General features: G+C 34.5%; 2 protein-coding genes, 1 long non-coding RNA gene and 1 pseudogene across 4 annotated transcripts; 2 read left to right on the top strand and 2 right to left on the bottom strand.

Annotated features, from left to right (window-relative positions):
* The first annotated feature begins 32,201 nt into the window (after nucleotides 1–32,201).
* On the top strand, nucleotides 32,202–39,377 carry LOC120193700. The gene is made up of 3 exons (XR_005522882.1): nucleotides 32,202–32,212; nucleotides 32,589–32,593; nucleotides 39,278–39,377. It is a non-coding gene; the product is annotated as an uncharacterized LOC120193700 (long non-coding RNA).
* An 863-nt stretch (nucleotides 39,378–40,240) lies between these two features.
* LOC120193699 (NAC domain-containing protein 7-like) lies at nucleotides 40,241–41,636 on the top strand. 2 transcript variants are annotated; one of them, XM_039196135.1, is made up of 3 exons: nucleotides 40,241–40,421; nucleotides 40,521–40,789; nucleotides 40,890–41,636. In XM_039196135.1, exons 1-3 carry the CDS (start codon nucleotides 40,262–40,264, stop codon nucleotides 41,508–41,510), a joined length of 1,050 nt encoding a protein of 349 aa, XP_039052066.1. In that variant the 5' UTR covers nucleotides 40,241–40,261; the 3' UTR covers nucleotides 41,511–41,636. The 2 variants fall into 2 exon arrangements, with proteins under 2 accessions (XP_039052066.1, XP_039052067.1); XM_039196136.1 differs by having other exon boundaries at nucleotides 40,521–40,792; nucleotides 40,896–41,636.
* A 9,173-nt stretch (nucleotides 41,637–50,809) lies between these two features.
* On the bottom strand, nucleotides 50,810–53,698 carry LOC120193638. Its single transcript, XM_039196081.1, has 3 exons — nucleotides 52,617–53,698; nucleotides 51,772–52,343; nucleotides 50,810–51,666 (listed from the first exon to the last, which is right to left on the bottom strand). The coding sequence occupies exons 1-3, from the start codon at nucleotides 53,696–53,698 to the stop codon at nucleotides 50,810–50,812; spliced, it is 2,511 nt and encodes an 836-aa protein (XP_039052012.1).
* Nucleotides 53,699–56,558: 2,860 nt separating this feature from the next.
* On the bottom strand, nucleotides 56,559–59,959 carry LOC120193637 (annotated as a pseudogene).
* Nucleotides 59,960–72,089: the final 12,130 nt, after the last annotated feature.

Raw genomic sequence — 72,089 nt, 5'->3', positions numbered from 1 at the left:
CTTATTCATATAATCTTATTTTATCTCATAGGTAAATGCTTAGGGATTGCAACGGGCCGGGTATTGGTCCCCCCATCCCCGTCCCCATTTAAAAAACCCGTACCCGATTAAAAAACTACAGGGATTTAAACAGGGATCCCCATCGGGTAATCGGGAAAAATTGCGGGGAAATGGGTATCCCCATTTAGCATAAACAATTATTTAAACGGGTAATTTTCACCGCGGGGATAACCGCGGTGAAAATTACCCGTTTAAATAACCGTTTACCTTAGATAATTATTTTTCACCACGGGGAAACACGAAACTTATACATTCTATATTAAAACTTATACATTCTATTAATTTAGTTATAACTCAAAATAATTTCAATACTTCAAAATTTTATCAAATTAAAATAATTTAATATTTGAGTAAATTTAAAATAAGTTAAACAGAATCTAAACACGAACCAAAATTGGGTGAGTAGTAAAATACCCATGGAATGATGGTTGGGAAATGTAGTCTTAATTAAGATGAAGAAAATCAGACTGAAATAACATAGAGCACCTCGCTGTTGTGACCCCAAATGATTGCAATAAAATTAGCAATAAAGCATGATAAATGTGAATCACCCCTCCTCCGACTCAGACTCGGCATTCTAGAGCCACTCAATGAAGGGCTTGACACCACCACCGTCATCAAACAGTTGTGACCCCCAATTGCTATAATTACACAAAAAAAATTATAAGCCACCAAAATTTATATAAAAAAAAGTTATTGATATCACGTATAACTTGTATATCAATTTAGTACCTCGTCACCATCATCACGATCATATTCGATGCTTTTACAATATGCTTCAGACTTTTGTGAACAAGTTGTTGTATTTATTAATTTATATAACATATCATATCAACAATACAATTGAAAAATAAACTTATAAGTAAAATAAATGATTGATTACCTCTTATTTTGTTTATTAACCAACTTTGGGCACACATTAGCGCTTCCAACGTCTTTGGATGAAGACGACTCCGATGAGGACTCACCAATCTACCACTTGTACTAAAGGCAGACTTAGACGCAACAGTGGATATTGGAATTGCTAATATGTCTCGGGCAATTTTTTGTAATGTTGGATACTTGAAACCATTTGTTTTCCACCAAGACAAAATATCAAGCTCTGAATTTTGTCCTTACTTTATCTTGAAGATAATGATCAAGCTCCGCGTGATACCTACAATAATAATTTTATACATTTAAAACATAAATAAAACAATCAAAAGATAAATAAACGAACTCATATAGTGATACCTGTATGATTATCCTCTTCAATGAATGTAAAATAGTCGTTGAAAACCCCCCTCCACTGAACCTCCATGTCACTAGTGTTGCGACTTGAATCAACATCTCGATTCCGTGAACTTTCATAATTACAAGTTCATAATCTTGAAACAAACGAGACACAAGCTCCTTTAGTTTTACAATTTCAACATCAGACTTTTCAAAACCATAAATCTTCGGGAAAGCATACTCCATCATTTTGAACTTGTATCTTGGATCTAATACAACTGCAACTCCCATAACTCCATGTATAACTGACCAATATTTATCAAACTTAACAAGCATCCTCTCCCCTATTTCTTTTATCACTTCATCTCGATCTTCACTCCACTTACTTAATGCAATTCTTATCTCATATGGATGGAAAAAATACATTAGACTAGGATACTTGGTACCCGAAAACATCAAAGTCACCTTATAAAACAGATGCAATTTTCCACAAATACTTGAAGCTAACTCCCAATCTCTATCTGTAGGTAAACTCTATATTGTGTTTCTCGTTGCTTTAAACGTTTGAAACATCCTTGTACACTATAGCAACACTCAACATCAAATATGTCGAGTTCCAACGTGTTTTACAATCAAGAGACAATTTTTTTGAGCAATAAATTGTCAAGTGACGAGCTGCTTCTTCAAACTTTTCTATTCTTTTTTTTGTTGCGCTCCAAAAATAAACATTATCCCTAATTCTCAATTCCATCCCCAATAACAGATAAACCATCTTGAACTATCAAGTTCAAGATGTGTGCACAACATCTCATATGAAATAACTCTCCTCCTAAAATCAACGAGTTCAGAGACAACTTGTCTAATAATAAATGAATCATCAGATCATTTGTGCTACAATTATCAACTGTAATTGTTGATATTTTCTATCAATGTTCCAATCACATAGAGATTCATACAAACATAAGCAAGAACTTCAGCAGTATGAGGACAAGGCACGTATATAAACCTAGTAAATAAGTAATTAGAATCAATTTAGTTATATTTAGTACCTAGCTAGCAAAGGTAAGTTTAAAGTACCTCATTATTCGGCTTTGCATCTCCCAGTTATCATCGATCAAATGTGATATGATTGACATGAAACATTTTTTTTATTACTTGATGTCCACATATCTGTCGTAATGGCAATCTTGCTTCGATTCTTCTCCAATAGACTGAAATAAATACAACATACAAATTAGAAACCAAATAAATACAAGATACAAATTAGAAACCGATTAAAGAAATAAACATACCGTATTGCTTTTTCTTTCTCGAAGTCATAAATCTTGAGAATATCATTTTTTAAGGTATTCCTAGATGGAACCTTAAATAAAGGTTGAAGACCAACCACAAACTTTTGAAACCCATGATGTTCCACCATTACAAGTGGATATTCATGCACTATTACCATCTCTGCAAGATCTTTTCTTGATTTTTCGGGGTCAAGATTTAAGCATGATAGATTTTTTTGTCCATCCGTTGTTTTTTTCCTCATCCCAATCACTTGTTGACGTATATCTCTATAAGTTTGCCTTGGACAACTCTTGAAATGATCATGCAAGTGTCGTGTCCCATTCTTACTATTTTCTCCTAATTTTTTCTTGTAATAACGACACTCTGCCTTATCCTCACCGTTAACATTCACCTTCTGTAGACACACTTTATACGACCAAAATATATTTATATGTATTATATATATAATTATATATATTGTAAACTAACACATTTTATATTTTTTTATTTCTGTGTCAGGCCCAAAATTACATTTGGCCCAGCAGAATACACATTGGTCCAACTCAGACCCAACACGCGCAACCCTAGCAGTTTCCCCCATCCAGCGCCGCATGCTTCGCTCAAGGACTCCTCCACACCGAAGGCTCTTATCCTTCACTCCATGCTTCTCGGCAACAACCAACAACGTGCATGTGGAAACAACAAGCATTAGAGTTCCATTAGGGACTTAAGCTGTAGTCTAAAATTAGGTTTTTATTTTAGTATAAATAGGCTTGTAATTAACACAATAAGGGAGAATTTTTTTGACACTGGATTCACATACAAAATCACTGTGTAACATCCACCCACACACGATAGCCAAGAAGGTCCAAGCCCTTGTAAAGACTTTCGAAAAAGTTAATAAAAAAGAGGTAGTTTTTTTCTTTTACCTTGTCTGTTCGGTTTCTCACTTGGCATGTTGTATCTCCTGTGTTGTTTGGTGCGAACTGAACCCATAAGTTGCTTTTTGGCCGAGGACGAAAGGAGGCCCTTTTTTTTTGTTGTGTGCGTTTTTTTCTTCTCTTTTTTAGATCTACACTTGACAGGGTTAATTTTTTGAAAATGGTCTCGATCTTTGAAAAGGGAATTTGAAAAGCTTTCAAAAAAGGGTAAACTTTTTGGGTTTCGTCGCCGTTCAACGGCGGCGGCGAGGCGTCGTGGGTCACGGAATCTGGAAGTTCGCGGCGGCGTACATGTGTTCTTCAAGAACACAAGAACATTACAGAGGAAAAAGGGAGAGAAATGGAGGGGGGAGATGAGCTTCGGTTTGGGTATGAGAACAAATGAATTTTTAAAACAGATTTTTAAGATTAAATACGTGACCCGTGGAGCCAGCTGACCCGACCCGTTTCATATCAGATCCACGTGTTTTCACGCAAAATAGGAGCAATCTCAGTTTTAGTCCTTTTATTTTAAATCCTTCCATTTTCATCCCCAAACTGAATTCCAATCATCCGCGTGTTTTTATCTAAAATAAGGGTAAACTACCCTTTTGATCCCTGTTACCTCGAAAAGAGCCGTTTCCCCCCCCTCAAATCGAAATTAACCCTTAATATTGCTTTGGAATTTTGACCCCTAGCCTGCAGTTCTTTCATTTTGATCCTTTCTCTGGATTTTAATTTTAATTATCCTTTTATATTACATTATAATATTTATATATATTTATATTATTAGTTTTTTTTATACTCGTATATATGTATTATTAGTATAGTATTATTTCACTTATATGTATATTATATATATATACATATAATATATGTACACATTTTGTATTTTACCCTATTTCTTTACTTCTTTATTATTATATTTATTACATTATTTATTTTTTCTATTATTATTATATTTTTTTCCTCCTTCTTATATTTAGCTATTATATATATATGGTATTAATGTTATTATATGTTTTTATTAACTTTATTTGTTTTACTTTATACGCTATTATTTTACATTTTTTTTTCTATTATTGTTATATATATATATTTTCTTATTTTATTTTCATTATTTTTTTTATTTTATATGTGCATATTTGATTATGGTGATTTATTTTAGTTTTTAGTTTTTTATTTATTACTATTATATATATCTTTTTATTTTTTCCATTGTTTATATCTTTATCATTATTACCATCATATACATTATTTTTATATTCTATATTTTCCTCATCTTATTTGTTTTCCCTTTTACCTTAGGTGTTTTATTTGCATTCCTTATCTAATATATGTCTTGATCTTTTAAGGGTACAATTTAAGCAATCTAAGGTAAGTAATTTGGATCGTCATTTTACATTTTAATTTAAATTTACAACTTTCTTAATTAAAGACAACTGGAAATTACATAGTACCGAAAGGGCAGTTCAAGGGTGCTAATCCTTCCTTAGCTGTAACCGACTCCCGAATCCGACATATCTTTGGTAAGACGCAGATCAGGTAAGAGATAAGGTATCCGATTAACCTATTTATTTTTTAAATAAATAATCGGTGGCGACTCCAACCCACTCATTTCAAGTCGAAGCCCAATTCCGGGGGCCCAACCGAAAGACGGTTGCGACAGCTTGGCGACTCCACTGGGAACAGGTAAGTGAGTCAGGCTAAGGTAATTTCCAGTTGTCTTTTTAACGAAAATGGTAAGTTTAAATTTTAAGGTAACATTTCGATCCTTTTTACTCACTTTTGATTATATTTTCGAGTAAATAGTTGGACTAATCGTTTTCTCATGATTTCAGCCTTCAAAGTTTTTTTTTCAAAGGCTCTATACCTGAGCTCCAAACCCTATTTTAAGTGGGGGTGAAAGCGACGCCTTCGTGTGAATTTATTCACCGTGCGGGCCTAGCAAGTAGCCTTCGGGATTCATATACCTTATGTCTTCGTGTAAATTTATTCACCGTGCGGGCATAAGGGAATGTGTCCCCTCGAGTTTAACTTAGTCCACACAAGCCTGTGATGGGTTTAGGACTAAGGGTCTGGCAAGCCCAAGGGGGCACCAACAAGGAGAACTCGGGTACCGTTTTTTAAAACCTAAACCGGGAGACCATGAAGAATTAGAGCCTACCCCGAAACCACGTTCCAAAACTTAGGATATTTTTACCCTAACCATGTTCTTTTTGCGCTTTTTCCTTCCGTCATTTTTTTTATTTGTATTTTTATTTTACTAACGTTTTTGCCTTTGTGTTTGTTTTCTAGCATTTGCATCATTACAAGAGGCTATTGATCCCTAAAAAGCATTTGTTATACACAAAATAATTCGAATTAATGGACAAAGGTGTTGTAATACAAGAGATCGAAAACGCTGAGGCACGACTATGGTCCGAGAAGGCTCAGAAAGGAAGGGAGACAGTTCAGGGAAACTATGTGTCAGAACTGGTTAGTTATGCCGCTGTCAGCCTGAAACAGAATGTCAGAAAGAGAAGGGAGACAGTCTTCAGGGAAACTATGTGTCAGAACTGGTTAGTTTATGCCGCTGTCAGCCTGAAACAGAATAATGTCCAAGAGCTGCGAAACATTTGGGACAGTTGGAAGAATGACAGAAAGCAGAAGTTCAGCCACGATATGGTGATATCGCCTCTGCTCCATGTCAAGACTGATGAGCCCTTACTCCGAGCATTAATTCAATTCTGGAACCCGGGATATTTTGTTTCACCTTTAACCAGGAAGACATGGTGCCCACTATCGAAGAGTATACTACTCTATTGCACTGCGAAAGCATCAACTAGAGAGGGCATATATTAAACATATCAAGAGTCAGCCCTTCAAGAACGGACTGGCCAAGATTGCAGGGGTTGATGAAAAGTGGGTGACTGATCGACTCCGGCACAAAGGTAGCGGGGAAGGAATCGAGTGGATCCATATAAAGCAACTAATGAAAACCACCCTGAGAGTGGAAGACTATAGACCTTTTTGCACTGGGTCTGTACGGTTTAATCATATTCCGAGGCTTTGGGGTGCATTGACGCTGCGTGGTGGAATTGTTTGAGCAACTTCTAAACGAGTTAACCGCACCAGCCATCTTGGCCGAGACCTTTCGATCTCTCAATCATTGCCGAAGAACTGGCGGAGGAAGATTTTCGGGTGTATTCAACTCCTTCAGGTCTGGATTCACAGCCACTTCTGGAAGACTAACGGGGTTGCCTACCGCCGTTTCAGCACCACCTATTCACCTCTAGGTGATTCATCACCTTGAAATGGCATGAAGCGCTTCGAAAGAAAATGGATGAAGGTCTTTACGCATCTTCAGGACCGGGATATTGTCTGGAGAGCCCCCTGGCTATTTCTCAGTGACGTTCTTTTCCGATGTGACTCTGACACTGTACCTTACTTGGACTTTGGGGAGCAGTCGGGTATGCTCCGCTATTAGCACTTAGACAGTATGGAGCGTCAGTTTGTCCCAGCAACATGCGGGTTAGCTAGGTCAGAGTTTGAGTATCATGGCGACAGCTATAAAAAGATGATTAAAGAAGCAGCCGATTCGTGGAGGAAAGTATCCGGATGGATGTTGTAGCTGCCAGAAGCATGCTCACTCCGGATTATGTGAGTGGCGAAGATTAAGAAAGAATGACAACATCCCTGTGCCAGACTGTGATGACACCCGGACCAGGAAGAACACCTCATGCATGTCCCTTCTGAACTCGAGATAGCCAAGACCGAGTTTGAAGCCGTGAAATGAGCTGAAGCAAAGGATAAAGGAACTTGAAGCTGAACGTTATCAGTGGAAGCTTGATGCTGACTCTCAGAAAGATCGGCAGAAAAATTGGAAAAAGAACAAAAAAGAGTCCGTTTTGAGCTCGAAGACTTGAGAAAGGGGTATCAAGATAAGGTCAAAGATAACTCCAAGTTGAAGGTAACCTCTGAATACTGGAAAGACGAAGCTCATAACCTAAAGAGGAAGTTCGAGGGCCTGATGAGAGCTTGGAAAGAACAAACGAAGACTGCCCAAAGACCTTGGCAGATAGTCAATATCAGAACAGCGCTTGAGAGTTCGTAGCTACTTAGAGAAACAGCATGAGAAAGATGGCAAGACGATAGCTGAGTTAGAAGCTATATAGATGGGTTCAACAGGCAAGCAAACGGCTTCAGATGGTGCCCTTCGACGGAGGATTACAATGGCGTTTCCGTTGGGAACAAGCACAGCGAAGGGTGAGGGCCCGAGACGCAACCATCCGAGATTTCCTGGATCAGTACAAAAAGCAGCCCGTCATCTTCACGCCTAGCAAGGGAAGCTGGTGTGTGGTTCGACAAGGCATTCAACCAGTGACAGATGAAGGCAGAGACTGTCAACTACTGGAAGCTGTTCGGGGTCTAGAGGATTTAGTCCAAATGTACCTTTAATCTTTTTTTTTATGTCTCTTAAAAGATAAGACATTTTTGTCTGAACAAGGGTTATTTATAATAATGAACACTTTTCTGGATCAATGCCTCCATTGCATACATCATGCATTGCATCTCTTGCATTTTATATTCATTTTTTTTCCATGTTTTTACATTCGTATTAACTAAGAACATGTCTCAACACCGGCTTACCACCATAAGCATCAGATACACTCACCCGACAATACTCGAGCAAAAAGATACAAATGGGAAGCCAGAATGGAGAAAATCGAAGAGCACATGGCAAGACTTCAAAAGGAACTAGAAGATAAGATGGCTTAGAACAGTGAAAGTACTCTTGAATCCATCAAGAAAAATCAAGAGTCCTTGGTCGACCAAATCTAGCCAAGTTGTCAGGTCTACAGCAAGCTAGTGCATCAGGGGGCATCTCTTCGAGGGGTGGCCATACCACCAACCCCGCAAGTGGTTCTCTCACCCGGAATATTACCCGGGACGCATCTGCTACTAAAGGAAAGCAGCACTACCCGGGGACTCATTCGCTACCAAAGAAAAAGTTGCACCTGCTGTGAAGATACAAACTTCTACAATCATCCCTGATGATCATCCGGATGATTATAAGTCCCAGACTTTGACGAGGAAGAAGCCAAAAAGATGGAAGAAAAGATAAAAATATTAGAAGATCAAATAAAGATGGTCCAGGGAGACCATGATTATTATGGAGTGGACGCAATGGAGCCTGAGTCTAGTTCCAGACTTGGTGCTTCCACCAAAGTTTAAAATTCCTGATTTTGAGAAGTTCGACGGGAACAGTTGCCCTTCAGCCCTATCACTATGTTCTGTCGAAAGATGATAGATATGGCGGGAATGACCAACTCCTGATCCTTGTTTTCAGGAGAGCCTGTCCGGTTCAGCTATTCGGTGGTACAACCAGCTTAGCCGAACTCATATCAAGACGTGGAAAGACTTAGCCAAGTCTTTCTTGGAGCAGTATAGTATATCAATGATATGAGACCAGACCGGGTCATGTTACAAAGCCTAGAGAAAACCAATGAGAGTTTCCGACAGTACGCACAGAGATGGAGGGATTTATCTGTGCAAGTTCATCCACCTTTGGATGAAAAGGAAACTAGAAAGCTGTTTGTACAGACCCTGAGGGCACCTTACTTCGGGCATTTGGTAGCATTCACGTCGGGGAGTTTTTCAGATTTAGTCATGGCTGGCGAAATGATCGAGTTGGCCATTAAACAAGGAAGATTGAGGGAGGAGACTCCAGTAAAAAGCCTCCCATGAAACAAGGAGTGAGAGATCAACAATGTGAACACCTACACGTCAACAAGGGTTTACGATCTCAAGCTCAAATTCCACAGCAGCTGTACCATCCGGTACTTCTAGACAGAACCAGAGGGAACCAAGAAGAGAAAGGAAAGGGAGCAGTTTGATCCCATCCCTATGACGTATAAAGAACTATACCAACAGCTCTTCGACACTCATGCAGTGTCGCCTTATCCTATGAATCCAATAAATCCCCCTTACCCGAAATGGTATGACGAGCGCTCACTGCGAATATCATAGCGGTGTGCAGGGGCATTCGATTGAAAGTTGTCTCGCATTCAAGAGACTTGTGCAACAGATGAGAAACAAGAATTGGATCACTTTCAACTCCGGAGCACCAAATGTCGCCCAGAATCCCTTGCCCAATCATCAGGAGACAGGAATAATGCCATTACTACTGAAGGGGGAAGGAGAATTAAATCAAGGGTTTCAGAAATTAAATCTCCTTTGGCTTGGGTATGGAGCCAAATGGTAAGGCAGGATTTCTTGCACCATATTCAGATACGATAGAAAATGAAGATGGTAACCATTGTTGTTACCACAACAAAGAAGGCATAAAGTGCAAGAGCCCATAGTTCAGATTGTTAGTCCAGCTCATAATGGATCGAAAGGAGTTGGAATTTACGAAGAAATTCAAGATTCTTGGGAAGCAGATGTTTGTGCCACCGGAGAATCATCAGATAGAAAATTTGGTAGGGGTAGTCCTTTGATAATTACCCCTAAGGAAAGCATGACGGTGACAACACCAGCCAAGGTGGTAATCTCCGCACCGCGGCCTTTTCAATATAAGGCAATCGGCAAGTGCCATGGAAGTACGAGTGTCAGGTGAGCACTTCCGGAGGTAATAGTAAGTGGGGCAAAGACCACTGGAGCCATTCAAAGAAGATGTGCTAGTCGTCAATGAACCTATAAAGGAGGAAGAAGCTAAAGAGTTCCTCAAGATCTTGAAGCACAGCGAGTACAACATTGTAGAACAGCTCCACAACTTACCTACACGTACTTCAATGCTAGCACTATTTTTAAGCTCGGAAGCACAACCGAGAAGCGTTGTTGAATGTCCTTAATCAAACCGTTCGTGCCACAAGACATACCAGTCAGCAAGATGGATCGCTGGTGAACAATATTCAAGCTGATAATCTCATCTCGTTTTCAGATGAGATTCCATCAGGAGGAAGAGGCCGAACGAAGGCGTTACACATTACTACCTACTGTAAGGGGCACGCTTTACCAAGTGTCTTAATCGATAATGGTTCAGCCTTGAACGTGATGCCTTTGATTAATTGAAGAGGCTACCAATAGATACCTCTCATATGAGCTTGTCAGAATGTGGTCCGAGCATTTGATGGGACCAAAAGAGAGGTAATCGAAAGATTGAGGTACCATTGACCATCGGACCAGCCACCTATGATGTTGAGTTCCTTGTGATGGATATCATGCCGTCCTATAGCTGTCTTTTGGGAAGGCTGTGGATTCATCAAGCAGGTGCAGTACCCTCCACGTTGCACCAGAAAGTTAAATTTGTCATTGACGGGGCGTTGGTAATTATCAATGCTGAGGAAGATATCGTGGCAAGCGTGACCACGGAGGCTCCATACATCGAAAGTAGACGAGGAAGCGGTGGAATGTTTCGTTCCGCTCCTTGGAGTTTGTGAATGCCACATTTGTGGCAGAAGGAAAGAGAATCCCAAGACCTCGACTCTCCAAATGCACAAGGATGGAGATCAAGCAAACCCTAGGCCGAGGCGCCAGAACCTGGAGAGGTTTTGGGAAATATTTGCAAGGGATGATCAATCCTGTCGTTCCTATCTCAAAATTAGACCAATTTGGCTCGGTTTTCAGCCCAGTTTATCATGAAAAGAAAGGAGATCCAAAAGAACCGGGAGAGAAGATTGGCCAGATTGACTGGGAACGAATTTCAAAGGAAGCCCATGACATTCCCGCCCTTTTCAGAACATTCAAGTCAGGTGGTTATGTGTTTGAGACCACCACATCCGAGTTGGAAACGGCTCTGGAAGATCTGAACGTTAATGCCGTGACCACAGAAGATTTTGACAACGGAGATAGATCCGGGATATGCCTTCTGCCACATGGGTTCGTGCCTAGCAGTTGGTCGGTGGAAGAACTACCTGTGGTTTACAAGAATCTTTCAGAGTAATATTCAAACTATCCCTATTTGCCTATACCCGGGCAATAGGTGATCTTTTGTAAGGGTGAATAAATATTTTGTTTAAGTTTAATAAAAGATGCTTTTTCTTTTCCATGGCAAACAAACTTTTCTTTTATTTGAATTCATTCTCTATCTCCTTCATTCCAGTACTTCATTTCCAGTTACTCTCAAAGTTAGTTCTTGACCGTTCCGTGGGATATTATCCTCTCACACATGCACATTTTCCTCCTTTCAGGTTCCCAGACAACGATAATGGGGGCCTAATGATCCTGATCCGGAGGTGGATTTGAATCAACCATTTGTCTTGGGAATTTGAAGAATGCGATAATGAAGAAAATACAACTTGCCTACCGAATTGTTGAGAATGATAGAAAAGAAGAAAAGCAAATACTGCCACATGAGGAGGCGATCGAAATATTAAATTTGGGCACTGAGGAAGACCGAAAGGAGGTTAAAATCGGCACAACTCTTTCGACTGAAGCAAGAAAAAACCTGATAGCCTTACTTCAGGAGTACGAAGATGTGTTTGCTTGGTCGTATCAAGACATGCCGGGACTAGACACAGATATGGTAGTTCACAAACTGCCAATCAAACCAGAATTCAAACCTGTGCAGCAAAAATTGAGAAGAATGCGACCAGAAATGCTCCTTAAGATCAAGGAAGAAGTCAAGAAGCAATTTGATGCCGGTTTTCTCCAAGTGGCCAAATACCCTGAGTGGGTGGCCAACATAGTGCCTGTGCCGAAGAAGGACGGGAAAGTACGCATGTGTGTCGATTACCGGGACCTTAATAAGGCCAGTCCCAAGGACAACTTTCCTCTGCCACATAGACACTCTGGTGGACAATACGGCCGGAACGCCTACTTTTCATTCATGGATGGATTTTCGGGTACAATCAGATCAAGATGCATCCCGAAGACATGGCGAAGACACTTTCGTCACAATGTGGGGAACTTTCTGTTACAAAGTGATGCCTTTCGGATTAAAGAATGCTGGGGCAACATATCAGAGAGCTATGGTGACCCTGTTCCACGACATGATGCACAAAGAAATCGAGGTTTATGTCGACGACATGATTGTCAAGGCACAGACCGAGAGTGAACATGTCAAGAATCTGAGGAAGCTCTTCCAGAGATTGAGAAAGTTCCAACTGAGACTAAACCCTAGCAAGTGTACCTTCGGGTAACATCTGGAAAACTACTAGGCTTTATAGTCAGCAGGAGAGGCATACAGGTCGATCCTGATAAGGTTAAGGCTATCCAGAATTTACCTCCACCACGAACCCAAAAAGAAGTCCGAGGTTTTCTGGGCAGACTAACTACATAGCTCGGTTCATCTCTCAGTTAACCGACAAATGTGACCCTATCTTTCGTCTCCTCCGAAAGAATAGCCCTGGAGCATGGGATAAAAACTGTCAGATTGCATTTGAGAAGGTAAAGAGTACTTGTCTCACACTCCTGTCCTGATGTCCCCTATCCCGGAAAACCTCTGTTTTTGTATCTCTTCATATTCGAGAACTCCATGGGGTGTGTTCTGGGTCACACATGAGTCTGGGAAGAAGGAAAGAGCCATCTACTACTTAAGCAGAAGTTCACCGATTGCGAGGTCCGATATCCTCCTATTGAGAAGGTTTGTTGTGCTCTGATATGGGCTACAAAAAGACTTCGACAATACATGTTGTATCACCACTTGGCTGATTTCCAAGTTAGACCCACTAAAATACATGATGGGTGTACCTGCTCTATCCGGAAGGTTAGCCCGATGGCAGATGCTTTTGTCTGAATTTGACATCGAATACGTGAGCCAAAAGCGGTAAAAGGCAGCGCCATATCCGATTTTTTGGCAAGCAGAACTGATGAGAGCTATGAGTCGCTGGACTTTGATTTCCCAGACGAAGACTTAATGGCCGTATCTTTAGAGCAAGCACTTCAGCGGACAGTTCCTGGAGAATGCACTTCGATGGGGCATCAAATGCACTAGGGCATGGCATCGGGGCAATCCTAGTCTCCCCAGAAGGGAGTCACTACCCGTTTACCAGCAGACTGAACTTTGATTGTACCAATAACATGGCAGAATATGAAGCCTGTGTCTTGGGAATTCGGCTGCACTGGGACAAAATAAAGACTTTGCGGGTGTAGGAGACTCAGCCTTAGTAATCTATCAGCTCCGAGGAGAATGGGAAACTAAGGATATAAAACTGAGAGTACCGGAGACTAGTGCTGGATCTACTCGAAGAGTTCGACGAAGTCACCTTCCACTACGTGCCTAGAAGAAAATCAAATGGCTGACGCTTTAGCTACCTCGGCAGCCACATTCAAGGCTGGCGGGGGAGTCTGAAATGATGCCAATTAACATGCAGTCGTATGTACCCAGCTCATTGTTACCAAATTAAAGGAGTGAAAGACACTAAGCCTGTACTACGATATTCTGCAGTATATCAAGCATCGGAGTTATCCAGAAAACCACTGAAATCTAGAAGAGAACCCTTAGAAGGTTGGCAGCTGGATACGTCCTTGACATAGAGGTTTTATACAAGAAAAGCCATAACCAAGTTCTGCTAAGGTGCGTCGATGCTGAAGAGGCAAAAATGATAGTGGAAGAAGTACATGATGGAGTTTGTGGAGCCCATGCAAATGGGCATATGATGTCAAGACAATAATGAGATGCGGATATTTTTGGTCCACACTAAAAGCGATTGCATCAACTATGCTAGGAGATGTCATAAATGTCAGATTTATGGAGACAAGATAAATGTTCCCCCCCATCTGCTTCATGTAATGACGTCACCATGGCCTTTTTCTGTGTGGGGCGGACGTTATCGGGCAAATTCATCCGAAGGCTTCGAATGGTCACCGTTTCATTCTCGTAGCAATTGACTATTTCACAAATGGGTAGAGGCTGCGTCATACGCCAGTGTCACTCAATCCACTATTTGCAAGTTTCTAAAGAAAGAAATTATATGTCGGTATGGTCTACCCGAAAGGTTATCACCGATAACGCAACAAACTTGAACAACAAGATGATGTGCTGCTTGCGAACAGTTCAACATAAAACATCACAATTCCACTGCTTACAGACCAAAGATGAACGGAGCAGTAGAAGCAGCAAACAAAATATTAAGAAGATAGTGGAGAAACAACTGAAACCTACAAAGACTGGTATGAGAAGTTTCCTTTTGCTTTTGTCGCTTATCGAACCTCGGTACGTACATCGACTGGGGAAACTCCATTTTCACTAGCCTATGGAATGGAAGCAGTGCTATCCATTGAAGTCGAGATTCCGTCTCTCAGGGTCTTGTCAGAAGTCAAACTAGATGATGCAGAGTGGGCACAATCCAGATATGATCAGCTTAATCTGATAGATGAAAAAAGACTGAAAGCCATTCATCATGGTCAAGTCTATCAGAAACGAATGATCCGAGCACACGACAAAAAGGTGCGCCCGAGAATATTTCGTGAAGGGGATCTAGTGCTAAAAAGAATTTGGCCAGTCTAGAAGGATTTCCGAGGAAAGTGGACGCCAAATTGGGAAGGACCTTATGTCGTGAAGAAGGCTTTCTCCGGAGGAGCCCTTACCCTGGCTGAAATGGACGGACCTGAGCTGCCACATCCCATTAACTCGGACGCAGTCAAGAAATACTTCGCTTAGGATGAAAACCCGAGAGGGCGTCCTAAGTTGAAAAAAAAACGTTTAGGGTGAAAACCCGAAAGGGCACCCTAAATTGAAAAAAAGAAAAAAAGAGGAAAAAAGAAGAGAAAATAAGGTGAGTTCAAGATGAAAACCCGCAAAAGGGCGTCTTGCAACCAAGGATGGGTCCAAGTTGAAAACTCGGAAAGGGCGATTTGGATATTAACAGTGGAAATATCCCAGCACATGAATCTTCTACGAACTCAACAAATCGGAGAAATGCTGCACCCTCCCAAACGTTGTCGCATTTTCAAAGATCCTTTGGCAAAGGCTGCATTCAAAGTCACCAAACGGCTTTTCAGCTCAGAAGTGCCCACGTTATCGAGATCTAAGACATTCATTTACACATCCTTGTGTATTCGTCTTCTAGAATGTTTGCCATGTATTATTTGTTCTTCTCCTCCCTTATGAATAAGACCATTTTCCTCCAATTCCTTTCGAGCATCTTGAATTAGACTTAAACCCAAGGTTTATTTTTTTTTATGAAAGATAATCGCATATTACTGTACAAAGTTCATGAAAAGTACAGGTACCCAGAAGCCGACCAAGGCTCATGCACATGCTTGAGATGGTTGAGGAGCATCTCCAAAAAAACAAAAAAAACAAACAAAAAAAAAAAAAAAAACCCAGAATGTGCACATCAGATTCAAACATTTGAAGAATTCAAGATCAGAGATCGGAACTTCAAGCTCAAAGAGTCAACAACGACAGGCCACTGGAAATCAAGATTTCTCTCCAGAGCCCAGAATAACATATGTTGCCCATACATTTTAGGCATACCTAAGAGCGTGACATCCATACCATCGCATATATGCATATCTTTGCAGGTTTTACCCAAAGCCAATTTCAACTTCACAACGAAGGATATTGGACTCTAGACAACACAAGTTCAACTTCACGACGAAGGGACCGCTGGTTGTCAACGAACATTTCTCAAATTCAGAGCCAATTTCAACTTCACAACGAAGGATATTGGACTCTAGACAACGCAAGTTCAACTTCACGACGAAGGGACCGCTGGTTGTCAACAAACATTTCTCAAATTCAGAGCCAATTTCAACTTCACAACGAAGGATATTGGACTCTAGACAATGCAAGTTCAACTTCACGACGAAGGGACCGCTGGTTGTCAACAAACATTTCTCAAATTCAGAGCCAATTTCAACTTCACAACGAAGGATATTGGACTCCAGACAACGCAAGTTCACTTCACGACGAAGGGACCGCTGGTTGTCAACAAACTTTCTCAAATTTAGAGCCAATTTCAACTTCACAACGAAGGATATTGGACTCCAGACAACGCAAGTTCAACTTCACAACGAAGGGACCGCTGGTTGTCAACAACATTTCTCAAATTCAGAGCCAATTTCAACTTCACAACGAAGGACATTGGACTCCAGACAACGCAAGTTCAACTTCACAACGAGGGACCGCTGGTTGTCAACAAACATTTCTCAAATTCAGAGCCAATTTCAACTTCACAACGAAGGATATTGGACTCCAGACAACGCAACTGGCAGTGGATTTCAACCTCACGACGGGGGATATCCAATTCTCAGGCTCAACTTCGCGACGAAAGAGCCATATACAAATTCCAACTTCACAAAAAGATTGACTCATGACGAAGTACCTTGAGCCCGGAGTCAATTCAAAGACCACTTTGAGCTTGTTTTCAACTTCAAGACGAAGGATTTCGTGCTCAAAACTTTCCAGCTTTGACTCAACCCATGACGAGAGAGTCATTGCGACCAATTCCAGCATCGAATTTCAACTCTACAACAGAGGACCTTCGACATAGATGGATAGTGTGTCTTTAAATCTTTGCCCTATCCCCGTTTGCACGATTATGGGCAAAGACTTTATACGACCAAAATATATTTATAGTATTATATATATAATTATATATATGTAAACTAACCAACTTTTATATTTTTTTTATTCTGTGTCAGGCCCAAAATTACATTTGGCCCAGCAGATACACATTGGTCCAACTCAGACCCAACACGCGCAACCTAGCAGTTTCCCCCATCTAGCGCCGCATGCTTCGCTCAGGACTCCTCCACACTGAAGGCCTCTTATCCTTCACGTCTCATGCTTCTCGGCAACAAACCAACAACGTGCATGTGGAAAACAACAAAGCATTAGAGTTCCATTAGGACTTAAGCATGTAGTCTAAAATTAGGTTTTTATTTTGGTATAAATAGGCTTGTAATTAACACAATAAGGGAGGATTTTTTTGACACTGGATTCACATACAAAATCACTGTGTAACATCCACCCACACACGATAGCCAAGAAGGTCCAAGCCCTTGTAAAGACTTTCGAATATACATTTAAAACATAAATAAAACAATCAAAAGATAAATAAAACGAACTCATATAGTGATACCTGTATGATTATCCTCTTCAATGAATGTAAAAATAGTCGTTGAAAACCCCCCTCCATCTGAACCTCCATGTCACTAGTGTTTCGACTTGAATCAACATCTCGATTCCGTGAACTTTCATAATTACAAGTTTCAATCTTGAAACAAACGAGACACAAGCTCCTTTAGTTTTACAATTTCAACATCAGACTTTTCAAAACCATAAATCTTCGGGAAAGCATCCATCATTTTGAACTTGTATCTTGGATCTAATACAACTGCAACTCCCATAATCCATGTATAACTGACCATATTTATCAACTAACAAGCATCCTCTCCCCTATTCTTTATCACTTCATCTCGATCTTCACTCCACTACTTAATGCTTATCACATATGGATGGAAAAAAACATTAGCCGTAGGATACTTGGTACCCGAAAACATCAAAGCACCTTAGAAAACAAATGCAATTTTCCACAAATACTTGAAGCTAATCCCAATCTCTATCTGTAGGTAAACTTATATATTGTGTTTCTCGTTGCTTTAAACATTTGAAAACATCCTGTACATATAGCAACACTCAAATCAAATATGTCGAGTTCCAACGTGTTTTACAATCAGAGACAATTTTTTTGAGCAATAAATTGTCAAGTGACGAGCTGCTTCTTCAAACTTTTCTATTCTTTTTTTTGTGCGCTCCAAAAATAAACATATCCCTAATTCTATCAATTCCATCCCAATAACAGATAAACCATCTTGAACTATCAAGTTCAAGATGTGTGCACAACATCTATGAAATAACTCTCCTCCTAAAATCAACGAGTTCAGAGACAACTTGTCTAATAATAAATGAATCATCAGATCATTTGTGCTACAATTATCAACTGTAATTGTTGATATTTTCTATCAATGTTCCATCACATAGAGATTCATACAACACATCAGCAAGAACTTCACAGTATGAGGACAAGGCACGTATATAAACCTAGTAAATAAGTAATTAGAATCAATTAGTTATTATATTATACCTACTAGCAAAGGTAAGTTTAAAGTACCTCATTATTCGGCTTGCATCTCCAGTTATCATCGATCAAATGTGATATGATTGACATGAAACATTTTTTTATTACTGATGTCCACATCTGTCGTAATGGCATCTTGCTTCGATTCTTCTCCAATAGACTGAAATAATTACAACATACAATTAGAAACCAAATAAATACAAGATACAAATTAGAAAACCGATTAAGAAATAAACATACCGTATTGCTTTTTCTTTCACGAAGTCATAAATCTTGAGAATATCATTTTTAAGGTATTCCTAGATGGAACCTTAAATAAAGGTTGAAGACCAATCACAAACTTTGAAAACCCATGATGTTCACCATTACAAGTGGATATTCATGCACTATTACCATCTCTACAAGATCTTTTCTTGATTTTTCGGGGTCAAGATTTAAGCATGATAGATTTTTTGTCCATCCGTTGTTTTTTCCTCATCCCAATCCTTGTTGACGTATATCTCTATAAGTTGCCTTGGACAACTCTTGAAATGATCATGCAAGTGTCGTGTCCCATTCTTACTATTTGCTCCTAATTTTTTGTAAACGACACTCTGCCTTATCCTCACCGTTAACATTCACTTCTCAAAGTGATTCCATACAACTGAAGTAAGTTTTCGCTTTCTACTATTGTACCAACATTGCTACCATCGATTGTGTTTGTTCTTCTTCTATGGGTGAAATGATGGGCCTTGGTTATTTCGCATCGGAGATGATTGAGTCATGATTGCTTTCAACTTGTGATTGTTCTTGTGTCCATGCATTAGAATTATCATCTATGGAACGTTGACCTTCCATTATACTAAAACAACCTTCATTAAGAAAAGTAACTATTAATGACCAGAAATGGTATTACCAATTAGCAGATGATTTCTATGGTTGAGTAGTAGTAATAATTAGATAATTAATGTTCTCAACTATCATACAAAAATGGACTTGCACTTGCTGTAAATCACCTCGATTCTAAGAAGGTTGTAGACCCATAAAACCAAGATTTAGGAGTATAATGTAAATAAAATACACCATCAATTAATAACCATACGCACTCCATATACATTTTGAAACTCCCATATAAAGACAACATTTAGCAGAAAATGGTGCAAAAAGAAAAAAGCAGAAAAGGTAGTAACCCTATGAACAAGGCAAATCATATTCTGTTTATGAAGAAATGGGGACATTAAGATGCTAAATTAGTAAGCAAAGTTAATACACTATATCCCACATAACTAATACCTAAACCTAATATGACAAATTACCAAATATTAACATCTGAAATTTCATTGCGAAAACTATGGAACCCATCAAAACAAAATTACCAACAACCCCAACCCATAAATCACAAAGTAACTGAGCTAAAAGGTTCAATTACTTGCACTTGCTGTAAAATCACCTCGATTCTAAAAACACTACTTTCACATTTAGTAACAAATCTAAATTCGTAAATATACACATTTTGACCCAAAGAAGAAATTATATAAATTAAAGATCTGAAAATACCCAGAAATTAATGACAAACATAGATATCTAAAATCCGGTATAGCGTATAGGACTTAAGATAAGCTGAGATACCCATGAATCAATTGGATACACAAAATAAGGGGAAAAAAGGCAGACCACAATCTCAAATCCGTCTTAAAAACAAGACAAGAAAACAAAACAAAAAGAATTGAATTATCCTATAAAAAATAGCTAACACCATTAATTAAAAGTTGATTAAAAGTATGAACATTATTTAACATCCACCAATAATGCATGAATTATAACAATAATAGTATCAAACAATAATAAATAAGAAAATCTGAGAGTAGAAAACGCACCATAAACAAAAGTTGCGGTAGAGTAAAACCCTAAAGAGATCTCGAGAAAATGTGAAAGACGAAGAAAAGGGTGATGGTGCTAAGTTCAAAAATATTGTTTGTGACCGTCCAATTCCAAGTAGGCTTCAGTTTATTGGGCTATTTGAGTCTGAAACAAATTAAGTATGAATACCCGGGTATCGGGCTGGGTATTCGGGTAATCGGGATGGGGATTACCAAACCCGTCCTCGTCCCCGTCCCCATTTAAAAAACTCAGTTTTTCCCCATCCCCGTCCCCGTTTATCATCCCTGAACCCGACCCGGTTTAATTCAGTTTTCGAGTTTCCCCATCGGGTTCGGGTTCTTTTGCCATCCCTATAAATGCTACCTAACTTATCTCATTTTCCATTTATACCCGTTTAATCTATTTATTTAGTTAAATTTTACATAACTCATATACCATAATTCTCTTTAAGTATATTTCTTCTCTATAACACTTATATTATAGTTTGGCATCATCATTTATACTCAATTCCCTTCACTAATAATATTCTCATATTACTCTATAGTCTAATCTTATTTAACTTATCACCCTTCTCATGTAGTCACCCTTCTCATGTAGTCATATAAATCTATTATATTGATTCTATAATTGATCACATTTACTATGTAAAATTTATGGTCACCTATCATATAACCTATTTCACATTCCTATGAAATCATATAGATCATTTCTTTTAATTCCTATAACTTATCACACTACATGCATTCACATAAATCATTTAATACATACTATAATATATATCACATATACTCAAATCAAACATATGCATATGATCATACATTCATGCCTTTTAATATAGGAAATAGACTTGTCGCAAGTCTTCTTTCCATTAAACATCATAAACTAACTTGTATGCACTCACCTGGCCTCACTAGTCAATTCCAATCTCTTATCTTTCCCCTTGATCGATTTTTCTTGTCAATGATTACGGAACTTGATTAGGCTCTGAATCTACATAATTATACATTTTAAGATAATTATTAGATACCTAAACCTTGTAATTTGATACTAGCAACTTAAACGAACTTAATAAACCCATATTTACATTTTTCCTTAGGGGTGTATCGATGCACTATATGTGCATCGATACAAAATAACTTCGAATTCTCATGCATCGATGCACCCCTTAATGCATCGATGCACCTTCAAATTTTGTCTTGGTGCATCGGTGTACACTCAAACTGCATCGATGCATTCCGGGCATTCGATGTTTCTTCTTTTAAGAGTGCATCGATACATATTGAATGTGTACCGATGAATCATGCCCAAAAATTATATTCAAGCCCGAAAATCATCAACTCTACACTCAATTCTTTTATTTTAAACCCTTATCATGTCATTAAACTCAACTACCACTTTATAAACCAACTTATACCCATAAGCTATCTTTATCTTTCATATCTCTTCATGATTCTTAAAATTAAGAATCATTCCCAATTTTCCATGTTATCCAAACTTTGATTTAACACTTATAACTTCTTATTCACACCTATGACAAGTCAAATTTCATCTCTACGTTCATTTATTAACTCTTTTTCAAAAATTCACTTTGAAACTCATTTTCTTTAATCTTTCGTAACTCCTTTATGTTTTGATTTTTAAGATAATTTAAGCTTCCTTAAGCTTAGTTATTATCTAATGATCAAAACTCAACCTTTAATTCCACAAATAATCAAGAATTCAGAAAACTCACCTTTTCTCTTGAAGCTCAAGGCTGGAGAAAAGAAGAAAGAAAGAAAGCTCTGGAGAATTCTCTCATTTCCCACGTGTTTATTACCCTTTATAAAGGGAAATAAAATCTTTCCTGAGAAATTACCATAATACCCTTATTACTTCCAAACTTTGTTATTAAATCCAACACCAACACTTTTCATTAAAATCCCTAAACTTTCAATCTTTCTGAGATTGGTCACTAAATTACCAAAAAATCCATTTTGGTCATTGACTCGACTTTTGGGATGTTACAGCAGCCCCGCGGTACGATACAGGGTTATTTTTGTAAATATGTACCAGAGTTTATTTATTATAAAAGGATATGTAACCTAAACCTATGAGATAATTGACATTGAATAAAAATTCTAGCGCTGCCTGCACGAGGACGTAAGCACATTGCTGAACCTCGTTAAAATTCTTGTGTTCTTTTCGTTTTCTTTACCCGATTATTCAATAATTTCGATACTTAGAGGGTGTATTTCGAGACTCTACACAAATTATGAAAGGAAACCCTCATAATTAATATGTTTAGCAATTTAGTCTCTAAATAAACATATAATAATTTTTGAAACTTTGATTGTATGATTTAATTTCGATTTAATTTGACTAAGTTTCGATCAATCAATATAATATTTTTTAATCCCATTTTCTACTAAAGATGGTAGGGGTGTTATACAGCAAGTGAACTAGGCAAACAACGTTTATCGTGCAGTCCCCTCCATGCTTGGACGTAATATACAAGATCAAGTTTTGGTTTACAAGGTGGAAGAACCTAGGGTTTTACTCCTCAGTAAACCAAAAAAATTGTGGAACAAGTATGATTCCATGTTTGATATACAAGACAAAGCAAAAAGAGAAAAGAGATACGATAGGAAGGAGATTTAGTGAATGTATCCCTCTTGAATTCTGACATAAGCGGGTAAAATTATTGTACAGAAAACGAACAAGGTATGAGAGAGCTCGACAAGAGGCTAGGAATTCAAGTTCAAGGTGATGAGCAGCAACTAGTAAGATTGGAAGGGCAATATATATGCTATTGATGTGGTGATGAAGTTTCTCTGTGAGAATTATGTCTTGTATTCTGTTGCACTCTTGTTGATTTTGCATTGATCTTAAAAAACGTTACATTATAATGTGTTGCAGTCGTATTTTAATACTATGATGCTTCCATTACTGATGTTTGAGGTTTTTGTTCACCCTTTGACGGTTTTATCTTGGTCTAAACATTAGGAAGGGCATTGGTGGTGTTGTTGCTGATTTTCTTGGTGCAGGTTATTAATTATGATGTTACGATGTGGTGAAAGCTTTTCAAGACTCCAAACTCCACTGTCTTACCATTTATTTGTTCTCATTTCTTAATCTTATAATTATCGCCATAATTGGTATTATTATTATGAAGGGGACATATAAACCAAAATGTAATCATTATTTCTGATGTTAGATATTTACAAAAATACAAATGTAATTAGTGTTATTGATGAGAAGAATTATTTTTATAGAAATCAAAATAATATTTAAAACAGTTTGTGTAAAATTTTAAAATCTAATAACATTATTTTAAAATAGTCTAATGATGTTTTTATATTTCAATTTTTAATAGTTTATTATTAATTTTTAAAAAAATATCTTTGAACTTTTAATTTTATGTCGAACAAATAAATGGACAAAAAATAATAGATCTGTTCAACTCACGTCAACTTTTTTAACTTCTTGTCAATGTTAACATAAATTATTTTATCTTTTCCAATAAAAATTCTAAATTATAAAATATAAAATATAAAAATATTAATTTTTATAAGTTAATTTAGTTTGAAAAATTTTGATGTTTAACAAATAAAAAATTAAAACCTAAAATAACTTTTTTTAAATTAAAAAGATAAAAAAATAATCATTACATCTTAAAAATATTTCACGTTTATAAATACTGAGAATCAATCTTTCTACTTATTTATTTTCATTTCGAAAACCATTACTTCTAGAAAGAGAAACAAACACAATGCTATAAAGAAAGAAAAACATTAAACTTACATATATTATTATCCGTCACGTATAGAAATTTTGAGTTTAAAAAATTATGTTTATAAAATGTGTATATTATTGATAATAAGATTAATAAAACTCCCTCAATTAGATATTTTATAAGGTATGTACATTCTCGATATCACCATTGATAGAAAGATCGTGTACACCCACATACCGATGCGGGTGACCCGATTCAATCCGAGGTGTCACATAGTAAAAAATCCTGGAAAATTTTAAAATTTCTGTTAAAATACGTAAAATCATAAAACAGTTTATAATAAAAATAAAAGTTCAGGAAAAAAAACATTCATACTTAGTATAAAAATCAAGTGTAACCTACATGCTCCCCTAATTACACTTGTAACGTACTCTTCATCCCAAGCCAAAGAAACTCCCATTACAGATGTCGATAGTTACACTAGATCAATTCTTTTAACCTGAAATGGAGAGTAAAGGAGTGAGCTTTGGGAAGCTCAGTAATATAGAACTACCAAGTGATGATCAAGGACGTGCAGATAATAGGCAAGCATAAAAATTTCCTTATTGATTCATACATCTACAGGTTTTTGGGATGAGCTGAGGTTCCACTGATATTTCTTTAAGTACAAGACATGAAGCTTACAGTTCAGAGGAAACGTTTAGAGGATCAGGTTTAGGAGATCATAATAGGGTGTCTAGTGTATTCCCACAAAACCAGTGAAAAATTATAGATCTTTTTAAAACATCAACAGTTTAAAACATATTTTTAAAACCATAATAAACCCTCCAACCGAACACCTTTATGCAGTTCCCCATAACTACATCCATAATGACTTACCCTAAGTACACATCAAAAGAGCCACCCTAAGGGAATATCTTGGGGCTTGTGGGCCTAACCAAGGGTCTCTTTAGGTCCGTAAGGAATTACCAGCTCGATTAGAGTTGAACCTCCATACTCCACAATCCTACCCATACAGTATCCAGTAGAAATCAAATTTAACAGTAAGTGTAATATCAGGATCGTGATCCAGTAAAATCTAGTAAGAGTGACAATGAAATAAACCACATAATTGTCTTCTACCCATACACCATATTCAGTCCCATGATTTACCCAATGGAGTGCCTTGGGGCCTGAGAGCCTACCCAAGAAAGTTTCTCGGGGCCCAAGGGTCACCTTAGGTCCGTAAGGAATTACCAGCTTATTAAGTGTTGAACCTCCATACTCTAGCCTACCAAGATAATGTCCCAATAAAACAGTTCAAGTAGTAACCAATAGATCCCATATCCATAAATCAAGAACGATTATATTTTTTAGTGAGAACGGTAATCAGAGAAAGCATACCATGTAACCATGGTTCATAAGCCAGTAAATCATAAATTTTAGTTAAACACATTTAAAACTGATAAAACAATCATATTGCACATAGGGAACACAATAGAGGATCTAGTTATTATCATGAGGTACGTAGCAATTATCAAGTGAGAACCATTAAACTTCTGTAATTTAATAGGATTTCAGAATCAAGATAACTATAAAAAGAGGTTTGATAGTAACAGAGTCATCATTCATTCAGGAAGTGATTTATCAAGATCATATAATATTCGAATATTTTTCGGAGCACTAAGCAATCAGGAAGGTACTCAAAATCTTTTGCATCATAGTTACTAAAGATTTCAAATATGATAGGAGTGATTCCATTATTCAGAAAATTAGGGGTATATTAGACATTTATTCTTAGAGAATTATTAGTAATTTGATCTAATAAGGGTGAAATAATGATTCATGGTATTTAAGATTCGTTTCAATTTATCAAGATATCGAGTTAACTTGAACTGAACAAATCTCATCACTATGATACTTGTTAACTGGTCAAATTGTTGCACTTCAAATGTATTCACACTTTAATACTGACAAATCTTGTCGAACTGATCATCTTCAGAATCATTGTCGAATTGATTTTAGGGATACGACCAGATATTCCAATGGTATTTATTTTATTTCTGTATTGCTACGAAATCAAGAAATGTCGATGTGCTTGATTCTTGGTTTAAAACCCTTATGGACGATACGACATATAGGTTCATCAACGTTTCCACACTTATCTAAGGCATTCACTTAATTCTAGGTCTTTGAGGGTATTTATGTTATTTAGTAGTTAAGTCTATCACGATCACTTCAGAGTTTCTAGAGTAATTCAGTCATTTTTGCAATTCAGATACATACAGTACTTCTATTTAGTTCAACATGGTCATATAATTTAGTCATTTTGAGAAACTCATACGTGTAAAGTACCTTCGGTAATTTAGTCTCCGGATGTTTTCTCAGGAAATAGGAATTCTAGGTCATTTTGGTATTCGAGATTGATTTATTCATTTCGGAGCTTGAGGGTATTTAGTTATTCTAGGACTTGGATGTATTTTGAGTCATTTTATACTTTAGGGGCATTTCAAATATATGAGGAATTTAATCGGTGATTCCAAGGTTCGAGTGGATAAAAATATGAGTTCTCTGGTCGTCTCCATTATCATAGCCATCCATATTCTTTTTTTACACTTTAAGGGTATTATCGACATTTCGTTCAATTATGTCAGTGACATTACTTCCGATAAATTAGGCTTCAAGTGTTTATTCAATAATCAGAGTTTATAGGCCTTATGCTTTCTATAATGTTTGAAACTGATTATAAGAAATTTTCCAAATAAATTAGGAGTTAACAGGTGCGTCATAAATTTTATCGGATCAAAATACAAATTCTCGGGGTGATTCCCCTATAAGGATCAATACATACCATTTTTTCAACTTAAAGGTATTTTCATAATTTCTTAATCAAGTATTCCCCGCATTTAACCTTTAAAGAAATTAATCAAAATTTTGGATTCTGAGATCAATTTATTACTACATAATCCATGAACTTAGAATTATTTTTTATCGGTCTATCAATTTCTTTTACGAGCAGTCTGAGTCTTCTACAGTGTTCTGCCTTTATTCCATATTCAGTTTAAGTCCAATGATAATTAAATACATCTAATTAACCAATCATTTACATTTATGCATTTACCAATTATCAACGTGTTCCGAAAAGCATATAAAAGGTAATAGAGTATTATCTCGATTTATGAGCCATATCGATTGGCCATTTAAACTCTATTCGATCGCTCTTTAACTTTAATTCCAATTCCCATAATGTCTCGGATACATAGCAAATGAATTTACATCAGAATTTGAACTTAATCAAAAAACTAAATTGAATCCGAAGATAAAACACTGAAAAATGACTTACCGAGTGCGAATTTGACAAAATGAACTTCAGAATCAGACTCAGGACATCGAAAAACATAAAATATGACTTTTAAAAAAATTGACTTTTTTGTCAAAGTTAACGTTCAACGGTTATACCGGTCAAAGTCAACGGTTAACGGTCAACGGTTTGGGTCAAAAGTCAATTAGGCGAGTCAAAGTCAATGGGTCAGTTCAAGTTGACTTGATTCAAGACCTATTTGACTAAATCGGTTCCAGAAGCTTCTTGGACCTGCGAACGAATCCCACGCGCACTGCCGGTGCGTGGTTATGCGTACGATAGCGACAGGGATTGTTTTGACCAACTGATCTTTCTCGAATCATCTACACATTTCAATTAATCAGATTTCAACCCAAAATCACAACCAAACCACGCCAAAATTACCAAAATTCAATTGGGAACTTACCCCGATGGTGAATGGCAAAGAAGGTAACGACGACGAATCGCATTGGGCGGGTTTCGTGTACACGGCGATGGCGAGGCTGATGGGTGTGGAGGTGAAGCTAGATGGTGTCTAGGTTGGCCGAAATCATGAAATAACCGATATGACATAGGGTTATTTCGTAGCACAATTGAACGCCAAATTGCGACAAACAGCGACGTTTCAAGTCAGGACGAGGGTCGGGTTTTGTCGTCATGTGATGATGATCAAACGGAGATGGTACGAAGCTCAATGGGGGCTGGACGACGACATATTTGGCGAAGACGGCGGATAGGGCTTGGGATTTTGGGGAAATTATGAATTGGGGATTTTGGGAAAATTACGGGGGTTTTAACTTACCATGTAAAATTGGAAAATTTAGGGCTAAGTCCCTGAACTTCCCACATATTCCAAAATCGAGCTACAACCTTTAAAAATTTTACAATTTGGTCATTAACTTTTCCCTTGTTACGACTTTAATTTAATACTTTAAATTAATAAAACTTTGCCCCTAAATTGGGGTGTGACAATTCTCCCCTCCTTAAAAAAAATTCTCAAAATTTACTCAAGTCATAGAAATATAGAAACTGAGCTTCCATCCAGTCTTCATTCTTTCAGGTCTCTTTTACAGGTATATGATTCCTCTATTAGACCTTAACCGGTTGAATAAGAGTTCTAGGCAAAACTTTTCCTCATCAAAATTCCAGAATTTGAACATAATTCTCCTCGTAGAACCAAACTTACCTTAATTATCAATCCTTAATCAGAATAACACTTGCTTACTTTCAGTACAATATGCGGACATAACTATTTTCTTTTATACAAACAACATCACCTCGAGATTTACACTTTTACCAAGTATTCAAACATTTACTTTAAGCTAATACAGGTCAAAATTCTCGAACGAATAATCTCCCACGTTACTCGCAAGGTAACTTCCAAAATTAAAATGAATGCTGACATTATTCCCTTTTCACAGATTGAGTCATAACAGATAAGATACTTCGATATACTTTTTACAAAATGATTTCTTAACATTAGAGTTCCGGCTCAGAGAGTACATCCATAATCTAGGGGCATGTACAAACCAGACATCCTATGACTGTCGATCGACCGATCTACCCAGAAGACTCAACTCAACCTAAGCTCTGATAACACTAAATGTAATACCCACATACCGATGCGAAAAACCCGATCCGATATAAGGTTTCACATTAAGGTCACCGGACTAACCCATAGTAAAAATCCCAAAAAAAATTAAATTTCTATTAAAACGCGTAAAATCATAAAACAATTTATAATAAAAAAAAACAAGTTCAGAAAGAAAAAAACCATTCATACTTAGTATAAAAATCAAATGTGACCTACATGCCCCCTAATTACACTTGTACCGTACACTTCATCCCAAGCCAAAGGAACTCCCATTACAGATGTCGACAGTTGCGTCGGATCAATTCTTTTAACCTGAAATAGAGAGTAAAAGAGTGAGTTTTGAGAAGCTCAGTAATACAGAACTACCAGGTGATATTGAATGACATGCAAGTAATAGGCAAGCATAAAAATTTACTTATTGATTCATACGTCTACAGGTTTTTGGGATGAGTGAGGTTCTACTGATATTTCTTTAAGTACAAGACATGATGCTTACAGTTCAGAGGAAATGTTCAGAGGACCAGATTAAAGAGATGAGAATATGGTGTCTAGTGTGTTTCCATAAAACAAGTGAAAATGTACAACTCTTTTTAAAACAATAAAAATTTAAAACATATTTTTAAAACCATAGTAAAACCTCCAACTGAACACCTTTATGTAGTTTCCCAAAACAGCATTCATAAGGACTTACCCTAATTAGACAGCAAAGGAGCCACCCTAAGGGAATATCTTAGGTCCGTAAGGAATTACCAGCTTAATCAGAGTTGAACCTCCATACTCCAGAATCCTACCCATACAATATCCAATATAAATCAGATTTAACACTAACTGTAATATCATGATCCAGTAAAATCTCGTAAGAGTAACAATGAAATAAACCACATAACTGCCCTCCACTCGTACACCATATGCAGTCTCATGATTTACCCAAGGGAGTGTCTTGGGGTCTGAAGGCCTACCCAAGAAAGTTTCTCGGGGACTCGTAGCCTACCCAATGGTCACCTTAGGTCTGTAAAGAATTACTAACTTGAACAAAGCTGAACCTCCATACTCCAACCTACTCAGAAAATGCCCCAATAAAATAGTTCAAGTAGTAACCAATAGATCCCATGATCCATAAATCAGGAACGATTATATTTTCTAGTGAGAACTGTAATCAGAGAACACATACCATGTAGCCACAGTTCATAAGCCAATAAATCATAAATTCCGTTGAAACATATTTTAAAACTGATAAAACAATCGTATTGCACATAGGGAACACACTAGAAGATCCAATTATTACCTGGAGGTATGTAACAATTATCAAGTATGGACCATGAAACTTCTGTAATTTAATAGGATTTCAAAATTGATATCCTTATAAAAAGGGGTTTGATAGCTAATAGAGTTATCAGTCATTCAGGAAGTGATTTATCAAGATCATATAATATTCGAATATTTTTCGAAGGCGCTAAGCAATCAGGAAGGTACTCATAATCTTTTGCATCAGAGTCACTAAAGATTTCAAATATGACAGAGTGATTCCATTATTCAGAAAATCAGGAGTATTTTGAACATTTGGTTCTTGGAGAATTATTAGTAATTTAATATAATAAGGGTGAAACAATGATTCATGATATTTATGATTCGTGTCAATTTATCAGGATATCGAGTTAACTCGAACTGAATAAATCCTAGCACTATGACACATATCAATCAGTCAAATTGATGTACTTCAAAGGTATTCATACTTTAATACCAACAACTCTTGTTGATCCGGTCATCTTCAGAATCATCGTCGAACGAATTTTATGGATACGAACATATATTCCAATGGTATTTATTTATTATATATTGCAACGATATCAAGAAATGTCGATGTGTGTGATTCTTGGTTCAAAACCATTATGGAGGTACGACATATAGGTTCATCAGCATTTACAGACTTATCTAAGTCATTCACTTAATTTTAGGTCTTTGAGGGTATTTAGGTTATTTAGTAGTTAAGTTTATCCCGATCACTTTGGAGTTTCCAGAATAATCGGTCGTTTCCATAATTCATATACATACAATACTTCTATTTAGTTCAACCTGGTCATATAATTTAGTCATTTTGAGAAATTCAGACGTGTAAAGTACCTTCGATAATTTAGTCTCCGGGTGTTTGCTTAGGAAATAGGAATTCTAGGTAAGTTTGGTATTCAAGATTGATTTATTCATTTCGGAGCTTGAGGGTATTCAGTTATTATAGGACTTTGATATTTTAGATCATTTTACACTTCAGGGGCATTTCAAATAGATCAGAAATTTAATCGATGATTCCAAGGTTCAAGTTGATCAAAATATGAGTTCTCTGGACATCTCCATTATCATAGTCATCCATAGTCTTCTTTTTTTACACTTTAAGGGTATTATCGACATTTCATTCAATTATGTCAATGACATTACTTCTTATAAATTAGGCTTCAAGTGTTTATTCAAGAATCAGAGTTTATAGGCCTTGTGCTTTCTCTGAGGTTTAAAACTGATTATAAGATATTTTTCAAATAAATTAGGAGTTAACAGGTGCGTCATAAATTTTATCAGGTCAAAATACAGATTCTCGAGACAATTCCCCTATCAGGATCAATACATACCATTTTTACAACTTAAGGTATTTTCATAATTTCTTAATCAAGTATTCCATGCATTTAACCTATAAATAAATTAATCAAAATTTTGGATTATGAGATCAACTTATTACTACATAATCCATGAACTTAGAATTATTTCTGATCGATCTACTAATTTCTTTTGCGAGTAGTCTGAGTCTTCTACAATGTTCTACCTTTATTCCATATTCAGTTTAAGTCCAATGATAATTAAATACACCTAATTAACAAATCATTTCCATTTATTCATTTACCAATTATCAATGTTTTCCAAAAAGCATACAAAAGGTAATAGAGTATTATCTCGATTTACGAGCCATATCAATTGACCATTTAAACTCCATTTGATCGCTCTCAAACTTTAATTCCACGTCTCATAATGTCTCGGATACATAGCAAATGAATTTACATTAGAAGCTGAACTTAATCGAAAAACGAAATTGAATCTGAAGATAAAACACTGAAAAATGACTTATCGAGTGTGAATTTGGAAAACGGACTTTTGAATCAGACTCGGGATATCGAAAAACATAAAAATATGACTTTTCAAAAATTTTAACTTTTTTTGGTCAAAGTCAACTGTCAGACCGATCAACGGTCAATGGGTTAGGTCAAAGTCAACAGGTCGGGTCAAAGTCAACGGGTCAGGTCGGGTTGACTTGGTTCAAGACCGGTTTGATTGGACCGATTCCAAAAGCTTGTTGGACCGGCGAACGAATCCCACGTTCACTGTCGGTGTGTGTAATAGTGAAAGGGGTCGTTTTGATCAGTCGGTCTTCCTTGAATCATCTACACTTTCCAATTAATCATATTTTAACCCAAAATCACAACCAAACTACGCCAAAATTACCAAAATTCAATTGGGAATTTACCCCGATGGTGAACGGCGAAGAAGGCAATGACGACACATCGCACTGGGCGGGTTTCGAGCACATGGAGATGGCGAGACTGATGGGTCCGATGGTGAAGCGAGACGGTGTCTAGGTTGGCAGGTTTCGTGAAATAACCGATTCGACTAGGGTAATTTTGTCGTATGATTGAAAACCAAATTGTGACGAACAACGTCGTTTCACGATGGAATGAGGTCGGGTTTTGGTCGCCAGGCGACGACAATCCAAACGGAGGCGATACGAAGCTTAACGGCAGTCGGACGATTGCGTATTTGGCTAAGACGACGGCTAGGGCTTGGGATTTGGGGGAAATTGGGAATTGGGGATTTTGGGAAAATTGGGGTTTAATCGGGTTTTAACTTACCAAGAAAAATTGAGAAAAATCATGGTTAAGTCCTTGAACTTTTCACGGGTTCTAAAACTGAGTTGCAACTTTTAAAATTTTTACAATTTAGTCCTCAATTTTTCCCTTGTTACGACTTTAATTCAATACTTTAAATTAATAAAATTTAGCCCCTAAATTGGGGTGTGACAAATTGACTGAAGAGTATGATTAAAAAGGGTTGGAAGATAGATTACAGAGTAAAATAAGATTCATTTCTTTAGGGAAATTGTTAGTCCTTTTGATTAAAGAACATTGAAAACATTTTTTTATTAAATTGAAGTTATAAAAAGATTTATCATGTTTTTTACTGATGAACCTTAAGTAATGAACAATGATGACCTATAGGATTGTATACCATGGACTGCATCTTTCACCTCATACAACCATATCGGATTATTATTATTTTTTAGATTCGACTTTCGAATTTGTCAAATCTATATATTAAAAAAACATTTTGCATAATATTTTTAAAATTATTATAATACAAATAAATGATTAAAAACAAGTTTAGTACTTAAACTATTACTTTTATTCCGTTTTGTTATCAAAATTTTATTTTTTTTAAATTATATGTAACGTTTAGTTTATGTTTTATTTTGGTACCCGTCGTTAAAAACTTAATGGTGATGTTGATGTGTCACCGTAAGATAATGTCACATCATCATTGAAAAAATAAAAAAAATGACACGTCAACAGTTATGTTAACTTTTTAACAGTAGGTACCAAGTTGAAACTTAAACTAAACGTTAGGTATTGTTTTAGAAAAAATAAAGTTTAAGTATCAAAACAAAAAAAATTAATAATTTAAGTGCTAAACATATAGTTTACCCCGAATAAATTTACGAAAAATAACAATAATCACATATCAAGACAATTATTAAATTTGACGATTTAAACATTAAACAAAATGTGTTAATTAGAATATGTTAATTCAAAGTTAAACTAAGACGTTCATAAATTTATTTCGGTTGAGAAAAACTCTAATCCAAATGTGGTGGAACTCGTGAAGCAAGTGCTTGAAGATTTAAAAGTTATGTAACTCAGTGATAACCTGTAGCCTTGTATACCATGAAATGGAAGGATACGCGCAAGGGATTTTCAGAATGAATAGTTCGAATGAAAAAGGAAGCGCAACAAGATATTTCCTTTTAATGTCATTCTAACATAAAATTATTAAAGGAGAAATGTTCATTTTTAAAAGCCTCAAGTTTAAACACGATATTTGTAAGAGTATTTAAACATTTATTATTAAAAGATTAAGAGTATTTCAAACAGATACTACCTTATAGTTACTCCATAATAATATACTCTATAGTTGTTGAAAAATTAAGTATAATATGCTTTTCGTAACTTTCTCAAATTGGGAAGGTAACCAATAGGAACTCACCAAGGTGACAAAAGGAGAGTGTAGAAAGGACATTGAATCCTTTTTCCATTTTGTTCAATTAGGGTTTTCTTTCTCTCTCTCAGAGTTGGCCATTCCCTTAGTTAAACGTGGGGAACCGAAGCACTAATGAGTTTACATCAACAATGATTAAACACAGACCCCACCGTTAGTTGGGATTCAGCTCACCCCACCTGCCTTCTCTTTTCCTTTTTCTTTTTCCCATTACTCTAGTAAAACCCTTAAATTCCAGTCATTTGCAACACAACAAAAACAAAACCATTTTATATTGAAAATAATTAATAAATTGTAACATATTTAATTTGATCATTTTCCATATATTAAAGCTGTAACTCGATATAAATAATCTTAAATAATAATCAATCAAATCTATAGTACAATTAATAATAATGAACATTACTTTAGTTTTGACTATCATTAAATTGATAGTTCAGTCTTAGACAATCTTTCTCTTTTTTATTTAAAAAATAATTTTTAAATCAAATTCAAAAAAAAAATTGAGACTGCAACATGTCTAAAACAATATATTAGAAAAAATAAAAATGTATAATTGCTTATATCTTTCTGATCCATACGAGGTCTAACCAAACCGAATTCTTTTGGTTTTCAAATGAACAAGTTGTTAATATTATTTGCATATTCGAAATGTCATATGTTGTTTTATAATGAATAGACTTAAGAATTCAGGACTGTTTTTTTCTTTTTGTTTTAAGTTCTGATTGGTTACCTAGTCATGATCAAAGTTTCACCAGTAAGTAGAATTACATAACTTCTTTTTAATTCATTAATGGATTACATTCTTCGATAAAAATGTACAGATTTAAAATTAAAAAGCCTAACCAACTCAATTATTAGTAAAATTATTGTTCATCAACCCAAAATAGTAAAACTCTTTTTGTAAATACAGAATCATTGAAACCTTGGCTTCTATATCAAGCGATCTTAGAGAAACTACAGCTTTATTCATATGAAATATAAGTATATGAGTAGCTCTTTCATGTACAGTACTTATGGTATTATAAAGTATGATAAACGTAAAGCGTTTTAGGGTCGAATGGCGCAATGCCAAGCAATCAACGGTGGGGCCAAGACGACACTTGGATAACGTCTCATACTTTTGCTTTACTTCTATTCTACATACAAACCTAAAAGAAAATATGCAACTGTTGCTAAATTTAATGTTATCCCTCAACCCTAGGCGATGCCCCAGACAAAGGCGAAACCACATTTTTATAGAATAATAATATTAAATTATCAAAAATATAATATGTATAAATGCTTTGACAGATCAATTTTATATTTAGAATGAGTAAGTATTTATCTTGAAATTTATTTATTTTATTAATTATCTATTTTACCGATTATACCCACTCTAATCTTTTATTTAAACTCATTCTGTAAAAATATATATTAATATATATATATATATATACTATTCAAAATTATTTCTAGATCCGATCTTATATAATTGGGGCGTTTTTATATTTTACTTATCGGTTATCACAACGAGTAATAATAAATAAATAAATAAGAGTGCGAAGGAGACGGAAAAAGTGGGGTCAAGGGCAAATGGGATAAAGGCACAGGACCCACTTGAAAGAGGCAGCCTCCAACACAAAACGGTGAGTCTAATGATTGTGGGCTAGTCCACGCCGGACCGTTAGCCGCCACGTCTCTGAGCCCCCGACATACCCATTCTGTGCTCTGGGCTCCACTCTCCACTATTTATAGAACAAACTCATGTCTGAAACCATTTACTTCGTTAGTTTATCAAAATAATCCAAAAAAGAAATGAATAAAAAGAATTTAAATTTAAAACAATTCAATTCAATCCCGCTCGAACTAGTTCAACTGTAACACTAGCTATAGTTGAACAAATATACTTTTTATTAAAAATTTATATAAATATATTGATCATAATCACTTTTTATTTTGTGCGGTGTATCAATTGATAAATTTGTATTAACTATAACTATAACTTAAAAAACTATCAAACATTTATATTTAAATAATTTAATTTATTACAATTTTAAAACTTTTGAACAGGATGATCTTATTCGAAATTAATCGAAAAAGAAAGATTATAAGAAATTTTATTTTTATAAATATATTTTAATTAGTTCAAGTTCAAACTCAAATAATTATATTAATAAAAGAATTGAAATATAATTCAACCTTATGTCATCAATCATGAATGCAATAATAAACCCGTCTTTTACTTTCATCTCGGCTTATTGGCTCCGACTTAGGAGCTTAGCCGAGCCAATTTGATAATTTTTAAAATATTATTTTAAAATTGAGTTTCCAGAAAGAAAAAATTAATTTTGGAGAGGTGTCAGTTGTCAATATGCATAGAGTCGGTTCGTGGGGTCAAGTTGCGAAAGCTTGGTAACACTTAAAATGCGATTAAATTAATCAAGGGAAATAAAATAATTTATAATTAGATAGATTAATAAATAAATAAATAAATAATTGTTGACCAACCAACGGGGGGAAGGCATCGCGTGCAATGGCTGGTGTGTCAGTGTGACTACTTTTTCAGACTATATTTTATTTGCGAACCTTAAAAAAAAGGCTTTTCTCAGATGTATTATTATTTCACGTCATTAAAATATTTGCACTTTCGTTTACTACTTTTTATTGTTTTGGTTTGTGCTTTTTACTTTTTTATTATATTTCTTAAATTTTGTCACATGCATAATATTAATGAATAAAAATATTATATATGAAAATATTTTTAAAAATATGTCGTAACAAGTTTAGATTCATTAATTATTTTTAATTAAATTAATAATTAATCAACTAGTGACTAATGGCTGAACATGATAATAGAGTTTGAGGGGACTTACTTAAAAATTTAAAAAGTTTAGAGGTTTAAATTAAAATTTTGAAAAAAAATTAAAGAGTTTAGTTTACATTTTTTGAAAAGAAAATTGGGGCTTAACTAAAATTTTTGAAATTGTGAGAAACTTAATGGGAATTTTTAAAAATTATGGGAGGGGTTTAATGAATAACATTAAAAAAAATTTAAAGTTTAATCTGGATTTTTAAATACTTTGTGGGGAGAAATTGCATTTTTTGAAAATTTTAGGAATCTAAATTATAAATTTTCAATTTTTAGGAAGGTCATGGCCCCAACTAGTAACTTCGACTATGCTAGTGACACTAATTTACTGAAAAAATAATAGTTTTTCACTCTAATTAATAGTATCAACATTGTATGTATTTCCATTAAAAAGAAAAACATAAAATAAAAAAGAGGGACAATATATATTTACTTTCTTATATATTTAAAACATATATTTATGAATTTAAATGGATGTGATATTCCTCTATCTCGAAAACCATTAAAAGGCTTTGCATTTATTTATTTATAGAATGTAGAAAATGAAGATGGAATTGGTATATGGGTTGTTGTTAGATTAATGGTTACTCAAAATCTCCCAAGACTCCATAATTGGTTGTAGATTTAGGATGGTGAATTATCTTACCAAATTACTTGAGTATATAGGCAAGTTTTCAAAAACAAATTACTCATTTAAGTTTAAACTTAGTTTGAAAATAACAAGAGAAATTTTGAATATTGAATAAAGGAAGTCAATGTCACTAAATCATTAGAATAATAAAATTATCGATAGATATATATAGGGATAACATCCTGTTACACATGTAAAACTCTTTTAATTTTACATAAATTTAAGATCGTTGAATGAGTAAAAATAGATGATTGAAATTAACAGTAGAAATGAGAAGACATTCACCGGAAAAAAAGAGTCAAACTCAGACATCTATTTTCATTCATCCACGTGTCCTAAATTTGTGTAAAACTAAAATAATTTTACATTGTGTAGGTAGATCCTAACCCATATATATATATATTAAGGAAAAATATCCGAAATCAAAAAATTTATTTTGATTACCTTTATCTTTTAATTCTACTAGGTAATTAATAATAAAAAATAATCTTTTTTACTAAGCAAACTAATGTAAAGTAAAATATATATTTTTTTATCTTGCTATGTTTTTCACCTTTTCATCTTACCAATTTTCTTTTCACTTCTACATCTAATAAAAATACTTTGAAGTTTTAAGTATTATTATTCCTTTAACAAAAACACTTAGAAGTTTTAAGTAGTATTATTGCAGGTGAAAAACTTTGTAAAGCTTGACATACTAATTCCAGAAAAGAAAATCCCTCAACATATATGTACGGTGTCTTCATTCTCTTCTCATTTATCATTATCACGAATGTTGGTTTTGTAATTCTAAACAAAATCCAAAATCTAGAAAGAAGAAAAGGAAATAACCTTAGCTCTCCACTACAGAAGATGTCATCAATGTTTCTGTACCTGTTATAGTTATATAATTCATCAATGCAAAATGTCATGTAAAACTGTAAAAGAATGAATATAGAGGTTGTTGATGATGAAATCTCAAATTAAAGAGAAAAACGTTTTTTTTATTTCTTTGGCGTCCTTGAAACCCTTTTTAGCTGCCCATCTAACCTTTACCGTCGGATTATAATCTCTTTCTCTTTTTGTATATAAAAAAGAAGAAACAAATTAAGCACTCTTCTGGTCTTTATCAGTAGCTGGTGGGTGGCATTGAAGGTTGCGGTCTCTTTCTCTTTCCTTTCTTTTGTAAATTGTAATATTACATATAAATCTTTTTCAAAGACTCTCGCTCTCAATCTTCCTTGAACCATTATCCGCCTCCCTTTTTTCCCGCAAAACTTTCCCAGTAATCAAGCTTTAGATATATAGGAAAGAGAATATTTGGTAGGGCATCTGTGTTTCTTATTTAACCCTATCTCCACCCTCTTTTCCCATTCCTCATTGCCCTTTATTTTCTTTCTTCTTCTGATCTCCCTCCCTCCCCTTTCCCACAGCTAGTGGACAAGTTCAATTCCCGAGGGAGGGTTACAACGTTTCCTTTTTTCCTTACATAATCTCTTGCTTTGTCTGGTTAGAAAAAAGTTGAAAAGAGAGCGTGAACAAAAAGTTAGCTTTAAGTTGATTTGGTGCAATCGGACGAGTCTGGTTTTCAGTCAGATCTCTGAGGATTAACCAGTTTGAGTTGGATAGACAAATATCAGGATTGGTGGTGGTACCGTGAGCTTCTCTTCCTTGTTGTTTCGTTTTCTTATTGTTTTTGTTTGTTTTTTCTTTCTTTTATGAGTGATCATTTCCCCAGGGTCACAAAGATTGTAGTGAGGGATGCTTTTGGTATACGTTAAGCAATGAAATAATGGAACTATAGAAGATATGATGTCTTTAACTGTTTGATCAGTGCTTGGATTTTGCTTTTTAGCTCAAAGATGGCTTCATCTTGATCTGGGATATATAACCTTATTTCTCAAATCGTATGCTTCTTTCATGGATTATAATTAGGGTTAAGGACTTTGGTTTTTCTTCCCTTCATTGTAGTTCTTAGGTTTTTCAAGTTCTCTGATTACAGTTTATTTTGTTTTACTCTTCTTTTCTTTCCTTCGGGAATTGCAGTTCTTCTTTTCTTTCTGAAATATAAATTTTCTCGTGCGGATCACTACCAGCTAATGAGCTAAAGGGCTGATCTTGTTTATATGTATAACATGCTCATTTTTCCTGTTTTGGAAATGTTTGAGTTTAGATACAAAAAGTATTTAGTTTTCTTATATCTTGCTCATTGTATCAATTTTATCCTTATTTTTCCATGTTGTTTACGAGTTAAACTCTACTAGTATGATCTAATATAACATCCTGCAAGCCCTAATTATTTACCAACTTTCACACTTAATAGAATGGTTAAGCATCATCAGAAATGATAGCTCTTTGCTTCTTGAGAAAACTTGTCTTAGACGTACGTCCAAGTTAATTAATCATCATTGATATAATTAATAGATTAGTTTTGTTGTTCTTTATACAATATATTGAATTACTTGTCTTGCTTTTTGTCTGATACTGTACATTTTAATGCAGGTTTTGATTGTTCTTTGATTAGAAGAATATGAATACCTTTTCAAATGTTCCTCCGGGCTTTAGGTTCCATCCCACAGATGAAGAACTCGTAGATTACTACCTCAGAAAAAAAATTGCTTCAAAAAGGATAGATCTGGATGTCATCAAAGATGTTGATCTTTATAAAATTGAACCATGGGATCTGCAAGGTAACAATAAATCCATTTTTCTTTTCTCTTCTTGCATTATCAAATATGCAGATTGTTTGATCAACCACTGAGATGTATTTTGTTTTGTGGGGATCATAGAATTGTGCAGAATAGGGACCGAGGAACAAAATGAATGGTACTTCTTTAGCCACAAAGATAAGAAGTATCCGACAGGTACTCGCACTAATAGAGCAACAAAAGCAGGGTTCTGGAAAGCCACGGGAAGAGACAAAGCTATTTACTGCAGGCATTGCCTTACTGGTATGAGAAAAACCCTAGTCTTCTACAAAGGACGAGCACCCAATGGACAAAAATCTGATTGGATCATGCATGAGTATCGACTCGAAACTAATGAAAATGGAACTCCTCATGTAAGTGTGTGTGTATATATATATGACTTCATTGCATGACAAAGGTACATTACAGATTTTCTAATGGTTTTCGATTAATTTGTTGTCTTTGTTATTCCACCAGGAAGAAGGATGGGTGGTTTGCAGGGTGTTCAAGAAGCGAATGACTGCAGTGCAAAAAGTGAGTGAATATGAATCTTCATACTGGTACGACGAGCAAATCTCGTTCATACAGGAACTTGAATCCCCAAGGCGAATTCCTCAGCCATATGCAGCGTCATACCATCACCATTATCCCTGCAAGCAAGAACTTGAAATGCAACAAAATTTGCCTCATCATAACACTTTCCTTCAACTCCCTCAGTTGGAAAGCCCCAGAGTTCCACAATCTACCGCAAGCGTAAGCTGCAACTCGGTTGTTCCTTACGGGAGCACTTTGCAGTCGTCGACTCTTACACAGGAAGAGCACATGCATCAGCAAAATCTGAACTTGCTTTATAACAACAATGAGCAAGCGGTGGACCAAGTGACGGATTGGCGAGTTCTCGACAAATTCGTTGCCTCTCAGCTCAGCCATGAGGAAGCTTCCAAGGAAAACAATTATTCCAATGCAGCTACCAGTTTTCAAATGGCCGAACAAATGAATTTGCTACCCAATGAATCCAAAAGGCCAGGGATTGCTCATCAGGAATATACCTCTACGTCCACTTCGAGTTGTCAAATCGACCTGTGGAAGTGAAAGTATATTCTACTCATTATAGCATATATACTAATTATAGAAGGAAATTTATAAGAAAAAAATGTCTTTAATCAAGGTTTCTGTACATGATAAAACTACAATATATGGTATTGTATTAGCTATGGACCTGGGATGCAGTTATTATAAACATTAACATACAAAGTACAAATAAATTAGTACTTTTACTATGGCCGACAGGTCTTTATTGGGACCGAATCGGCCTAATATTGAATGTATTTTCAGCTTGATATACAATATGATGCTTTCTTTATTGAAATCTTTGTTCTTCTTCGTTCATTGTATTTATTTATTTTAAAACTTTTCACTCTTTCAGAAATTTTCAGGCACACTCACAAATCACCATCATCGTCTTCTTTGTAGTTTCATATAAGTGCAGGACATTAATAGGAAGGAAACATTTTGTGATGACGAAAGAACAAGTATATATTGAGCTATAAAATTCTAATAAATATAGTCCAGAAATTCAAAGTTTAAATGCTTTATACTTTAATTAAGTTTAATATCCCTTAACATTGAACTAGTCAGGCGTCGAATAAAGATAAGGCAAATGCCGGCAGCTCAGAAAGAAGTTAAAATTGACTATAATGTTCCTATGGCAGTGCATGTGGTTGAAAATAAGTTAGAATTGGTGCATGCTATAATGAAAGCATAGCACAAAGCAGATTGCAGGTCATAGTTACAATACCCAACTGTGTACCAACTGTTTCCATTTCAACGGAGAAAAATGTTTTCCTCACGATCAAACCTAATTTGTTGGTCGCACCATGAATGCAGACATAACCCGAAATTGTCTAGTAACCAATAGCTATTTAACATTTTGTATCATCAAATTCATTGAGTGACATTAGTGATAGAAGTGTGCTCTTATTCCTAGAAGTCGCGGATTTGATCAGTTATATCTATAGGGTGTGTGTATGTTGTCCATGATTAAAAATATTCTGAACATATATTATCTCAAAATCACCACATACAATTAAAAAAATTCTTTCTCACCAGGGATGGACCCAAGGGGAAAATTTTATTGATAATTTTATCACTTCTAAAATTTTATAAGTACACCGCTCCTAAAATTTTATAAATTCGTTTCTCCTCACATCAAATACTGATATCCTTCGACCTCACGTTCTTCTTCACACATTCGAATCCGGAACATAACATGCAAATGGAAAATTTGACAGCTCAGGAAAGAGAATTTAGATGATAAATTGCTAATATTTAGTAATAGTTGCCTGTTCACAAAAAATATATATATACCTTTGGTTTAGCTACATACCTGTTCAACAAGATGAATTCAGCCAGACTGATCTATCTCCTTCAGGTTAGCGAACTTGTTAGATCCTTATGCCGGAAGTATTAGAAACAAGGAAGCACATATATATATATGCACTCCCTTATTTAACATGAAAAATATCAACATTAAACTGCAGTCTGTCCAGGAGGCAATTGACGACGATGAGCCGCCATGGGAGCAAAACATGAAGGAGATAGCATTGCTAGAAGAATATTCAAGGAGAGGGATGACAGCAGTTGACAAATTGATCGATGTTTGTTTTGAATTTTCTTTTATTACCAGCTTGATTTAAATACCTGGAGGAAGGGAACCAAACTTCAGGTGTTCAGTAATAATGGATGATTACAGGATTAAGAGGCAAGAAAAGTAGTATTGATCAATGGCTGTTACTCACCGGGAGAACATCTTTTTTACTTGGGTTGAACCCAAGCATGACAATGTATCCCTTTAAAGCAATGAAACATAATTTTCGGAGCGACATAATCATTGGGCGTGATCTCATTGGTTCATATGAAGAGAGGCATGCTCGAACTTGATCATGAAAAAAAAAACAAAGCTTTACATTTCATGGCTTCCTCTCAAGTTTGTTTACTTGTGGTAAAAGAAGCCGAAGAATATGACCATACATTTGCAAGCAGTCCATCGATGCAGGTGTGGCTGAATAATTAGGGTTCATTAAAAATGTTGTTTGCAGACTAAGATAACATAATTGACCATTTGAAAGCATGGTTATCAGCGTGCTAATTCATTAGTTTCTGAATCCCAAGACCTCAACGGTTCCCGGAGTCCGGACCTTGTACTTAATCCATTTTCATGTCTATTAACCATTATATCTTTAGTGTTGCTAATATAATATGATCATTTATAAATACTTTGTTTAACAACATGTTGTGAGCACTCAGTTTCACTTTTAAATTTATCTATTGGATCCAAAGGGAGTAAGTTATTTTTTTTCAATATATCACATGCGTAAATTCTTTTGGATCATCTGTCATTTTTTATTTTAATTATTAATTACTTTTTCTAATAAAATTCTAACTAATATTATATTTTTTATTTTTGATTATCGATGTTAAAATATTAACGATAATACTCATTAAACTTCTTAGTCTAATTCAGTGGCTAAGCATTAGAAGACTCCTATGCAAGGGGTCTTTGGTTTGATGCCAATCAATGTAAATAGTATTGAACCCTAATTTTAATGAGACATGTTATCATCTAATTGGTGACATAAAATTATTTAAAAATGACACATAAATTAGAATGTTGATGAGGAGAGAGAAAATGACACATAAAATAAAAAAAATAAAAATTGATATTAATATCACCATTAATATTTTAACGATGATGATTAAAATAAAAAAAAATCATAACATCAATGACAATTTTACTAAAAAGATAATTCAATGAACCAAGTAAAAATATATAATATGTTGGTAACTAATGGTGTGCTTTATCTTAAGTATAATTTTTTGTGTGCAATTTTAAATTTTTTTAAGAGGATAATTGTTATTCCTAGAGGTATCGGGTATGAGTACGTCATCTAAGGGTATTTAAACGTCTATTGTAAAATAGTTAATATTTGAATACATATTACCTTACAATCATCTCAGACTAATGAAAAAAAATTATTTATCGATGTAGCTCTTTATTTTTTTCGTATTTAACCCCTTTTATGTTTTTTATTTTGTAGGTTTTAATCAGAAGATAATCATTCTGTCCTCAAAAGAGTGGGATTCGTTGAGAGATTTTAGGGCAAATTGGGTTTGACTAAGATAAGTATCGAAGAGGTTTTGACCAAATCGTGTAATCGGACCTGAATTTGAGTTGAATCGGTTTAGATTCATCTAGCTTTGGGCTTTCTTGGAAATGGACCTTGGGGCATTGACTACTCTTGGTGGATGTGTTTAGGATAAGTTTAGAAAAATGGTATGTATTAGAGTCGGATTAAAATTAGTTTCTAGAATTTAATTTTAATATAATTTTATATTTATAATTACTATTGTATATATATATATATATAAATTCACAAATTAAATAAATATAAAACAATGTATGCATACATACTAATTTCAATAGGAAAAACAACACATGCGCCAATGTGTTAATGATTATGTTGGAGAGTAACTCTAAAATCTTGAGGCTTGTTGGTAGGCCATTATGGGCCTAAATGATGAGCTTTCTAAGTAGGCCTATCCTGACGTCTAGTGCTGTAGCTACGGCAGTGCCTAACTAAGCTACAAAATTAAATAAAGTAACAAAAAATAACGTACATGTGCCAGTTATCCATTCATACTTATAGTTGGATCTGTGTTCAATTATAAGTTCCTCAATTATTTCTTCATGCAACTACACAAATGTTCCCACTATTGGTTTCGTTTGGATTGACTGAAAACAATGTTTTGATGGCAGATTGGAAGGCCAACTGGTGACGTCTTTAATTTTTGGTTTAAGTAATCTGATTTAAAATTAAATTAATAGGTTAGTTGTAACATAGGGGTTAAGACTTTTCTTCTTCTTAAAAAAATCTTTGAGTTTTATAAATTCTCAAAATTTTTAAGGAAATTAATGTGATTTTTGAACTCGTGTTTATTATTCTTGAGGTGTTGGAAGCATATATTTCTAGTCTTCATCCGCTCTACCAGTTTGAATTGTTTGCATAAATATTGTCTTTCAAGTGGGGTGTCAATACTCTATACTTATTAGAAATAATATGACCTTGAAATATAGAGCATTAATACTTAAGCTTTTTATTTGTTTTAAGTATTCAATTATACTCAAAGTTTTTGTGTCAATACTTTAAGTATGGTATTAATATTCTTTCATTCTAAAATGCATGTAGAGTGTTATTTTATAGAAATATAGATATTTGACCTCAAATCCAGAAATTTTAGAAAAGAATAATATTTTTAATCACTCAAATCATTTGATGGATCACAAACTTATTTTAATATTATATCCTATGAGAACCAATCATATAAACTAATCATTCCAACCATAAATGTGACGTCATTTAATTTTATCCCAAAAGTACATATTGGATGCCTAGCTCAAAACCATAGACCAAGTCCTAAACGCCAGTGCCACCGACCTCGTGATCAGATCACATCAATTGATATGACTCGATTATGTGTTTCGAGTCATATATATTGTTGTCGGATCGTGATTCTAGTAAGAAACTCTGCAATGCTTGAAATGATTCTGAAAATGCAAAATTAACGTTGTGAATATGAGATAAACAAATAAAGAATGAAATTGAAAAGGATGTGGATGAATTTGAAGTGGTTTGCAAATGAAAGAAGTGTGGTGGTGATAATGGTTGAATGGATGTAACGAAAATGGTGAAGGATGGTTGTAGTTGGCGAGGATGATGATAGAAATTCAAAGGATGGATTGTGACCCGTTAGCTAATTATAGCTAAGAACCAACAATATAATATGATGGAATCGAGGTTGAAGAGGATGGAACGTGACCCACTAGCTATAGGTGAGCTAGGAACCAACATTATAATAAAATGAAATGGAGGAAGGCTTCAAGACTGACAAGAAACCGATAGAGTTCCAATCCAAGAACTAAAATGAAAGGAACCTTTCAAAGAGTTTATTATGAAAAGAGTTCTAAGTACAAATGCCATGGAGGTGCCTATTTATAGTGTTGATAGGCACCATATGAAGAGTTTTTACAATTAAAATAAAACAATCACCTAAATGCAATTGAATTCAATTAAATGATTTGTCATTCTTCTTATTCTTTGATGGCTGACCATGTAGATTGAAAATGGATGAATTAAGCTTTAATTTGAGATAATTCTAGCCTTAAATTCATCCAAAAAGCAGGGGTGACTCTTGGGCTGCCTTGCTTTGATTGCAAATGGAAGAAAAGATGATAAATGAAGTCATAGAATGAATATGAACATCCTACATGTCCAAATCAACTTGTCTCTTCAAATTCCTTGCTGATTTTATCACTTAATTTGGTGGTTAATGAAATAAAATCAGCCTTCGTTGCTTGTTTCCTTGTAGAATATGATCAACCTTCAAAAGATGATAAAGGCCTTGAATGCTGGTTATTGCATGTCCCCTTGCTTGAACGTGAATAGCCTTCAATGGGTGATAACATCAACCTTGAATGCCTTGAATTGGTGAATTAAGATGGCCATCAATTGCTTGTCTCTTGGTAGAAGATGAAAGGACTCTTCCTTGGCTCAAACTAATCCAAATCATCCTTATATAAAATTCCTGTAATTAAAATTCCAGTCTGCAATGTCTTCAGTAAATCGATCATATCTCAAGCTCACGATATCGGATTGAGGTGATTCAAAAGGCATTGGAAACCTAAGAGATAAAAGAATAATTTCCAATTGATTTCTGGACCCAAAAACATTTGTATCGCATCCACAATTAGAAGACATTCTAATTGATATTCTTGCATCTGTTGAAACCTTTCAACTTCTCTCATGCACCTAAACACAAAGGTGAATTTTATTCAATCTTTAATTAAAAACATGCAAGAAACAATTAAGAGTTAGTTTAATAAATGAACTAGCTTGATGAATGAACTAGTTTAATTAATGAACTAACTTTATTCAATGAACTAGATCATGAATGAAGTAGCTTACTAAATGATCTAATTATGCATAAATGAACTACTTCCCTAAATGAACTAGATGCTTTAAATGCAATGCATGATTACATGAACAACACACTTATTAAATGCAATGAATGCCACACAACTAATAAAACTCATGCGATGAATGATATCATATGATAAGCATATCCCAAGAGGTAAATACAAACATATGATATGATATAGTGCATAAGTGAGCATGTATAGGATGAAGTAAGGTAGAACTCCCTTTGAATCAGCCTTGGTGAACTTCAATGATTTAGTCAGATCAAGATGAAAGTTAGGGTTAATTGGGATCACATCATCAAGAAAAGGGTGTCGATCGACATCCAATTTTTTTTTTACAAAAACAAAGATATAGAAAATATTAAAAATAAAAATGATATCACTTAAATAAAATTTATTTATTAAATTGTTAAATTCAAACAACATTATTTAAATAAATACTTGTATGTATTAAATAAGTTATATATATTACACAAAATAATTTTTTTTTATCTATATAGTAAATGTAGTATAATCTAATGTAGGTATATAATGGTTTCATGCATAAAAATACTTTAAAATAGAAGAAGGTTTTGGGCTGGAAAGGAGGACAAGATTATTGAATGATTGATTAAAAAAAGGACAAGATCCAGAAGAACCTGTTGAATGCATCCCTCCGATCAAACCGATCCTGTGGTTAATTAGTGAGGGGTTGAATCAGAAATGCATGTCCTCTTCCTGCCCTGCCTACATTATTTTGTGGTTCACAAACATCAATTGTCCATGCACTACACTGCCTTAACTATTTGGGGGTTAATGTATCCACTACTCTCCCACCCAACTTAGAACCTTTGTTGGATGAGAGCTTAGGTTTCATTATACTCTAATTTTTATACATCTGAAAACATTGTAGGTTAATGTATATATCAAATATGAATATTTTATTATAATCTAACTATAATCAACTGCTCAGTTTAAATCATGCAAGTATGCTATTTTTTTTATTATTATGAACAGTGACTGATCCACAATTATTTGAGGTAGATACATATTCATCTTGAAATTCGAATTTTTTTAAATTAGTTGTTTATTCTACCGATGATGTTACCCTAAAATTTATTTGTATCCACTCATCCAAATATTTTGCGTTATTAACATTTGTGTACTTACCCTAAAAAATATTTATAGATCCGTCATAAATCTAAGATAATTATAAGATACTATTTATTTAAAATTCTCTTATCTAGTTAACAATATAAGCATACACATTCTACATACTATTTAAATTTGAGACTTCCAAAGAATAAAAAAAAACTTTGAAAACCATAATAATATCAGAAGCACCAAATCGGACATCAACTTTTGTCGATTTCAATGAACAAAAAAACTTTATCGATTTCTACCCAACCCCACCACCCAGAAGAAAGGAAGAGAGAGTGGAAACACCGACAGCAGCAAATAGCTTCTGCAGGCTTTATACAGGGACTCTGCTATTCCATATATTGTACATGTAGCTAGACATGTTTGTTGTTTTTTATTATTATAAAATTTATAATACTAGAATATTTTCATGTTTAAATTATTATTTTGTCAATCAAAGTTTTTGAGTTAAAGTATCTCGGACTTAAATTATTTGGATTTAGATCATTTTGATTCTGTTTAAGTTTAATTTCTTTATAAATCATGTTATGTCATATTCTAATTTGAGATAATCAGATCAATTTTGAGGTTCCAGACAGATTTAAATTTTCAAACACTAATGCCATGTTTGCAGATTTTGATGGTTTAATTAGTTTTAGGCTACTAATGTTTTTGAAATCATTATAATCAAGTTTTTGCCTCTCTCAAATTTAATGGTTTAATTATATTTAAGAATCCTTTCAGTTTTAAAATTAAATTTTGACTTTTAATTTTCTAGTTTAATTACTCTTTAAGATCCTTCAATTTTAAAATTAGTGAAATAAAATCATAACTCCTTTAAAATTTATGCTTTATTCAATTTTAAGGACCTTATTTATTTCAAAGTTAAACAACTTACCCCATCGTAATTCATTCTTGATTCCGTCCCTGCATACTTGCATTATATTTACATATCACATTTAATATTTTTATCATATCTTAACTATTTTCACACCATCATAATATCATATGTAATATTGTGACTTATAATATATATATATATATACACTTCAGTAACACAACTCCACCGTTTTCTTTGAAAGAATTAGCAATATAATAAAATTATTTTTCATATACAGTTTATTAAGTTGTTAATTTGATTTGTTTTAATTAGCTAGACGAATAGTTTGTACAATATTTAAAAATTAAAAAGAAAAAGGAGACAAACAATTTCTCAAATGGTAAAGAACTCAAAATTTGTCAATATCCTAAAATTATATGAATTATTAGTTGATATATGTTGCGTAAATTAAAGTTCACATAATTATGTCTATTTGAACTCTAAAATTTAAAACATAAATTCTTAATCCTAAAACATTAAATTTTAAAATGGTAAGTGTGTTGAGGTTGAGATAGGCATGAGAGCAGACTGAAATTATGACCGGGACGAATGATTATAGAGAGAAAGGAGTTCTTGTCTCTCCTAAAAATTTTGGCTTAATAATATTTTAAATCTCTATCAATTTAAATTTAAGTGAAAATAATTTTTTGTTTTTTCCCATATTTTTAGATTAAATAAATAACAAATACCTATAATTTTGAATTTAAATATCTTATTCCTCTCAATATTTAATCTTAACTCTGTCTTTGATTATGACCGTGATTCCATGAACACATATGATATGGCCTTTCAATTGAAATGCCTCCGGCTGCTGGATATTCAAACAAACATGTAAATTTGATTCATGCATGCATGTATTATTCCAACATTAATTTAGTATCTCTTGAGATTATATATATATATATATATATAGTGTACCTCCCCAATTTTTCATCAATAATAATAATAATTTTATTTTAAATAAATTTTAAATAATTAAAGAAATCATTGAACAGAGATCCAGTTAAGTAAGAATTTTTAGTTGCTTTATTTAATTTTGTTTGTGGTATTTCTCCATCAATGCACGTATTACTTTTCTATTCGAATAAGTATACGCTATTATAGGACTGTTTTATTACAGTTTTAAAATTATATATTATTTACAATATATAAATATTTATCAACAAACTTCATAAATATAACTTATTGTTCAAAAGAATACAAAATAAACAAAAAATTGTTTTTATAATTCCTAGTTTAATTTTTTTTTGGATAAGTTAAATTTTATTATCTATAAGAGCAGAGTTCTGCTACAAATAAACAAAACCAATCAGAACAGAAATACAAACAACATACTTACAAAAGACATTGATTGGTTTAAGTAATACCCCAAGCAATACAAAGGTTAGAATTTGTTCTATCAGCTCTATTAATATTTTTACCCTTTAGTTGAATTCGCACGGCTTCAATAATAATCTTGAGCAATTCATCGGTTGATCTATGACGACCTTGAAAGATTCTACGATTCCTTTCCTCCCATAAAGTGTAGATATAGGCTGTCCAAGCAATCTTCAGGATGGTGATGAGCAAGGATTTCCCTTTCCAAGTTGAAGAAGCCCGAGTAACCATTTCTTCCCAAGTAGATGAAGCATTCTTCAAGCCATTAAGCATAAGGACAGAGCTCCAAAGACGAACAACAAGAGAACATTGACAGAAAAGGTGATTTCTCGTCTCCTGATCATTACTGCAGTTAACATAAGTCCCATCTGTGGAAATTCCTATTTTGAGTAGCCGATCTCTAGTTGGTAATCTGTTTAACAAAGACATCCAAGCAATCAAACTGAATTTAGGAATGTGCATGGGAAACCAGATAAGATTCTGCCAGGGAACCTTCTCTCTTTTGATACAAATAGATTTCCAAATGTCGTTAAGCCTAAGATAACCAGAAGATGATAAGATGGTGAGTGTAATAGATCGCAGTTTCAAAATTCTATTAACACTCCAGCTCACATTAAAACCTGCAACAAAATTCCAGAAATCTTGATCTTTGAAAACATAAGATTTTAACCAAGCAACCCAAAGCGAGCCATCACCCTCTAGGATTTTCCTAATTAGATCAATAGAACAAGCTTGATTCCAGATTTCAGTGTTCTTTATGCCAAGACCACCTTCGACTTTAGAGAAGCAGATAAAATCCCAGCTCACTCGAGCACCAGAAGCAGGCTTGTCATCACCTTTCCAGAAAAATCTGGAACAGAGCTAGTCCACTTTGGAAAGAATCGAATTTGGAAGGATAAGCTGTCTGCACCAGTAATTCGAGACGCTGAAAAGAACAGAACGGATGAGTTCAAGTCTGCCAGCGTAGCTCAGATTTCTAGCAGGCCAATGGTGGAGCCTCTGTTTAATTTTTTCAATAAGCACAACACAATCCTTCTCCGTAAGTTTACGAGTAACAAGAGGGATACCTAAGTATCTCACAGGTAAACTGCCTCTTTTGAAACCAGTAATCTGTTGAAAAAATTCCATTGATCTTGAAGATGAACCAACAGAAAAAATTTCACATTTGGAGGAATTAAGTTGAAGCCCAGAGATTTCATAAAAAAGATCCAGAACGCTTAAGACACCCATAATAGAATCAGCACTACCCTTACAAAAAATCATTAAATCATCAGCGAAAGAAAGATGGGTAAGACCAATCCTTTTGCATTTTGGGTGATAACCAAACACTCCTTTGGCAGCAGCCAAATTAAGCATCTTAGATAAAACATGCATAGCAAGAACAAATAGAGTAGGAGAGAGTGGGTCACCCTGTCTTAACCCTCTAGTGCCCTTGAAATAACCAATAAGAGAACCATTGAAAGAGATGGAATACCTAGCTTGAGTGAAACAAGTCTCAATCCAAGTAATAAATCTAGAAGGAATAAGAAGGGCTTTGAGGATAGAGGAAATAAAGTCCCAATGGAGAGATTAAAAAGCCTTATGAAGGTCAATCTTCATGGAGCATCTAGGAGAAACAGTTTTTCTACAGTAACCTTTAACCAATTCTTGGGCAAGGAGGGTATTATCAACAATACTCCTACCCTTGATGAAAGCAGTTTGGTTTAAAGAGATGATATCATGGAGAAATTCAGACAATCTTCTAACTAAAATTTTAGTGATAGCTTTGTAAAAGACTGAACATCACGATATGGGTCTGAAATCTTTAACAGCTTTAGGATTTGGAACTTTAGGAACAAGAGCAATGATAGTGGAATTAAAACTAGGATTCATATAGTTGTTATGGAAAAAATACTTTACAGCTGCCAAGACATCATCTCCCACAATAGACCAAGCCTTTTTGAAGAAACATGGAGAATAACCATCTGGACCAGGGGCCTTATCATTACCTTGGCTAAAAAAGGCTTCTTGAATTGCTTTATTAGTAATATCCATAACAAGAACAAAAGCTGCATCAGAAGGAAGAGAATAATTCAGCAGCTCTTTAAGGGAAGAATGATCAATGTTTTTAACTCTGTTGTCAACAGATCCAAGCAACTTTGAGAAAGATGAAGTAACTTCCTTTGATATAGCATCGAAAGATTCTAAACGGTTTCCATTGCCATCAATAAGAACACGAATAGTGTCTCTCTTGTTCTTAAAAGCAAGCATAGAATGGAAGAATTTAGTGTTTTTATCACCATTTTTAATCCACTTAATTTTTTCCTTATGTTTAAGAAACAAGATTTCAGCTTCTTCAAGAGTCTTCAGCTCATCTTGTAAGATAATCTCCTTTTCAATTCCATCCTTACCTTTTAAGGTACGGAGTTGTTGTAATTCCAGCTCAGCTTTTTTAGCTTTCACTTTAGAAGGAAGATTATTAAAGTTTTCATTGTTAAACTGTTTAAGAGCAGATTTTAGTCTTTTAAGCTTAGTGAAGAGAACAGACATAGGATTACCACTAGAAAAAGGGAGCCAAGAGTTCCTCACAACATTCAAGAAGCTAGGATGATCAGACCAGAAATTAAAAAATTTGAAAGGTTTAGGTCTATTTAAATGAGACTCTTTAGCAAGGTTAACAATAGCCATACAGTGGTCAGAAACACCAGGAGAGAGGAATTCCACAAAAGAGAGAGGAAAAGCAGTAAACCAGTAAGGATTTATAAGAACCCTGTCAAGCTTTCTTGCAAGAAAGAGATCCGTCTGCTTGTTGCTCCAAGTGAAAGAAGGACCAAAGAAAGGGTGATCAAGAAGATCTAACTCATGAGTAAGATCCTGGAAATCTTTCATGTCAGAGGTGAGGTAATGGCCGAGAAAGTCATGGTCAGAACTTTCGTGGGAGTGAAAAAAGTATTAAAATCACCTCCAATAATCCAAGGGTAATGACAAACAGAAGAATTCACAACTTTTAACTGATGCCATAATTGTCTCCTAATAATTCCATCATTGCTACCATAAATAACATAAAGGAAAAAAGGGGAACTGTAGTAGAAGCCTGTTACAGTGATAATTTGATCCGAAACAAAAATGACATTAAAATCAAGACCTTTTCTCCAAAGCAACCAAATTCTACCATTGATACCAAAATCATAGTTTGAAATGAAATTCCAATTAGAGAATTTAAAATTTAAAATTTTCTCTGAATTTTCAGCTTTTACTCTAGTCTCCATTAAGCATAAAACATCTACTTTATTCTGGGAAGCTCTTTGGATCACTCTATCTTGTTTGAGAGGATTATTACGTCCTCTAATGTTCCAAAAGCTTAAGATCATTAAGGAGGAGAAGATCCCTTTTGACCTCCCACATTAAGACTTTTAGATTTTTCAACTTGGTCTTTCTTCTTTGATTTTATTTCATTCACAAGATTTGCTACTCATAAAGAAGCAGTTCTGACTTTTCGATGCTGAATTTCTAAGGGGGGTAGAGATGTCATCAACCGAGTTTAGAATATCAAATCTGTTTGTCGAACCAACAAAAGGGACTTTAGAATTGAGCTTTGGGGGTCTGCCTCTACCTTTTTTAATAGAGGCTGGTTTAGAAGAATCCACTTCTAAGATTTCAGAAGTTTGAGATTTGGCAGCATCAGAGGCATTAGAAACTAAAGAAGTGGAGTCATTATCGGTTATAACAGTTAAAGTATCAATTATAGTACTATTTAAATCGACAGATCGAGAGGGATTTAAACATGTAACTTCAGAAGATTGAAGAGTACTTTGGGGGTTTACAATAGTAGAGTTTAGAAAAGAGAATGTTTTTGCATTCTGTGATGCTTTGTCATTAGGGACAGTAGCAACAAAACTGTTAAGATCAAAGCTAGTTAAGGTTTCCTAGGAAACTATTACATTAGGATTAGAACTATCCCCTATTTGAAAAGAAGAAATTGTACCAACAATGTCAAAATGAGCAACAACAGAAATCAAAGGTTCAGTATTAGTGTTAACAGGTTCCTGTAAAACTTCAATTCCTTCAACTATAGGTGCTAAAGAATTAGAGACATTAGTTCCTTTTCTTTTCCAAATTAGGGAAGCAGAAGATGAAGGATTAGTTTTTTGAACACATCCTTTATCACTGTGACCAAAATTTTACACTTCCTACATGCTTGAGGGAGCCAAGAAACCTCAACCAAAATCGATGTAGATTTACCATCTTTGAGCATAACATCGACAGACTTAGGAATTTTATCGTTAGCCCCAATTTCGACACATACTTTAGCAAACTCCAATCTAGATTTAGACGCCGTAATGGTGTCCATAGAAATGGGAACACCTATGGCACTGGCAACATAGCTAAGGCCAGCTCTAGAAAAAAGCTCAAGTGGGACATTGAACAATTGAATCCAAACTGGAATTTTAGACATATTAAAGCTAAGTGATTTAAGATTTGGTTCCCATTTCCTAAGAATTAGGGGATTATTATGAACGTGTCAAGGACCATTTTAAATAACCCAATTCATAGCAGATTCAGAAGAGAAAGAGAATATGAATAGGTTACTACCTGCAGAACTTACCTGCAATCGGGAGCCCTTCAAAGCTTTGTTCCATAAACTGTTAACGATCCTTTGGATTGATGCAAAGCTAGGCGAGGCCCCGAGAAACTGTCCCACTAGGGAGAGTTTCCACTCGGAAATACCAGCTTCCAATATCTCCGGAGGAGGGATGACGGTCGGTTTTCCTTCGAGAGACTTTGGTGGGTAGTATTCTAGGTCGTGACCAGTAGAACAACCAAATAACTTTCTACAGTCCATCAAATGAAGGGGAGATCAAAATGAAAGGAAGGGATTGCTTGGAGGAGTGAAAAAACGTAGACAAACGGAAGGAAATCACCGGAAAAGCGATCGGAAATCTCAGAGTTCGATAGCCCAGCTAACGTGCGCTTCCAACGGTTAGCTTTTAACTATTTTTTGTTCCTAGTTTAAATTAAGAATGTATTTGGTTCACGAAATTAAAAATTATTTATGAAGTAGAATTTAGAACTTAATATTACTTGATACATTATCAGAAGTTTTACATTACCTTATTTAATTTATTTGACATAGATTTAAGATTATAATATTTGATGGAGAAATGTAAAATTACCTGAAAGTAAGTTTTATTAATGTGTTTTTTAACAGTTTAACCTTTAATATTAAATTAAAATATTTACATAAAAAGCATAAAATTATTTCAAATAAACATTTAAAATTTATATTTAACATATTATTAATATTTTAAAATTAAAAATTCACTCTAGATATCAAGTTTTGGATAAAGGAAAGCCCTCTGGCTCTATGTTCGTGCAGGACGAACCTCCTGAGCTACAAAGGATGAAACAGTAAGAGGCTGCCGAGCATTGTAGCCAAATGCTTCGGTTATCCAAGAAAAGTGAAGACGTTAGTAGAAAACGCTTATAACCGAAATGTATAATTTTGTAATGCATCAGCTCTCGGCATTTCAGTCATATCCATTATTTGGTCCACACGCCATTGGACATTAAGGAACTCTTCGTTACCCAAATGCCAACTCACAAATGCATAATCAAGGCTCCAAATTGTTGCTTGCTATTCAGGTCCTTATTTTCTATACAATTGTTGAGGAAAAAGTTTGTATGCTTGGATAAAGAAGATAGGCTAGCTGAACCGATAATTCAACAATGAGCTTTTGTTTTTGAGAATTTATCGTAAAGAAGTTGCAACATGAAACCCACCAAAATTACAGGACCCGAAAAGGAGAAATTCAAACGAACTCTCGGAATCATCAAACGGCGGTACAGGGAACTCATGAAACCCACCAAAATTACGTGTATCGAAGTTCGACGGTGAGAAATTATCAGTAGGATCATCAATGCTTCCTATAATATCCATACTATGAAACCTCGCTTTCACAAGAAACATTAGAGGAAAAGTTGAGGTTCATGCTTCCAACCTTATCTGCGACTCAATTACCATCTCCTCGATCAGATGGCCCGGTAAGTGCTTTAGCTTCTTCTGAAGGAATGGCTGGAATGTGACCTTGGAAAAGAGAAATGTGCCCAAACAGCTTATCTTTCCTTGAAAACGTGGTGCCGCAAGAACAAATTCATATATCTTTGCCACAGTGCTTCTCATGAGTTTTCAGATCAACACTTACTGATAATTTCTTGGTACTGCATCTGCTGCAAATGTAGCTCTTGTCACAGTGAGTTCTCTTGTAATGGTTTTTAACGCGTCAAATGGTCTTCAGAGGCTGAAACTTTTTGTGATCCTTGTTCCGCTTGAAACCAGCATAAGGGCAGGAATACTTATTAATAATAGCTGGTTCAGAGTCGGATTCTTTATTGGGTTTTGCAAGTGCTCCTGGTGTTTTGTGCTCATCCCCCTGACCTCTCATGTGCATTTGTAAATTCGCATCTCTCTTGAATCTTTTGCTACATATAGTGCAGAAGTGAGTGTGGGGGGTGCAAGGATCTCTTCCTTTTTCTAACTGCAATATCTCATACTTGTCTGGTAAAAGGAAAAGATTATGGTTTAATTTGACAGTACCACCAACAGATCCACCGGCAGGAATTGCCGTCAACAGTCTTCACCAAAATTAAACCGCTTGAGCTGATATTGGAGTCTTGCTGCGTTTCAGGCGTTATGCTGTGGAGAAAATCCACATAATCATCGGCGTGGAAGCGACAAAGATCCCTATCTCTTAGGGTTTGCTTTTAGGTGAGGATGAAGAATTTGAGAAGGGATGGACATTAGCTCGTCACTGTCAGTTCAGTTTTTCTGTCACCATAATAATAACAAATTAAAACATTAATAATCAAAAGTTTTTCGATAAGTAAGCTAATGTAGATGACTAAGTGCAGGAGCTTCGTCTTGAAGCAGGTGAAGAGCGCCAATTGTCAGCAATTCTGAATGTTGCGTCAGACTGTGGATCTAGACTGATGTCCTCTCCTATCTCTACAAAATACAGATGCATTTTCATATACAATTAATTAAAAATAAGTGTTTGATTATGTTTTTTTAAACTTTATATGCTTGAATTTATTTTTTTGTTAAGTTTGGTGGTTAATGTTTTTTATGTTATCATTTTAAGAGTTTAATTCATCATAGTCGTTATAGAAATCTATCATCCATTCAAAATATAACATGTGTCACATTTATAATTTTTAAAAATTATATTAAAAAAATTAAAATTATTAATTTTTATTAAAAAAATATAAATCTCTCAAAATTCTAAAGTCCCTAAACCCATAAAATCCTTAACTTCAACCTCATCGGTCATCACCGTCACACATTTCTATGGATGTCTCCAATAAGAGATATGACAATGCCAAACATCAAACTATTATTTGTGATTAAGGTTTGGAATTTGAGTATTGAAAAATTTGAAATTTATGAGTTTGAGATGACAACAAGGGTGATTGTCAGTCATTGGATGGTCAGTGAAGAGTGGATCGACGTTCGGCGCAGGGATAAATGTATGTGGCTCTCTAGAGGAGTAATTGCACGTCTATTGTTTTGAGAAAAATGTTAAATTTAGTTTAATTTGTTAATAAAAATGAAAAAGTAAGGAAATTTGCATACACAATTTGGTTTAGACTAGAGTATCAAAATTTTAGACTCGCATTTTTTAATTTATGATTCGCCACTGATTCTACGGTGAAGACAACGACTAGAGTTGGTCATCAACAAGTTTGAAATTAGAGATTTTAGGGATTTGACTTTTTAAAAAATTAAAGAAATTTTTAGTTTCTTATTAAATACTAATTGTAAGGTTTTTTATTTAAAATTTTGTAAACGTGACCTGTGTCATATTTTGAGTAGTTGAATCTCCTAGGCTCCTCAAACTACTCTTCCCTTTTGAATCTACAAATAAAGGATCGATGGTTGAGATGAGAGAATGGGGCATAATACCTATATAACTAATTAAAACAAGAAAAGTATGTCATATTATTAATTTTCAAAATTGCATGCCAGACAGTGTAAAGAAACATATGTCGTCAGTCTGGTTAGATTTGTAGTTTCTTTCTTTCTTTCTTTCTTGTACTCAATTTGTGTAGAATTGGAGACCAGTGCATTTGCATTGCTTTTCCAGCAAAGGAATGTGTTGTCCCAATGGAAAAAAAAGAGGTTTCAAGTGATCTTACTCAGGTCTGAGTAGTATTTAGGCAATATCTTTAATAATTATTTTTTCATTTTTATATAATTTAATAATCTCTAAAATATATTAGGTATAACTAAAACACTCGATTGATTTCATGATTTGTAAAATAAAGAAGAAGCTATTGACTGACATTTCAAAAGTTAAGATTCAAATCTTTATTAGTGACATCTTTTTAATTTCATAGTGTAATAATAAAAAGATATCATGAAGATTAATTTTTGAGTTTTTTATTAAGATAAACATGTTGCATATATGTGGATGTGAATAGTAATAAAACAACTAAATCCATGCGAATAAAATATTATCGAGAAAAGAGAAAAAGAATATTCAAAAAGAGGATTTAGAGACTACAGATAAAGAGGTCAATTTAAGGGGTTGGCAGATCAAATCCCTGTTAGGAGACTTATTCATTAAAGTCAAGTTTACGATACGGGTCGATCTCAATTAGTCAAAGCGAAGTCTTGACTATGTGTGTTGGTTCATTCTCTCAAGTTTTTTCTATTTGTAGAAGAGGTTCAGTGTTCGTCGCGTTTTGTGTCCTTTCTTCGTCTATTTGCTTGAATTGAGAGTGTGGGGCTGTTTCCAAAGGTATTATCTCTCTTTCGTCCTTCATTGTCCTGTGTTTGCTTTGCCTAGTTGGGTGTTCTCTGGAGTTGCTTCTTGATACGGTTCTATGTCCGCTCCTGTGTTTTGTTGTTTCGCATTGGGTGTTCCTTGATGGCTTTCCGGCCGGTGGTGGAGCGGTGAATACATCGTTATCGATGATGTGTTGAGTCCTAGGTGCAGGTGGTTTATGCTTCAATTTCTGGTTTTGTTTTTCGGTCGTGGAAGTGAGGTGGTTGTCGATAAGTGTGGGAGTTGTTTCTTTTGGAAGTTTACCAATTTTGTGAGGATTCGTGCTTTCATTGTTGAACTTTTGGTTGGTGGCGGAGCGTGGCATGTAGTCGCCGATGGTATGGCAACAACATCGTTGTGGTTTGTGCAGACTAACTAGTCCCGAGTAAGGAGGTATGGGCTCCTGTAGCTCTTGGCGTTGGGCCAGGGGAATATTTTCTATAGTGGATTGTTGGCAGCTAGTTTGGTGTGTGTGGTTCTTTGTGTTTTCGTTAGAGGGGTAGCATTGTATGGGCGTTAGTGGAGCTCGACGTGGTTAGCGTTTATAAGTGGTGGGCCCTGGCATTAAATATTGCATCCGCGCATGTTGCGTTTTGCCTGAGGAGTGTTATTGTTTTTAATGGAGACAACTAGTATAGGGCTAGTGGAATGTGAGGTGGAAAGGAGGGGTGCTGCTAAAGAGATTTAGCTTGATTCTTCGTTTTTTTCTGTTGGACATAAAATCCAGGTTGGTGATGCACGTGGTGGGCTTCAAGCGTTTTTTAGAGCAGTGGGCGAGGACTTTTCTATAAAATCATGCATGGTGGATTGGCGCAATCCTAGCAATTCAACCTGGTTTCGTGATTGGCAATAAGAGTGTATGCAATTGTTTCGCGTTCAATAGAAAGAAGAAGATTTTAAGTAGACGGAAGTCGAGGTAAGCTGTTAGTAGGGGTATGGTTGATTGTGGTTTTTTTGCGAAGGAGTTCGCTGCTGATTGAACAAAGAAAGATCATCGAAGCGTGGGCAACGCTTAGCGTGGGTGAGGATCTGGGAGTTGCTTCTCGTTTTGGAAGATAATGTGTTGTTAGATTGGAGCACTTTGTGCTCTAGGTTATTTATAGTGGGTGACTTTTATGCGTTATTTGAAGGTTCGTGTAAGGGCAGAGCTTCTAGAGATCTTTTTCGCTGTTTAGCTATGGCCATCGATGGATTCGAGTGTTAGAGTTATTCGTTGTCTCGTTTCTTTGCTGTTTGGTTGGCGTTGATAGGGCTCAGATCAAAGTTTAATAACCTTTGATCGGCATATGCTCAACTATCTTTTGTCTCGGTGGTTGTATCATGGTTTTGTTCTTTGTTTTGGTTGTGTGTAGTTCCTCTTCGTATTTCGTTCAGGGGTCGTGTGTGGCTATATTGTTGTAGTTTGTTTCGGGCTGTTCTAGTAGTGTAGTTCCTGGCTGTGGTTCTTGTTGTTCCTGGGTTCATGTTGAACCTTCTTCCACCCCAGGTTCACTCGTTTTCCTCTAATTAGGATTAGAGGGATTTTTTAATGAGGTCCTTAGGTTGGTGTACTTTGTTAATCCTAATACAAAGTAACCATTTTTCAAAAAAAAAAAAAGCAAAGTTAATTAGGATGGGTAGAAAATATAATAAAAACCCTAGAGAAAAGCACGAAAAGATTGTAACCAAATTAGCAAACATAAGCCAAAAATGAATTAGAAATTTAGGAAAGGACAAAGGTTGAAACAGGGAGGGAGCAAAGTCTGTGGCCACTGCCAAATGGGTTTCAACTGACTTAAATACGCTTGTGTCTGCTTGTAAAACGAGTTAGATTGAATGGTCATTTCAGCAAAAGTAACCTTACATCCCTAAAATATTAAAAAAAAGTTAAATTGTGATATGTTTTATAAGTTTTTTATTTCTTTGTTATATATATATATATATATATATATATATATATATAAAAGCATGGAGTTTGATGATTGTGCCATGATGAATCGACGATGATACATGCTATGTTAAAGGAATGAACTGATAAATGCAGCTCATGAAAATGGGGATAAGAGAGCCCTTAGGAGCTTAGGGGTGTGGCTTATTACCCGGGAGGTCGATAGGTGAGGATTTTTTTGGGGTTCGGAATTTGAGGCAATAATATATATATATATATATATATATTTATTTATATAACACTATGCAAATACAGGCTCTTAACTGCTGAAAACAACAGGTGAGTAAGTGAAAGCTATGTCTCCTCGGGAATGTCTCAGGAAAGGCGGGTTAATATACGGTTAATATACAGCATTACCGGATACATTAAAATGTATTTAATAAATTCGGTTTAGCGGTACTTATTATGTTGACAACTAATAATGTTTTAGGTAGAAAATATGAAAAACTATTAAAAAATTTGGTAACCAGTAAACTTTGGTTATCGTAAGTATCTATCCTTTTTATAAAAGTGTCCATACTTTAACATATCAAGTAAATTTTACCGGTTTTGTCATAATGAATCTGGTTTTGTCATATTTTACCTGTTATATTGTAAATTATCTATCCTTTTTATAAAAGTGTCCATACTTATTTCACTGTGAAAAATATTTATTATTATCTTTAGTTAATATTGTTAAATTTAAAATCTAAATAATATTTTATAAAATATCAAAACAATCAAATAATTTTTTGTGTAAATGAAATTATTAAATTAATATTGTAGGTGGAAAACATGAAACACTATTAAAAAATTGAAACATAATTACATAACTTTCAAAAAAGTATATATCATTTTTATAAAAGTGTCCATACTTATTTCACTGTTGAAAACATATTTATTATTATATTTGATTAATATTGTTAAATTTAAATTCTAAATAATATTTTATAAATATCAAAACAATCAAATAATTTTTTGTGTAAATGAAATTATTAATTAATATTGTAGGTGGAAAACATGAAACACTATTAAAAAAAAAAAACATAAATTACATAACTTTCAAAAAGTATATATCATTTTTATAAAAGTGTCCATACTTTTTCACTGTTGAAAACATATTTATTATTATATTTGGTTAATATTGTTAAATTTAAATTCTAAATAATATTTTATAAAATATCAAAACAATCAAATAATATTTTGTGTAAATTAAATTATTAAATTAATATTGTAGGTGGAAAACATGAAACACTATTAAATAATTGAAACATAAATTACATAACTTTAAAAAAGTATATATCATTTTTATAAAAGTGTCCATACTTATAAAGTAGGTCTAAGTCATGAAGAAATATTAAAAAATTGTGCTACCGTTTCGTGTCGATCCAAATTAAAAATGTGTCGATCCAAACGATATAACAGTAAAACTATGACAAAACCGGTATAGAAATGATAAAACCGGTCAAGCGCTACCGATACATTTAAAGTGTCGGTACTTTAATATAAGGATCGACACTTCGTGAATTTAAAAGAGAAGCATTTTAAATCCTATAAAGTGTCGATACTTTTAAAAATGTATCGATCCAAAACGATATACCAGGTAAAAATATGATAAAACCGGTAACAAATGATAAAACCGGTAAACGTTACCGGATATATTAAAAGTGTCGATACTTTATATAAGGATCGACACTTTGTGAATTTAAAAGAGAAGCAGTTATAGCGCCTATAATGTGTCGATACTTTAAAAAAATATATCGATCCACAACGATATAACAGTAAAAATATGATAAAACCGGTATCAAAATGATAAAACCGGTAAAATGATACCGGATATATTTAAGTGTCGATACTTTCGTAAGTACGTGTAATAATTATCGACACTTTCAAAGAAATAGGTAATTATCCTTTCGAAAGTATCGACACCTGACATAAAAGTATCGACACTTTTGTATTTGTATCGATTAAATATAAATAACATATCCGATGAAAATATAAGGCCATAGCTAAATATCCTCTGAAAAAAGATAGAACGGACGAGTTTTTGAAATCGAAGCGTAATTGTTGCTGCATTTCAGAAGGCGTTTCTAAAGCGAAGTTTGTTTGTTTGTTGCTGCAGTCGAATCGAAAGTATGTTGTCGAAACCCTAATTTTTTATTATTACAGTAATCGCGATAGGGTTTTTTATGTGTTGTTTGGGTTTTGGAGTAAGGAAGCATTTGGGACCGATTGCAGGTAGAAATAGATATTCAAGGAAAATATAAATGTCGATACTTTTATTAAATATTATAGGTAGAAAATGATATTATAGGTTGTATAAATGTGCCGACACATTTTGGTGTGGCCATTCAAATTCTTTTGAAGAAAACCGTTTTACCACAAGAGTAGTTATCTATATTTGAATATTGAATAAAGTGTATGTAACAAAATAATTTGATTTGCGTAAACTGATATATGAATGAAAAATGGAGTCAATGGGTTGGAAAATTGTTGGTGGAGCAGATGACTTTGAAATTGAGGCCGAGACTCGAAAGCAACCAAAGGGTGGATATATGTACTTCTAGTAAGTATCAATGTCCTTTTGTTATTATTGTTGAAATGGTAATTGGATTAAAGTATCGATAAAATTTAAATTGATTACAAATTTTAAATGTTAACAGTATGGCCGAATGCAAAAGGATGAATGGAGATGGCACACAGAGCGGTTCGGTATGTAAAATGAAATTGACATTGAGTAGTATTAGTATTTAGTGTTAATGTATTGATTAAGAAACGTTTATGTTTAATATTAGGTGAAAAAAGATGTGAGGTCCAAATGGAATTCAATGAGTGATGCTGAAAAGGAACCTTACATCACACAGTCAGGAATGATAGTAAAGAATACAAAGAACGGAGGAAAGCACATGAAATAAGGTATACATTAAACTTGTAAATACGTTGATACAAAATATATAAGAACTATAACATTATATATTGTTAAAAATGTAGGAAGTGTCGACAAGATGCAGCATTAAAAGGGTGAATTTATTAATTAAACACCTTAAGGAGAAGGGTCAGTTGAATGTGCTGGGAGAAATAGGTTTTGGATCGTTGATCGGAGTAAGGGATCGACCTATTCGGAGGGAATTGTGTCGATCCTTGATGGCACAATTTGACGTCAGTCAATGTATGGCTAAGTATGGTGATTATTCATTCCCTCTGGGGTATCGACTGCTGCAGCCGTCTTGGGGGTACAAAACAAAGGCAAAAGTGTTATAGAAGTCTGTAGGAGTAAAATTGGAAAGCACTTGCCTCCAAATATGGTTTGAATCATAAGGTGACATATGCTGAAGTTGAAGAGGATATCAAAAGTGGATCTTACTGGGGGGATGAGCTGAAGGCCCGAGTTCTATTGTACATTGTCGGGATATTTCTTTGTCCAACGGGTGATACGTCAACGAACAAGGAATATATGAAGCTCATTTGCGATGAAGGCTTGAAGGGTGAATTCAATTGGGCTGAATATATCCATTCGAGATTGATTGAATCAATAATCACCTTTAAAAAGGGCAGCCAGAGATACCTCAAAGGGTGCATAGCAATCTTAGAGGTAAATGAGTTGAATCACTTTTTTGTGTTTTTATATAAAATATAAATTTTATTATAAATGCAGGTTGCACTGTTCGATTTTTGGTCGGGCTGTGAGGCAGTGCCGGCTTATGAAAGAACCGGAGTGGCACGCATCCGTGCATGGGGGAAGGAAGAGGTGGTTAGAGTGATAGTGAAGTTGAAGTTGGATAGAGGGAAGAAGCAAGAAATGGTAATAAATGTAATTAAATAATATTAAGAATATAATCAATGTCTTAATATTGTAATTTAATTTTGAAGGTTATTGGCAAGGATGTAGAGGAGGCAGTGGAGGCAGAGGAGAAGAAATGAGGGATGGTTGTATTGGGGGATGACGGTGAGGGAAAACATAGTAACTTCGACATTTTGATGTCTGAATTGGCTGATATAAAAAAAACCAATTTGAAATCATGCAAAGACAATCAAGAGTCGAAGAGAAACTTGATCGAGTCGTAGAGAAACTCGAGAGAGTCGAAGATACACTTGAGAGGCATAAGGGGGTAGTGGAAGGAAAATAGATGGAGTGGTGAAAGAAGTAGAGGTGTTGAGGGGTGAAGTGGTGAAAGAAGTTGGGGGTTAAGGGGTGATATTAAGATGGTGACGGAGAAAAATAGAGGGAGTGGTGAAGGAGGTTGTGGATTTGAGGAGTGAACTTACGGGGGTGAAGGGGTGGTTGATAAATACTCGGATAAAGGAGCTCAATTGAAGGGTGAAATAAAAGAGATGAAGAGCTATGTAGAAAAAAAGTACGATGAACTGAAAAAATATGAAGAAGAAAAGAGGGAGGATGAAGAAGAAGAGATGGAAGAAATGAGGCGGAAGGAAGTCGATGTCATTTATACACCGGAGAGTGTTATAGCAACAGTTTTGGATTCGGAATATCCTGCACCCCAGAAGAAGAAGCAGAAGGTAAGTTTAATAAAGAATACTTAATTTGATTTTATTATGTTTGTTGTGACAAAATTTGTATGCAAAATTGTAGGTTGAAAAAGCGGATATTCCAAGCGGAATTGATGACATCGAAGCTGCAATTTGTGATTATTTATGGAATAGCGTTAGAATCGGGGTAAGTGAAATATATTGTTTTGTGAGTGATATTTAAATATTTCATGACAACATATTAATCCTAATGATTCATACAGATATTTTGTAATCTCAATGGGAAATCAATTCGCTACTGTATACGACGTTGCAACGTTGAAGCCTACGGAATGAGTTGGCGGTGTGGTAAGTAGAAAGTAGAAAATGTTAAAACTTATTGAATATGTTCTGATTGTGTAATTAATTTTGTTAGGTTATCGATTTGCTCGCCTGGACCATATGCTACGATTCTCAAAGTCACTCCGGAGGATTGGCTACCTTCCATACCTCTTAGTGGTGAGTTAAATTAATAAATATTGAAAAGTAGTGTTATAGACGGTAAATTAATAATGTTTGTTGCGTAATTACAGCAACAGGCGTTGGATGCCAACAACAAAGAAAGCGTTGAGAGTATTCTACCTTCTGGGGTGTCATATTGGATAACTATGTGAAATTCACCGACTGTGAGAAGGTAAGACACCATACCAATTGCAAATGATGTTTTCGGATATAGAATGTTGAATTTTGTCAAATTGGGTGTGAAATTTGTTGCAGATCATGATCACAATAAACTACCATAATTCACATTGGTATCTGTTGGTGTTGGATATGGTAGATCGTGTTGTAACAATATATGATAGTATGTTTACAACTGAAGCAGCTAAACAGAGAGTGAAGGATGCTAAGAGATTGGTATGTATGTATGTATGAAAGGACATTATGTAAATTATAATGCATAATTTTTTTGGTGCATAACTTCTTCTATTTTAATGCAGATTAAAATATTAGATTCTTATAATAAGAAACGCATTTGGGTTGAGTCCTGTGGATCTCTAGGAAAGTATCCCTTGAAAAATTTCAAATTTGTGGAGCATAAGAAGAATAAGCAATTGAATGGGTATGAGATGTTATCACAAATAGAAAGCTTAATTTATGCAGTATTCATCATAATTGACATGTGTGGTTTTCAAATTTTGTAACAGATATGATTGCGGCATGTATGTGATGATGTGGATGGAATCGATCGGTTCTACAGGGCAACTGGTGATTTGTAAGTGGATAGAAAAAATCGTTTGTGGTAAAATTGTTAAAAGTCGTAGATTGAATGCTGTAGTTGACAATACTTAACGTTCTGACAATTTGAAAACAGGTTGTTGGAGACTGGGATCGATCGCGAATATTAAACGATCTCGTAAGCCACAATCAAAATGAACGAAGACAGGAGATAACAAAAGCTGCAATATTACATAAGAATAACAAAAGGATGCAATGATGTAAATGTAGGGTTAATTTTGTATAAGATTTATAATTTTGTATACGATTTATATTTTTGTATGTGAATATAATTAATGATGAGAAAAGTTAGCAGTATGTTGTTGTACATGTTTCTTATACACATTAAGGGTCATGTTGATACTTTGAAGTAAAAGGAAAATTTACAATATGGCCAACAGGGTGCACCCATAAAGTGTCGATCCATATATAAAAAGTGTCAATCCCAAAAACATCGAAAACCAAAAGTATAATGTAATATGTAATTTTTCAATCTAACCGGTACAAGTCTACCGGTTTTATGAAAAAATATGTCTAAATAATGTGTCGACACTAATATAGTTTGTGTCGATATTTCTTTTCCAGAATGAATGGAAAACAGGGTGCACCCATAAAGTGTCGATCCATATATAAAAAGTGTCGATCCCAAAATCATCGAACCCAAAAGTATAATGTAATATGTAATTTTTCAATCTAACCGGTACAATTATACCGGTTTTATGAGATAATATGTCTAAATAATGTGTCGACACTAATATAGTTTGTGTCGATATTTTTTTCCAGAATGAATGGAAAACAGGGTGCACCCATAAAGTGTCGATCCATATATAAAAAGTGTCGATCCCAAAATCATCGAACCCAAAAGTATAATGTAATATGTAATTTTTCAATCTAACCGGTACAATTATACCGGTTTTATGAGATAATATGTATAAATAATGTATCAACACTAATATAGTTTGTGTCGATATTTTTTTCCAGAATGAATGGAAAACAGGGTGCACCCATAAAGTGTCGATCCATATAAAAGTGTCGATCCCAAAATCATCGAACCCAAAAGTATAATGTAATATGTAATTTTTCAATCTAACCGGTACAAGTCTACCGGTTTTATGAAAAAATATGTCTAAATAATGTGTCGACACTAATATAGTTTGTGTCGATATTTCTTTTCTAGAATGAATGGAAAACAGGGTGCACCCATAAAGTGTCGATCCATATATAAAAAGTGTCGATCCCAAAATCATCGAACCCAAAAGTATAATGTAATATGTAATTTTTCAATCTAACTGGTACAATTATACCGGTTTTATGAGATAATATGTCTAAATAATGTGTCGACACTAATATAGTTTGTGTCGATATTTTTTTCCAGAATGAATGGAAAACAGGGTGCACCCATAAAGTGTCGATCCATATATAAAAAGTGTCGATCCCAAAATCATCGAACCCAAAAGTATAATGTAATATGTAATTTTTCAATCTAACCGGTACAATTGTACCGGTTTTATGAGATAATATGTATAAATAATGTGTCGACACTAATATAGTTTGTGTCGATATTTTTTTCCAGAATGAATGGAAAACAGGGTGCACCCATAAAGTGTCGATCCATATATAAAAGTGTCGATCCCAAAATCATCGAACCCAAAAGTATAATGTAATATGTAATTTTTCAATCTAACCGGTACAATTATACCGGTTTTATGAGATAATATATATAAATAATGTATCGACACTAATATAGTTTGTGTCGATACTAATTTAAATATCAAGTGTTTTTCCACCGTTTACGATATATAGTACTCTTAATCGAGAAACCCTAAACATAAAGGCAAGCAGGCAAATCTTCCTCTTTCTTCTACCGTTATCATAAGTGACGATCAGATATTCAGGTAAATTTATCGATATTTTATGGGTTTGATTGATTTCTATATTGGAGTTTTTATCCTGAATGTGTTTGTGTTCCATTGTAATAGGGGTAGCATCCAACCAAAATGGCTCCAAAACGTCAGCGTCAGAAGCGAGGTCTTTCTCAAAGCTCTTCTCAACCCAGTTCTTCTCAACCACCTCCTTCTGTAACAAACGATTCTTTTAAGGAAATCAAGTCCTTCGAATCTCTGAACTTTAGATCCGACATGGAGAAACAAAGATGGCAGACGAGTTTTAAAGTAAGAAAGATTCGTCCCGAACGTGTCATTGACCTGGGTTTCTTGTTTGATGATAAATATGCATTTAGTTTTAAATCCACATTTACATCTTGGGGTTGGCTTGAATTCCTTGGTGTAGAACCAAGATATTATCCCAACCTAGTTAGAGTTTTCTACAACAATGCTTCCTTACAGCACGAGCCTAATAAGACTAATATAATAGGAATTAATACACATGTCATAGGGAAGGATATATATATACACAGCGTCGACATTTACACATCGGAACCCATAATTATAATGTAATAGATAATTTTGTAATATAACCGGTATAAATATACCGGTTTTATGCGCGAATAGGTCTACAACCTATATCGACACTTTTTAATCTTGTGTCGGTACTTTATGTCCAGATTGGAAGAAAAATGTGTCGATACATTGTTAAAAAGTGTCGATATTTACACATCGGAACCCATAATTATAATGTAATAGATAATTTTGTAATATAACCGGTATAAATATACCGGTTTTATGCGCGAATAGGTCTACAACCTATATCGACACTTTTTAATATTGTGTCGGTACTTTATGTCCATATTGGAAGAAAAATGTGTCGATACGATTTAAAAAAGTATCGACATTTACACATCGGAACCCAGATTTATAATGTAATAGATAATTTTGTAATATAACCGGTATAAATATACTGGTTTTATGAGTGAATAGGTCTACAACCTATATCGACACTAAACCCTTACGTGCACTAAACCCATGTTCCCGTGCGAATCCCTTGTAAAAGTGCCAAGCTTGATCACGTGAACAGAAGAGCTGACCAACCAATCTTTCAGATTCATCAACATTATGTACTTCATGGCATTCCTCGGTTGGCTTAACATTGTCTACATCAGTATTATCCATGGCAAAAATTTTGTTGTGCAAGTTCAGTGCTCCAGGAGTTGATGGAGATGTAAGCAAAGGTTCATTTTGAACATGTTTCAGTCGTGCTGCTTTCAATAGGATATGGCATTGGTAGTGGTAGTTAAAGGGTGGGTACACCATTAAATTCGCAGTACATATTTAGGTATGTACAATAACTACAAGTATATATTATCATTAAATTTAGGTATGTACAATAACTACATATTTATGTATGTTTGTTAACTACATATTTAGGTATATACATCTTTTGAGTGAGTTTTAAGATATTAATTTAGTAATTATAGGCGTCTAATGATTTATTTTTTATGTTACGGTATATATTATTATTAAATTAAAAACAATAAACATATATATTATATATTTATTATTATCTTTGGTTAATGTTGTTAAATTTAAATTATAAATATTATTTTATAAAATATCAAAACAATCAAATAATTTTTTGTGTAAATGAAATTATTAAATTAATATTGTAGGTGGAAAACATGAAACACTGTTAAAAAATTGAAACATAAATTACATAACTTTTAAAAAAAGTATCGATCATTTTTATAAAAAGTATGGACACTTTCAATATAATAGGTAAACATATGATGTAATAGGTTGAGCTTATATAATGTAATAGATATCGTTTATATAATGTAATAGGTAGTGGTTATATTGTAAAGTATCTATCCTTTTTATAAAAGTGTCCATACTTTTTTCACTGTGGAAAACATTAAGGTTATCTTTTGAGTGAGTTTTAAGATATTAATTTAGTAATTATAGGTGTCTAATGATTTATTTTTTACATTACGATATATTATTATTAAATTACAAATTCTAAATATTGTTTATAAAATATCAAAACAATCAATAATTTTTTGTGCAAATAAAATTATTAAATCAAATTACTTTATTCCAACCATGTGACAAGTGTGACACTCCATCAACTCACAACTCAGCTTTGAACTCAATCAATATTGTCTTTTAGCTTGATGGTTCATAAAGCATGTTACTTGAACAGTATGAATCAATTATGCAATTTTCATGTTCAATTTAACACTGCATTTCAAATTCATTTCATATGTAATTGGAGTTTGAATTTAAATTTCAATTTGAGTTTGAATTTCAATATATATTTCGGCTCCACTATAAATATTAGCCCAAGCCAATATGCATGTTATCATTGATTATTCCTAATTTCCATTGTTTTTTTTCCAACGTTAAACGCGAGGGAAATCCCGACCATTGTATTTTTTGGTCAACTTTAAAGCGTCAGAAACGTTTCGGGCGTATGATCTGGGTGGTAAACAAATAGCAACTAAAATCATAAGTCCGAAATGCTTCTGAGTACCACCCAAATCATAAGTCTGAAATACTTCCGATGCTCATCAAAATCCAAAGCTCATATGGTGCCAAGCAAAAGGAAATCAAAAATCTCATATGATGCCAAGCAAAAGGAAATCAAAATCTACAACTTGAGTTTGAACATTGATATGATATGTTCAGTTGTTATCATGTTGGGATTTTCTCGTTTTTGATTGCTTGGATAGTTGTTCTCTTGCTTCTTCAAGTGTCCTTAGCTTGTAATTTATAGCTTGGAATGTGTTTGATGTGTATATATTATTATTAAATTAAAAACAATAAACATATATATTACATATTTATTATTATCTTTGGTTAATGTTGTTAAATTTAAATTATAAATATTATTTTATAAAATATCAAAACAATCA

Source organism: Hibiscus syriacus, unplaced genomic scaffold, assembly GCF_006381635.1.
Source record: "Hibiscus syriacus cultivar Baekdansim isolate YM2019G1 unplaced genomic scaffold, ASM638163v2 tig00116996_pilon, whole genome shotgun sequence".
Classification (NCBI taxonomy): Eukaryota; Viridiplantae; Streptophyta; class Magnoliopsida; order Malvales; family Malvaceae; genus Hibiscus; species Hibiscus syriacus.
The sequence above is the reverse complement of the archived record's forward strand: the minus strand, read 5'-3'. Positions and strand labels throughout refer to the sequence as shown.

Coding starts and splice junctions, on each gene's coding strand:
- LOC120193699 (XM_039196135.1), top strand. CDS start 40,262: ATGAATACCTTTTCAAATGTTCCTCCGGGCTTTAGGTTCCATCCCACA. Junction 40,422..40,520: donor TGAACCATGGGATCTGCAAG/GTAACAATAAAT, acceptor TGGGGATCATAG/AATTGTGCAGAATAGGGACC. Junction 40,790..40,889: donor CTAATGAAAATGGAACTCCT/CATGTAAGTGTG, acceptor TCTTTGTTATTC/CACCAGGAAGAAGGATGGGT.
- LOC120193638 (XM_039196081.1), bottom strand. CDS start 53,698: ATGAAAGATTTCCAGGATCTTACTCATGAGTTAGATCTTCTTGATCAC. Junction 52,344..52,616: donor AAAGATTTCAGACCCATATC/GTGATGTTCAGT, acceptor TATTCCTTCTAG/ATTTATTACTTGGATTGAGA. Junction 51,667..51,771: donor TGGCAGACTTGAACTCATCC/GTTCTGTTCTTT, acceptor TTTTCTGGAAAG/GTGATGACAAGCCTGCTTCT.